Raw genomic sequence first — 72,089 nt, 5'->3', positions numbered from 1 at the left:
TATTTACAAAAAAATTAACCTAAAAAAATAAAAACTTTTTTTTGTTTCAAAATTTGCAGTCTTTTTTTAGTTGTTGCGCAAAAAAAAAAACGCAGAGGTGATCAAATAACAACAAAAGAAAGCTCTATTTGTGGGGAAAAAGGGACGCCAATTTTGTTTGGGTACAGTGTTGTATGACCGCGCAATTGCCATTCAAAGTGCGACAGTGTTGAAAGCTGAAAATTGGCTTGGCGGGAAGGTGCGTAAGTGCCTGGTATGGAAGTGGTTAAGGGAATCCAGTGCCCCCCCAGAACTAGTGTGTGGGTCCCCTGAAAATTACTGGGCGGGGTTAGACAAAAACAGGGTGTGACCTTGACAGGAAGGGGTGGGTCATTTTTCTATTAGGAGGTGCAGATATGTAGTCAGGCCTAGGGCAGAACCAAACCTAAATATACTACTGCATATTAGGGCTTATTTAGACCGGAACCGATTTACAGCGTGTTTTTATATTGTGGGAGGAAACCCACGCAGGCACAGGGAGAACATGCAAACTCCATGCAGATGCTGTCACGGGCGGGATTCGAACCAACGACTCTTTTGCTGCTAGGTCAAAGTGCTATACACTACACCACTGTGGTGAACGAACATGATTGCAGCTGAAAGCATGAGAACTTTTATTTTTTTTGTCAATACCATGCTTTCCAGCCTTATTGACCCCGCCTCTCTCCATAAAGAGGACCTGTCACACACTAGTCCTATTACAAGGGATGTTTACATTCCTTGTAATAGGAAGAAAACTGATCATTTTTTCTTTATTTTTTTATTTCAGTGTAAAACATTATAAAACTAAATAAAAATAAATAAGAAACCCCCCAAAAAATTTTTTAAAGCGCCCCGTCCCGACGAGCTCGCGCACAGAAGCAAACGCATACGCGAGTAGCGCCCGCATATGAAAACGGTATTCAAACCACACAAGTGAGGTATCGCCGCGATCGTTAGAGTGAGAGCAATAATTCTAGCCCTAGACCTACTCTGCAACTCAAAAAATGCAACCTGTAGAATTTTTTAAACGTCGCCTATCGAGATTTTTAAAGGGTAAAAGTTTGATGCCATGCCACGAGCGGGCGCAATTTTTAAGCGTGACATGTTGGGTATCATTTTACTCGGCGTAACATTATCTTTCACAATATATAAAAAAATTGGGCAAAATGTATTGTTGTCTTATTTTTTAATTCAAAAAAGTGATTTTTATCCAAAAAAAGTGCGCTTGTAAGACCGCTGCGCAAATACGGTGTGACAAAAAGTATTGCAATGACTGCCATTTTATTCCCTAGGATGTCTGCTAAAAAAAATATATATAATGTTTGGGGGTTCTGATTAATTTTCTAGCCAAAAAATTGTGATTTTCACATGAAGGAGAGAAGTGCCAGAATTAACCCGGTGGGCAAGTGGTTAAAGTACTCATGGCTATAAAGAATAGAGTCATTGCTCATTAAAAAAAAAAAAAAAAAGGGGGTCCCTCCAAATTAAATTACCAGGCCCTTCAGGTCTGGAATGGATATTAAGGGGAACCCCGCCGTAAAAACCCCCCCAAAAAATGGCGTGGGGTCCCCCCAAATATCCATACCAGACCCTTCAGGTCTGGTGTGGATTTTAAGGGGAACTCCACCCCAAATTGAAAAAAAATGGCGTGGAGTCCCCCTAAAAATCCACACCAGACCCTTATCCGAGCACGTTGACCTGGCCGGCCGCAGAAAAGAGGGGGGGACAGAGTGCGCCCCCCCCCCTCTCCTGAACCGCACCAGGCCACATGCCCTCAACATGGGGAGGATGTCCCCATGTTGATGGGGACAAGGGTCTCATCCCCACAACCCTTGCCCGGTGGTTGTGGGGGTATGCGGGCGGGGGGCTTATCAGAATCTGGAAGACCCCTTTAACAAAGGGGACCCCCAGATCCTGGCCCCCCCCCTATGTGAAATGGTAATGGGGTACATTGTACCTCTACCATTTCACCCCAAAAAATATGTCAAAGTGTTAAAAATGACAGTAGCCGGTTTTTGACAAATCTTTTAATAAAATCTTCTTTTCTTCTTTCCTTCGGGTTTCTTCCGCTGCTTCTTTCTTCTCGTCCACATCTTGCCCGACGTGTTCTTCTATCTTCTCCGTCCGTCCTTCAGCCTTCTGGTCCCGCATCTTGCCCGTTGTCTTGTCCTGTCTTCTTCTCCGTCCGCCTCCTCGTCCGCATCTTGGGTCTTCTGCGGTGTTCTTCTCGTCCCCGGACCCAGCGTTTGAATTTGATTTGGCCGCCGTTTTCCCGCTCCTGGGACCCGCCCCCCTCTGACGCCACAAGTAAACTCCTTAGAAGGTCATGTGCGTCAGAGGGGGGCGGGGTCACATGAGTGTGACACGGCGGGAACTTCTTCTCCGGGCGGCGCGATTGAAATTGAATTCCCCCGCTGTGTGACGCTCTGCGACCCCGCCCCCCTCTGACGCACATGACCTTCTAAGGAGTTTACTTGTGGCGTCAGAGGGGGGCGGGGTCACATGAGTGTGACACGGCGGGAACTTCTTCTCCGGGCGGCGCGATAGAAATTGAATTCCCCCGCTGTGTGACGCTCTGCGACCCCGCCCCCCTCTGACGCACATGACCTTCTAAGGAGTTTACTTGTGGCGTCAGAGGGGGGCGGGTCCCAGGAGCGGGAAAACGGCGGCCAAATCAAATTCAAACGCTGGGTCCGGGACGAGAAGAACACCGCAGAAGACCCAAGATGCGGACGAGGAGGAGACAGGACAAGACAACGGGCAAGATGCGGGACCAGAAGGCTGAAGGACGGACGGAGAAGATAGAAAAACACGTCGGGCAAGATGTGAACGAGAAGAAAGAAGCAGCGGAAGAAACCCGAAGGAAAGAAGAAAAGAAGATTTTATTAAAAGATTTGTCAAAAACCGGCTACTGTCATTTTTAACACTTTGACATTTTTTTTGGGGTGAAATGGTAGAGGTACAATGTACCCCATTACCATTTCACACAGGGGGGGGGTCAGGATCTGGGGGTCCCCTTTGTTAAAGGGGTCTTCCAGATTCTGATAAACCTCCCGCCCGCATACCCCCACAACCACCGGGCAAGGGTTGTGGGGATGAGACCCTTGTCCCCATCAACATGGGGACATCCTCCCCATGTTGAGGGCATGTGGCCTGGTGCGGTTCAGGAGAGGGGGGGGGCCGCACTCTGTCCCCCCCTCTTTTCTGCGGCCGGCCAGGTCAACGTGCTCGGATAAGGGTCTGGTGTGGATTTTTAGGGGGACTCCACGCCATTTTTTTTCAATTTGGGGTGGAGTTCCCCTTAAAATCCACACCAGACCTGAAGGGTCTGGAATGGATATTTGCCGGGAACCGCACGTCTTTTTTTTTTTTGGTTTTTACGGCGGGGTTCCCCTTAATATCCATTCCAGACCTGAAGGGCCTGGTAATTTAATTTGGGGGAACCCCTACACATTTTCTTGTTTGTTTTATGAATGAATCCCTTTAGAATTGTCAGAGCCGACAATTCATTATAGCCGCGTGTGAATTTTTAAATGACTTTTTTCCTTCTGAATGTCACTTTGTGCAGGGGGAGTTCTAAGTGCGGGAAAAATGCGCTATTTCACATGCTGACATTACACCCCCCCTAGGTACGAAATTTAAAGGAATATTTCACTTTTATTGTTTCACTTTAAGAATTATTAATTTCACTGCTCCCGAAAAAACGGCCGTTTTAAAAAATAAAAAAAGCATTGATACATGTTCCCTGGGGCAGGACTGAGGTCCCCAAACACTTTTTAGGACAAAACTTGCAGATTAGCCTTTAAAATGAACACTTTTGATTTCTCCCATAGACTTCTATAGGGAGTTCGGCGCGGCTTTACATATTAGTTTCAATGCGCCGGCTGCTACGCTGGTTCATGCGCCCAATTAAGCCTCCACCCGGAGTACTAATTAATGCATGAACCAGCGCAGCGCACATAGCTTAGTAAATCAGGCCCTATGTATAGCTGCTATGCAAGCAGCCTTATATGGTGTGGGGTGTGGACTTAGCCCTCTGAGCCATGATTGGCCAAAGGCACCCTGCCTTTGGCCAGTTATGGCTCTCTCAGCAGAGTGCACTGTGATTGACCAAAGCATGCAGGTCAGGTGCATGCTTTGGCCAATCATAGGATGCCAATGCACTGCGATCTCGCACTCAAATATGCGGCCCATAATGTTCGGTATTTGCCGAACACCCGATGTGCGAGTCGAGCGTAAGCGGGCTCATCCCTACTTCTAGATATGTTTAGTTGTAGCTTTTTACATTAATTTCAGGCCTATTACAACAAAAAACAGGTGTCACAGTCAAAACTACCTAAAAAAGCCAGGTTGGGTACTTTTGCTGTATTCAAGCCAACCAATAATGTAAATGGTAAAAAATGAATTACACTTCCACAATATATAATGCTAGTATACTGTGTCAGTGATAGTAGTACTATTTCTTGACACCACATACAGTTAAAAGGCATTTCCCAAACGTGTAATTGAGAGGTTGTCGCCTATTAAGTCACATTAAAAGAAGGACATCTCCCTGTTCTATGTTCTTGAAATTATTTTTCTTTGTTGATATATGTCCCAGCTCCCTTTTTATTGACTTTTTTGACAATTTGTTGCCTAATATCCAAAGTCATAAAGATTCCTATCCCACAGACTTCAATGGAGTTCATTTTTAAGTTAAACATTTTCAGATTTAATGCAGGATTCAGCAAACTCCAGTGAACTGCACATTTGTTCACTATGGCTGCTTAGGTACAACTAAAGTATTTGCTTTAAAGATTAATATCATAGTAAATACACTGTGGGATAATTGGATTTATAATTTTCTTTGCTCTGGTAATTATTTAAACTGTAATTAATAAAAACAGCAGGGAAAATTGACCTTAGCAATCTCTTCTAATCTCATGGCCCAATAATGTTTCTGTTCTGGGAATCATTCACTTGCAGCATAGCTCAGTTGCACTGTAGGAGAGAAGGAACAGCCAATAAAAGTATTTAACTTCTTTTTTTTTTTTGCAAAGTGGTCAGCAAGAGAGGAAGTATTTGTTGTTAACAATAATAATACATTTGCCCATTTGCACAATTATAGTTACCGAAAACTAATTTGCCCACCACAATTATAGTTAACTGAAAACTTTGGGCCAGATCCTCAGCCAGCGGTGCAAATTTAGTTTGTCCTAACTTATGTCATTTAAGTTACGTTGCCCTAAGTTGGTGTCGTAAGTGCCGTATCCACAGCGCATTTGCGTCTAAATTTGCACCAGCGTAACTTAAATTCAGAGGCGTAAGGCAGGGTTTTTGCAAGTGGGAAGGAAGTGGGCGTGCTTCATTGTAATGAGCCGTGACCCCATGCAAATGAGGCGCCGGCCGTACTGCGCATGCGCGCACGAATCGGGACCTCACTGGGCATGTGCAGAACTGGTCTCCGCGCAATCAGTGAGATAGGTAAAAGGCCGAATGTACTTAGTTTGAGGATCGCCCTGTGTCTAAAAAGGCCCACACACACACACTTCCCTTGCAAAAGTATATCCCATTGTTCCCCTTCCATGAGCAATTTGCTTCTGCTCTGTTTGTTTGTGTGTTGGTAAGTTGTGTTTGTGAGAAAAGTGTTTGAGGAGTTGGAGAGTCTAGTTGTTGTTTGTTTTTGCGAAGTGTCTTTATTTAATTTGTTTGTTAGTGTTTTTGCTGATTGTTTTTTGGTGTTTGTTTTATGTTTTTTTGTTTGTGCGTGTTTGTTTTTGAATTTATATTAGCTGTGTCCTTGTGTGTTTAGATTTGTTTTAGTTTTTTTTTGTGGTGTATATTTTTGTCTGGTTTTTGGGTGTGTATTCTAGATTGTTTGTCGGGTGTGTTTGTTGTTGCTGGGTGGTGTATGTGATGCCCCCCAAACGCAGGAAGCTTAATTTCACCCTGGGAGAGAAGCAAATTCTTGCTCGGGGCATTGTGAAATATGGGCAATTTCGGGGGCGTGGCTTGGACTCCACCGAGATGGCGGTGTGACTCCTGAGCTCCGGCTAACGGCGGATAACTAGAGCGGCTCACAGCGCACAGAGGCTTTCTTTCTAGCCCCAAAGTCACCTACTTGCGGCGGAACACTTACCTGACAGCTGGGCAGCATGACGAGGAAGCGGCAGGCAGAACATCGGCCGAAAAAGCTCACAGACTTTTTCTCATCCTCACCACTACCTCGTGGGCAAGATGGCGCCGGCGCGTCCTCCATGCATAGATCCAGCGGCGGACGCTTCCAGGCTATAGCGGGTCCAGACCATCGAGACTCCCCTGGAGCTGAGGGGACCTCACGGGCACCCTCCCCGCTCAGCAGAAGCCCTGCAAAGTCCCGATTCAGAGCGGATGAATCTGACAACCAGCAATGTGAGGTAAGATCTAATGCTGACTCACAAGAAGACACGAGGGAGCTCCCTGACTCCATAATCTCATTCCCCACACAAAACCAACCAGTCCTGGACACTACTCTCAAGGACATGTTAATTTCCTTGAGAAGCACTATCCATGGGGACATGATGTCGTGCATGAGGAAATTCAGCACAGAATTGTCAGAAGTGGGAGATAGAGTAAACCACATAGAAACAAAAATGGGGGAATATGCAACCACAATCAATGAGCTGGTGGATGCACATGATACAGCCGAGGAAGAACAAACATGGATAAAGGCTAAGTTGGCAGATTTAGAGGACAGGTCACGTAGAAATAAAGTGAAGGTCCGTGGTATACCAGAAAATGTGGCCCCCTCTAGTCTGCGCCCATACGCCATGAATATGCTGGCTGCCCTCATGCCTGACATTTCTGCCATTGAACTATCTATTGACAGGATTCACCGTCTGCCCAAGCCTTCCTTTATACCTGAAAATGTCCCAAGAGACGTTCTCTTTAGAATGCATTTCTATCAATCTAAGGAAAAGTTGATGTCTATTACCCGCAAGGGAGAGCACGGAGGCACTGAATATGCACACCTACAATTTTATGCCGATTTATCACAGTTCACATTGCAGCTTCGGAGGAATCTGAACACAGTTACCAAGGCCCTGAGGAACCATGATATTGTATATAAATGGGGGTTCCCAACAAAGCTTATGGTGACCAAAGATGGAGTCTCACACGTGATCACCTCTCCTTCCAAGGGCTTCAAGCTACTCCAGAAATGGAAAATTCTCCCGGAGGAAAACCCCAACTCGGCTAGCCTCACTACACCCGGAAGAGTGTCCCCTGATTGGAAACAAGTTTCTAATAACAGATGAAATGATTGACCACCTTGTACGTCGCCTATGCCTTATGTGACTATCTCTTAGGCCCCTTGGGGGCCCCCGCCTTTGGAGCTTTCCACACTTCAGCTCCCCTGTATCTGAGCAGTATTTTCTGCACTTGGGTCGTTTCGGCCCTCCTTTTACAGTTCGAATTTAATTTCTTTTATATTATTTTATGTTTGTACCCCTTTCTTCACCATTTTTGCTTACAGGAACCGCACCAACCCTACTCTAAGAACTGCATCTCTGCTAACCACCTACTCACGAGAGACTTATGTTATATCCACCTGATCTGGACCAACGATGTTCGATGGACATTCTACCTTTTTAACATACCCACGCTGGGACGGGGCCGTGAGTACATATGGCCCCTGCTGTTAGCATATTACTATATTATCTGCAATGCCAGTTAGAATCTTGTCAGTTAATGCTAATGGACTAAACCACCCGGTAAAGAGGGCATCGCTCTGGCGGGAAGCTGAATCCGCGCGGTGCGATGTCCTCTGTGTCCAGGAGACCCACTTCCACAACGGTGCCCCACCCAAGTGTACGTACAAGTCATTTCAGCACTACTTTTTCTCCAACATGGAGGCTAAAAAGAGGGGTGTAATGATTGCTGTCAAAGACACAGTCTCCTTCTCTCTCATAGAGGTGCTTTCTGACCTATCCGGTCGATATATAATATTGGTGTGTGATATCAATGGTGTCAGGTATACTCTGGTCAATGTATATGTTCCAAACAAGAGACAGATTTATTTTTTGAACGGTTTAATGCGCAAGGTTAAGAAACTCCTCCAGGGATCCCTTATAATTTGTGGTGACCTTAATGTAATACCTGACCCCCTGCTAGATTCCTCTGCAAACGCTCCTGGGAAAGCCCCTACTCTGGCAAACTTCCTCCGGTCCCACGACCTGTATGATGCTTGGCGCTGCACACACTCCACTGAAAGAGATTATTCCTTTTTTTCGCACAGGCACTGCTCATATTCAAGGATTGATCTCTTTCTACTGGACAAGTGGCTGCTCACAAGAGTAAAAGACTCCAAAATTAACACTATCACGTGGTCAGACCACGCTTCCGTTTTGCTGACCCTAGGTGACAAATACCCTGACACAGCTGCGTATGTGTGGAGGGCCAGTTCCTCTATTATTCAGGACACGACCACCAAAGAAACGATTAGGGAACGACTGGTAGAGTATTTCCAGATTAATTCCCAATCCACAGAGGACCCATTCATTCTATGGAATGCGCACAAGGCCTTTATCAGAGGCGTGTTTATTCAGTTGGGTTCCAGAGCCAAAAAACAGAAACTCCTAAAACTGTCCACTCTCCTTAAGGAAATAGAATCCTTGGATTCTTTGAATAAGAAAAATCCCAAAATATCCACTAGCACTAAACTTTCAGCCTTAAGACATGAACTTAGAATCCTACTACTTCAAAATTTTGAAAATAAAGACAAGTGGGCTAAAATGTCCTTCTACGCGACGAATAACAAGGCAGGCAGGGCGCTGGCCCGCTACTTAAGAGGCCAGCGCTTTAAAACCAAGATAGCCCGAATGACGCACCCTGTCAGTAAGACGCCAGTATATGACCCTCAAAGCATCGCAGACGCATTTAGCGACTATTACAGCTCCTTGTACAATTTAGCCCAAGATCCCTCGACCTACCAACCATCCTTGACCGATATAGCAGATTTTCTATCTAAGATTCGATTACCTAGCCTGTCCCCCGAACAACTGAGTAAGTTAAATTCCCCCTTCTCACTGAACGAATTACTTCAGGCCATCAAAACCCTCCCTCCCAACAAATCGCCCGGCCCAGATGGACTCATAGGAGACTACTATAGGACCTTTCAAATGACTTTAGCCCCTCATTTATTGAAGGTGTTCGAAGTAGCTGCCGATTCGGCGAGGTTTCCCCCTGAAATGCTTGAAGCCTTGATAGTAACACTGCCCAAACCTGGGAATTCACCGGAGGTTCCCCAAAATTTTCGTCCTATATCATTGCTAAACAATGACCTTAAGATTTACGCCAAAATGATAGCCTTACGATTAGTAGATATTCTCCCCACCTTAATAGACCCAGACCAATCTGGTTTCACGAAGGGCAGACAGGCATCGGACGCCACGCGGCGCTTGCTTAATATTTCTCACATGGCAAGATCAAATCGAACGCCTTCTCTGCTCCTGGCCTTGGATGCGGAGAAGGCGTTCGATAGGGTGCATTGGATGTACCTGAAATGCGCTTTGGAGAAATATGGTTTTACGAAACATTCATTGTCTGCAATTTTGGCCCTGTACTCGGTCCCGTCGGCAAGGGTATACACGTCGGGAATGCTGTCCAAACCTTTTAAAATTACGAATGGCACACGGCAGGGGTGCCCGCTGTCACCCCTCATCTTCAACCTGCTAATGGAGCCGCTTGCGGCTTCTATTAGACAGTCACCCGAAATACATGGTTTTACAATAGCGGGGAAAAAACACGTCATTAGTCTATTTGCGGACGACGTTATACTCATGCTCACTAACCCGGTGGCTTCCTTGGACAAGGTCTCCTGTGTGCTTCGAAGTTATGGTAAAATATCATATTATAAGGTAAATGACACCAAATCCTTTATATTGGATCTGGGTCTGAAGCAAGAAGACAAGCTTCTTCTGCAAGGTACTTACCCTTATATATGGAATGACGAAGCGATTGACTACTTGGGGATCCATCTCACTGCTTCTCCGGAGCAACTATTTAATGCCAATTATTTGCCACTAATAGATAAGGTCAAAGAAGGAACAAAAGCACTGAGTAAACACATACTATCATGGTCGGGCAGACTAGCTGCCTTCAAAATGCAAATATTGCCGCAAGTGTTATATGTGTTCAGAACAGTACCAATTCCAGTTCCCAAGAAATTTTTTGGGGAAATACAGGGTGCTCTAGCAAGGTATATTTGGGTAGGTAAGAGGGCACGTAGCGCCTTCCATAAACTCCGCAAAACCAAATCAGCAGGGGGCATGGGAGTTCCTTCCTTCATTGACTACCATCTAGCGGCGGTTTTGACACAGGCTAAAGGCTGGTTCTCAGAGCAGCCCGCTTCAATATGGGGACCCCTAGAACAACATCAAACCTCTGGGGGCGACCTGGAAGCACTTTTACTGGCAGGTCCCTTCCTTAAAGACACACGCACGAATTATGCATCGCCAATGGTAGCCACTCTAAAAGCTTGGAGGGATTTCACCTCGGTGGAGTCGCTCTCAAAGCCTACAGTTAACTTAGATATTCCTATCTCATCTTTAACGTTAATAATGCCCAACCTGAATCTGCAGAAATGGAAAGAGGGAGGCGTGAAATGGGTCTCGGACATTCAGGAAGAGGGGCATATGAGGTCTTTTCAGCAGCTGCAATCCACATTTGATCTCCCTGACTCGGAAGTATTTAATTTCCTTAGGGTGCAATCACTCCTCAGAAGCAAACAATATAAACCCTACAAAATATTTTGGAAAGCCAAAGTTTTTTTCACATCTCAAAGTAACAAGGGGAAAGGTATATCATTGTTCTACAACCTGCTTAATAACAAGTCCCTTTTTGAAAAAAACAACGCTCTACTGGCCTGGGAAAAAGATCTAGATGACTCCTACACAGAAGAACAGTGGGTGAAAGCACTACAATACACACACTCGGCCACGAAAAATGCCAACCTATGGGAGCTATATCACAAAGTTACTCAGAGGTGGTATCTCACTCCATCTAGACTTGCAAAGTTTGGTCAAGGAGTATCCCCTCTTTGTTGGAGGCAATGCTCGCAAGTGGGATCACTGTTCCATATCTTATGGGCTTGTGGGAGATTGGCTGGGTATTGGAGCAGCATCTTTGCAATTATAGGACAGGTCACAGGTCTCCCGATAACCCCATCACCTTCCCTAGCTATACTACACTTGGGTTTAGAAATTATTCCTGCCCCGTTTAGGAAATTTATCATTCACTTATTACTAGCAGCAAAGTTGGTCATTCTGAGGCTCTGGAGATCAGGGGAAAGTCCCAAAGTAGCTGAGGCGGTCAGAACCATCTCTTTACACTTTACTTATGAGCGTATGTTGGCCCAATCAGAGGGCAAGTATGCCACATTTATTACTCATTGGCAGACATGGGTGGAGTGGTATGACAAAAATAAGAACCTATACTGATGGGTTAGATAACTACTGAAATAGAACACTCAACGATTAGGTGCTGGTTCCTTCTTTTTCCTTTTCCTTTTTCTTTGGTTTCATCATTTGTTTTTTTTTGGCTTTCTGTTTATGATGCGCAATATGAAGCATGCAACTCATGCTCAATATCAAAGTTTATTCCCCTCCCCCACATGGAACACAATTATATATGCAAAGTACTACCGCATAATATCGTATTGCATTATTTCTGAGAATACATGCAGCAGGGGTAACAATGGTCTGGCTCTGGGGGTCACAGTTAGTACCCATAGGGGTGACCCTTGGAAAATAAGACCTTAACGTTATGATTGCTTGCTAACTTATCTGAAGAAATGAAAAACTGTACCTCTTGTGATGCATTTATTGATGTATTGTCGTGTAGTGGGAATGTCTACTATTGTTGTTCTTTTGACACCCACCTACATCGAGTAACGGATGTATAACTGCAATATGTTTTCCATGTATGTTTACACCTTTGAAAATAAAAAAAACATTTAAAAAAAAAAAAAAAAATATGGGCAATTTCTGCATGGCCCTGAGAGCCAGAACACCACCCCGGCCAGAAGGAGGCAGCTTATTAAAAAAATCACGGACCAGATCAATGCGGCGGGGGGGGGGGGGAGACCAGGACCCCCGCTGGCATACAGAAAAAAATAAATGATCTGAGGAGCGTCGTCCGGAATAAGATGGCAAGGATCGACGCCCATACCAGGGGCACTGGAGGAGGGGGACCCTGCCCAGTCAGACTGACGGAGGAGGAATGGGCAGTGGCCCAGTGTTTCCACCCACAGCAGGTGGTGGGCCTGCCTGGCTATACGTCAGATGTTCCGAGGAGGACAGGTACGTTTTTTTTTGGAATCTCTGTTGATTAGCATGTGTGGGTGGGGGAAGGGAAGATGTGCCAAGTGTGTGGTTCCTCAAACATGTGATTGTTTTGTGTCCTCCACAGATGGCCAGGAGGTTGCAGGCCAGGAGGTTGCAGGCCAGGAGGTTGCAGGCCCATCGGGCCAGGCTGCTGCACCACCCCCAAGACAGGCTGATGATGAGTCTCAAGAAGGGCAGGATTCCCCAGGGGAGGGGATTGGCCAAACCTCCCCTCATGAGGAGGTTGAGGGGGTTGAAGGTTGAGGGGGAGGAGGATGAGTGGGAGGAGGATGATGAGGGGGAGGAGGACGAAAATATGCAGATTGGCCGGGAAGTCCTCCTGGCCACTGATATGATGACCTTTGAGTCTTCCCCTGAGGCTACCCCTGAGGCTGGCACCAGTCAGGCCACCATCAGGGGTAGCCCCTCCCACTTCTCCCCCAACAGGCCTCCAGTCACAAGGGTCACTCTCTCCCCTCCTCCAGGCCCGCAAGACTCAGCGGCAGCCAGGGGGCCAACCCAGGAGACCGTGGCTGTGGGCGAGCGTCTGTCGGCCAGTGTGGTGAAGGACAATGCCCGGCAGACCCGCACTCTTGGGAAAATACTTGAAAAAATTACACAGATGGAGCACAGCCAGGGTGAAATGATGGAGGCACTCGGTGATGTGGCCACCAACTCAACGGCGGTCATTACATGTTTGAACGACATACAGACCGCCACAACATGCGTGGCCCATGAGCTGAGTGCCCTGACCCAGGCTGTGCAGGACAATACTAGGTCTGGCCAGGCCAATGCGGCTGCCCTCACTGCCTGTCTCACTCGAATTGCAGGGGCCTCCTCCTTCCCCAGCTCACCCCCCCCCAGGAGGCTCCTCCTTCCCCAGCTCACCCCCCCAGGAGGCTCCTCCTTCCCCAGCTCACCCCCCCAATGGACATCCTCCGCGACGGCGTGGCCGTGCCCGTGGCCGTGCCCCTGCCTGTGCCCCTGCCCGTGCCCCTGCCCGTGCCCCTGCCCGTGCCCCTGCCCGTGCCCCTGCCCAGCCAAGGCGTAGCAATCGCCGCCGCTAATTAATTAGCAGGGATACTTTTGTTTTTTTGTTTATGCATTTTTTTTTTTTATTATTTAATTTGCTCTTCTGTACTTATGATTTGATTTATGTGTGTGAATGATGTGTGAATGTGGGGGGGGGGGGGGGCATTCCTGATAAATTAAGGGTGTCCCCCTCAGTTTTGGTGGAGTAGGGATCCCCAGGACCAGGGAGAAGTGCAATCCCAGGTTCCTGAATGGTGTATGAATGCACAGTGACATAATTGGAGCCGTGGCGTGGCGTTACTGCTCCCAAGTCCCAAAGGGGGGGGGGACTTGGATCTAATCCAATTCGATGTGCATGTGATGTGTCTGTGCTAGGGACCACAGTGGTGTGCATTCATGCATTATCATTGTGACTTTATTGATGTGCATTTACAGGGAAAAGACACATTCTTATTGTGACATTATTCATGTACGTTTACTAGGAAAAAATGCCTTCTGCAAGGCGTCTCCTGGCTGCTGTGCCCTCAGCAGACCGGGTAGAGTTGGTTGGGGGGGTATTGCCTGGGTCGGGGGTCAGGTCATCACATAAGTCAATATGCAGTCCCCTTCTCAGGGCAAAGTTGTGGAGTATACAACATGCCCCAATTATTTGGCACACAAAGTCTGGGGAATACAGCAGTGTACCCCCAGACTTATCCAGGCATCTGAAGCGGGACTTCATAAGCCCAAATGTACGTTCAACCACTCCCCGGGTACGTATGTGCGCCTGGTTGTAGCGTTGCTCTCCTGGGGTTTGGGGGTTCCTGAATGGGGTCATCATGTGAGGTCCCAGGGCATATCCAGAGTCACCTGTAAGGGAAAAGACAGGAGGATATTAGTCATGCATGTGCCCCTTGTGATGTCAGCATCATGGGGGGGACATACCTGACACACATGTCACTCACCAATCAGCCAGCTGTCTCCATACATGTTCTGGTCCAAATCTCTGGAGATCTGGGTCTGCCGGAAAATATAGCTGTCATGGCAGGATCCCGGAAATTTAGCACAGACGTGCCAGATGAGGCCATGGGCATCTACGATCACCTGCACATTTATGGAATGCCAGCCTTTACGATTCCGGAACATGTGCTCAGTATCATGGGGGGGTTGTAGTGCCACATGGGTACAATCAATGGCCCCGATGGTGCGTGGAAATCTGGCAATGTGATAGAAGTCTGTCATGGTCTTCAAACGCTGGTCCTCCTGGGTGGGTTTTTGAAATTGATTTCCCATGTGCCGCAGGATTGCAGGGACCACTTGGTGCACACACCTGCTGATGGAGGATTGTGCCATCCCAGCCACGCCTCCACTTGTGCGTTGGAAAGAGCCAGTGGCAAGAAAATGCAGAGTTGCCAGTACTTTGAGGAGTGGCTGCAGTGCATGGGAGCGTTGTGTTGGGCTGGTGAGATCCTCCTGAAGGATTGTGGTTAATTCCAGGATGGCCTCACAGTTAAATCTGAAGTTGCGGAATACCTCAGAATCAGGCATGCCAAACACATCTTGGCGTGGGCAGTATACCCTCTCCTGTGCCCTCCTCCTCCTCCTCTGTGCCCTCCTCCTTCTTTGCGCCTCTAAAGACACTAATGCAGCTAGGATCATTGATGGTCCTGGCATTTTGGCAGACAGATTGTAGTCCTGAAAGTGTGTGTGTGCTGAGCTCTTCCTCAATGGTGTTGCTTCAGCAGACATTCAGACGGCATGTGTAAAATTAGGGCTGCTTTTATAAAGTGTAAATTCCCACCGGGAAACTAACAGGTGCGCACAGGGCGTAATCTACGGCGCACACACTTAATTCTGTGGATCGCCCTATCTCCCTCATTTGCATCTTTGCCTATCAAAAAAAGCGGCGTGCCTAGCGTAATTTGCGCCCGAGAATGCGCAGGTGTAATTATTTTAGGTAGGACGGAAAAGTCGGAATTTCAGGCGCTTCTCGTTTTGAGGATCGGGCGCAAAGATACACGCCGTGTAAATTTAGAAAACTCGAGTTAAGTCGGCGTATGTCTTTTGTGGATCCGGCCCTATAATCACAAATATTTAAAAAAGGTAACTATAATGGTTTCAGGCATTTTAGTATTTTTTTGTTTCATTTTTTTAGCATTTTTTATAACCAGGGATGGAGACAAAAAAAGGTCAAGGTAAGCTGGGTCGGTAATAGGGAATCCAATAGCAGCATAAACAGGAGCATAGAAACACATAGGGGGGCAGACGATCATCCAGCAACTTGTGGATCAGACTGCTGACTTTAAATAGGCCACTGGATGCCAGGATTTGCTTGATTGTGCATCAATGTTCGTAGCCGGTCGCGGGTGTGCGCAAATGCGCATTCACACTGGTGCTCATACGTCTCACACGTCTGTGGCCCTGTTGAGTGTTGGCAGATGTGGCAGTTCTTCCATGAACTATACTCTGACATACTTCTGGTGAACTGGCAAGCACCAGCAGTCTAGTACACCCTGGTCGTACATCCAGCACTACAGTAACACTTGGTGACGTGGCGAGTACCATAAGTGCAGTTTAAGCTGGCAAGGTGGCAAGCACAAGTAGTGTCCCGCTTCCACCAATAAGACAAAGACAGGCCCATTGTGTCCCATAGTGTCCCATAGTGTCCTTCCTGCAGAATTTGCCAATCCTAATTGGGAGCCCACCACTTCTACAGCACCCGTACTTCCCCAATTCACTGTTCAACCTGAAATTCAGGTGGAAACAGTTAATTTTACGTCACTTGATTTTTGTTCGCTGTTTTTCACGGAAAATCTCTAAAGATCTATGGTGGACCAAAGTAATTTGTATGCTGGTCAATTCATCCCTGCTAATCCCCAGTCCTCCCTTGCCAGAGAATAGAAACCAATTACGGTTTCCGAATTTAAGACCTTTCTGGGCCTATCCCTCGAGATGGGCATAGTTAAAATGAGTAAGTTGCGGGCATATTGGTCCATTGACCTAGTTTACCATTTGCCCATGTTCTCTGCCTCCATGACCAGGGCATGATACGATCTGATCTTGCGGTTCATGCCTTTCAACAACAATGAACTCTGTCGTCCTTTGTGGAGACCCTGGATACGATCGGCTCTACAAAATTCAGCCCCTCGTAAACCACTTCAACTAGCGTTTTTCAGCCTAGTTTACTCCCTATCAAGTTGTCTGCGTTGACTAGTATCTGATTAAATTTTCTGACCGCTTGTCTTTCAAACAGTATCTTCCCAACAAGTGTGCCAGATATGGGGTCAAGATGTATAAGCTCTGTGACAGGGCCACAGGCTATACATGTAGTTTTATAGTTTTCGTGGGAAGAGATAGTCACGTAGAGCCGGAGAACTGCTCAGATTACATAGGGAATGCTGGCAAGATAGTGTAGAACTTGGTGTCACCCTTATTCGGAAAGGGGTATCATTTGTATGTGGACAATTATTACACGAGCGTGCCATTTTTTAGTCACTTGTTTGATAATCAAATTGGCGCATGTGGCACCATGTGACCTAATCGCCGGGGCTTACCCCAGAGGCTTGTAGATTCCCGTCTTAGGCTGGGGGAGAGAGCCTGCTTCAAGTGTAATAATTTGCTCGCTATGAAGTGGAGGGATAATAAGAATGTTTTCGTTCTATCCTCCCTTCACGCAAACACGACATTCCAAATTCCTACGGCAACTGGTGTTGTGGAGAAACCCCTCTGTGTCCACAAACACAACCAAAATATGGGAGGGGTGGACCTCAACAACCAGTTGTTGGCGCCATACCTAGTTGCCCGTAAGGCCAGACGCTGGTGCAAAAAAGTGTCTTTATACTTATTTAAGTTTGCCTTTCTGAACGCTCATGTGCTATACAGAGCTTCAGGACAGACTGGATCCTTCCTTAAATTCCAGGAAGAGATTGTCAGAGCCCTTCTGTATCCAGGCGGTGCTTCACCTCAACATTCCCAACCAAATGCAGTAAGCCAGCTGCATGAGAGGCATTTTCCGTATGTCCTCCCTTGTACCCCTACCCACTGAGAAAGAAAATTTTGTGTCCCTAGAAAGCGCGGATATAGGCCTGACATCGTTATTATTGTCCATGCTGTCCTGACAATCCTGGTCTCTGCATTGGTGAATGTTTTAAATGCTACCACACACTAGTGCAGTTTTAGCATAGGGTACAGCATTTCACAGACTAGGACACACTTTCACAGGGTCTCCCAAGATGCCATTGCATTTTGAGAGACCCGAACCTGGAACCGAACCGTTACAGTTACAAAAAAAACACAAAACAATTATTTATCTTGACAGCAACAGCGTTTGCTCCCACGATACATAAAGCCGTGACTCCAGTGCTGTAGGAGGTGATTTCACCACCACAGTTAAAAAAAAGAGCATAAATGCCGAAGCCTGGAGGCAGCAGGGGCGGAGGAGTGATTTGCTCCTAACTTTTGCAGGCGGATGCCCCCATGCTTCGGCATATATATTTTAGTCACAGGTTGCGTTAAAATTTTTAGTTTTACTATGTTTTTTTTTTGTATTTGCTCTTCAGGTATGGGATGGTAAGGTCTTGCTGTTATACTGTAATGTTAGTTTGTTTTATTGTTAACCATCATTTGCTTAGCAGGTACGCCATTCAGTTGCAGCGTGGATTTATTTATCTTGACAGCAACAGAGTTTGCCCCCACGAAACATAAAGCCGTGACTTCAACGCTGTAAGAGGTGATTTCACCACCACTAGGGATGAGCCGAACAGACCCCCGTTCGGTTCGCACCAGAACCTGCGAACAGACCAAAAGTTTGTGTGAACTTTACAACCCTGTTAAAGTCTATGGGACTCGAACGTTTGAAATCTAAAGTGCTAATTTTAAAGGCTAAAATGCAAGTTATAGTCCTAAAAAGTATTTGGGGACCTGGGTCCTGACCCAGGGGACATGTATCAATGCAATTTTTTTTTTTAAAAACTGACGTTTTTCGGGAGCAGTGAACTTAATAATGCTTAAGGTGAAACAATAAAAAATAAATATTCCTTTAAATTTCGTACCTAGGGGGGGTATAAAGTATATGTAAAGTTGGTAATTAAAAAGGCCGTCAGATAACTACCACCACTGCGCTCCACTGGAAAGAATAATGAACTGAACTAGCTGCTGCTATTAAAAGAGAAATTGTGGCAAAATATATATATATATGAGTGCACTAACACCTGCTTATAGGAGATAAGTGACTGAATATATTAAGCAGCGCTTAAATAACTAAAACGTAACAAAAGTATATAAAGAATAAATTAAATATTCATATAAAAGTGTAGTAGTGAACACAACACTCTTGAGTGTAAAACAAAAACACACAAATGATTGGACGGATAAATGAGTATCAAAAACCCGTGAATAAAACAAGTGTTTAAAGGTGACAAAAAATAAAGTTCATAAGTGTTGATTTCTTCCTCAGACTCTTCCACCACACCACAGTGTTCAGTGAATCCTCCACCCTTCAGAAAAACGCACTCACCAGAACGATAGGCCTCAGGCCTAGTACACACGAGAGGATTTATCCGAGGATACGGTCCACCGGACCGTTTCCAAGGATAAATCATCTAGAGGATTTGCGAGGATTTGGATCCGATGGAGTGTACTCACCATCGGATCAAAATCCGCGCCGAAATCCCCTCGCGATGACGCGTCGTGCTGTCGCCGCGATGGTGACGCGGCGACGTGCGCGACGCTGTCATATAAGGAATTCCACGCATGCGTCGAATCATTACGACGCATGTGGGGGATCCCTTCGGACGGATTGATCCGGTGAGTCTGTACAGACCAGCGGATCAATCCGTTGGGATGGATTCAAGCAGATAGATTTGAAAGCATGTCTTCAAATTTCTATCCGCTTGAAATCCATCCCAGGGGATACACACCAGGGGATCTATCCGCTGGAGCCGGTCCGCGGATCAATTCCAGCGGATGGATCCTCTCGTGTGTACGGGGCCTCACACTCACGTGTTTGGCATAAAAGCTTAACCAGGACCACTCAGATGTATTGATAAGAGATCCGTTCCAAATAGTGCAATCCAAAAATGTATCCACATAAATAATGAAAAAAAGTGCACAATAGTGTAATACTGTAAACCAGTTTTAATAACACACCATGCAAAAAATCTTCAAATTATACACTCACAAACAAACTCTTTAACCAAGCAATAATCACTCCAAATCAAAAAGATGTAATCCAATATTCCTTGCAGGTGAGCCAGTGGTCACGGCGGACCCTCAATCGGCATAGAAGTACTCACAGCCCTTGGAACGCTTATGGTATTCAAAAGCTCCTTCCTGGTTCCACAGCAAGCTCAAAAACGCCACACACTTCCGGTTCCGGCGCCGTATGTAGGAGACGCTAGCTCCGGAGGCTCCGCACTCACCGCCAGAGAATTCTGCTTACAAAGCCCCGGCATAGCCCCGGACCACAGAACAATACATCCCCACATCCCGCGGGAACCCCGGCGGATGGAGAGATACCTCACGCAAGCCCGAGCGGCCAGAGGACCGGGCGCCACGGAACCGATAGTGGAGGCCTCGAATCCGGGCAACATGGCCGCTGCAGAGATCACACGTGGCAATACCTCGACGCACGGAGGCCCTCAGCCTGGCTCCTTCAGCCCGCAGCTAGGCAGCGGACCACAACCAGAAGGTATGGACACCTCACTCCCCGCTATGCCTGACCACGCAAGCACCCATGAACGGATTGCAAAGGCAGTGGCAGCGCTGCTCTCACCCACCATCACAGCGGCGGTGGACAGGGCGGTAGCGGAGGGCATACAACAGCTCAGGAAAGAGCTGGGAGAGCATTCCACGAGGCTGGACACAATAGAGCACCGGGTGTCCTCGGTAGAGGAAGATCACCACAGCATGGAGACGGCCCTGGAGCGATTCACCCAGGACCAACAAATCCTACACGAACGCATGGAAGACCTCGAGAATCGCTCCAGGAGAAATAATCTACGTATAATAGGCCTCCCTGAGTCACACAAGCAGGGCTCCCTGATGGACATTTGTTCAGAGGCCTTGCCGCAGATTTTAGGCCTCAACCACAGGTGCGTGGTGGAAAGAGCGCATCGCATTGGCGCGCAATCGGAAGACCAGGCCCGCCACAGACCCGTTATTGCCAAGTACCTAAACTATGCTGACCGAACGGAGATGCTACAGGCCTTTCGCAAATCCAGGTTGCTGGAGTTTGAGGGTCACAAAATTCTACTATTTGCTGATTACTCGGCAGAGGTATCGCGCAAAAGGAAGGACTTTCAGCCTATCTGTGCAGATTTGTATAAAAGAGGTCTCCGCTTCACGTTGGCCTACCCAGCGGTGCTACGCTTACAAGCTCCGGATGGAAAACAGCTCACAATTCAATCGATTGAGAAGGCCAGAGCATTCCTGCAATCGTTGTCCATTGTACAAGAGCCATCAAGCACATACGCAGATCGAGTGAAACAAGGCCCAAGAGATCAGAGAAGCCCGCGTAAGGAACCACCAAAACGCCTTAAGCAAACGCAGACATCTGAACATCAAGGCTCCGGATGATTTTCCCCCACTCCTTCTGGGATACCAACAGATCGCCTGTATTGATCCTTTATTGGCTCTCTTTATGTCCCCACTTCCTTAAGGGGTTATTTTAATGCCAGTACTTCAGGCCCATTGCGGCGCGTACTACCACCCAGATGCTCATCCTGGGGTAATCACCCTAAGCGTCATGCTCCAAAACCGTCAGATTACCTGCAGTCTGTTCTGGCATTGCGACCATTAGATCATTTAATTTGTTACAGTTTTACGTTATTTTATTTTCCTCTGTTTTTATGCAATATTGTCTATTTAGCCGAGGGCACTTGTTCAGACGAACCTGCCCACCTCATAGTTTAAAGGCAGGGCTAGTATTATAATTACGGCTGATGCCGAAGTGTCAGGTTTGTATAGCATTCAGTAGGGATGTACTCTCATCACAAGATAACCCGCAGTCACAATTAATGGAAAACCAGTCCGAGACTAGTACACAGGCGTCTGCGAGGTTTTCCACATGAATACGGCTATGCCAGTACATTTAACCCCCCCTACTGGCGGTGTAGCGGTACGTCCGGTGGGGAGAGTACATACGGAAAAAAGCGAAGTCAGTTGTTTATTGTATGGTTGTGATGATGTTAATTTCTCTCTTTTCTTTTTTCCTTTCCGTCTCTCTTGACACCTTTCTATTCCCCATGAGAAGACGGTTTTACCAATGCAAATGCGAGCTCGAAAGCTTCCTATTACCATCCACACCTGAAAACACCTCCAGGACTCAGGGTAAGAACACTATAAATATCTACATCTTTATCCCCACACCACACTCACCATGACCCAACTACAAGTAATTTCCTGGAATGTCAAAGGGTTAAGAGCACCGACAAAGCGAATGAAAATACTCAGGCACCTCAAACGTCTAAAGGCAGATGTAGCTTTACTACAGGAAACACACCTAGAGGATAAGGATTTTTTTCGAATGAAAAAACTGTGGGTAGGGAAAGTGGTGGGATCGACTTCGATCAACCGTAAGGCAGGCACACTCATTTTGATCCATAAAAACCTGGTCTATGATCTAATCTCCACCACCAGTGACACAGAAGGGAGGCATATAACTATACATCTTAGACTCCCCTCAGGAGACATTAAGATCTCCAACATCTACGCCCCCAACTCTCCTGATCAGGAATACTTCTCACGACTGACGCCACTACTACAACTACATGACCCCACCCCCCATCTTGTGGGGGGTGATTTCAATTCAACGCTCAATGACCAGGAGGACAGGTCCGGACCTAGACTACAATCTCGACCAACCCATTCCTCCCGACCCACCCCACTTTGGCACATGACACAGGCTACGAACCTTATTGATACGTGGAGGTTGCAACATCCCATAGACACGGGCTTCACTTTTTACTCACCGGTCCACAAGACGTTCGCAAGAATTGATTACTTTTTGTGCACACACGCTCTCTTACCGCGCATACACGACACGATCATACATGATTTGGTGATCTCTGACCACTCCCCTATCGCGATTTCACTCAACTATCATAGGCCAACTACTTCTCCCCCTCAATGGAGATTCCCAGCTTTTCTAGCCCATGATGATGGTCTTAAAGCTATGCTGACCGCGGCTTGGGGGGAATACTCACGAGACAATGCCCAACACACAGACAACCCTAACCTATTCTGGGAAGCGGGTAAAGCTTACCTGAGAGGTAGGATTATCTCATACGCAGCGGGATACAAAAAGAACGCACAAAGGCAATTCGTGGCAGCAAATAACCAACTGCGCATGGCACAGCAAAACCTAAATGACAACCGCACAGACAGCAATTTTAAGGAATGGGTATCAGCCAAAGGAAAATTTGATAGTTGGGCGGAAAGAGTGGAAAAGATAAAACAATCAGCAACACAATTACTCTTCCACAAATTTGGGAACAAAGCAGGCAAACTTCTAGCCAGACTCACGAGGGGCCCCTATACGCCGACACACATTGACAAGCTTAGGAACCCCGACGGCTCTTTATCCACAACACCCAAAGACGTCAATAAGACATTGGAAAGCTTTTATAGCACATTATATAGCGCAGAACCGGTGAATAGGGATCTGGCCGAAACCCTGTTAAAAACCACCAAACTTCCCGTGATAGACCCCGAACAGCTAGAACAACTAAATGCGCCCATATCCCTAGCAGAAATTAAACGGGCACTGGGCGGTCTCTCCAATGGAAAAGCGCCTGGACCAGATGGGTACACACCCGAATTTTACAAACTCCTAAACCCAGACCTTTTACCCACTCTCCACACGGTTTTCAATCACATTTGGGCAGGGGGTCCATATCTTCCTACGGGCCATCTGGCCAATATCAAACTTATTGCAAAGAAGGGGAAAGACCCACTGGACCCAGGATCCTTTCGCCCCATATCACTACTAAATATAGATTCCAAGATACTATCTAAGATTATAGCCACCAGACTGGGAGATATTATGCCATCACTTATACACAACGCCCAATCAGGATTTACAAAAGGCAGATCCGCCGCGGCCAACATCCGCAAAGTACTGATGGCCCTCGAATACGCACAGACACACCCCTCTGAAGATACGGCAATAGTTACCCTTGACGCGGAGAAAGCATTCGATAACGTTAGTTTCGAGTGGCTTTCTCTGGTTATGCAACGTTTGGGTCTGAAGGGATCGTTCTACTCCTTCATCCAAAACATATATTCAGCCCCCTCCGCCACGGTCACTGCAGCAGGCTTACAGTCCCCACCCTTCCGTCTACACAGAGGAACGAGACAGGGGTGCCCTCTTTCCCCTCTGCTCTTCAATCTCGCTATAGAACCCCTATCTCGCCTCCTTTCGCTATCCCCCCGGTTGCATGGTCTTCACATAGGGCAGGAGGAACTAAGAGTTGCTCTCTTTGCAGATGACATACTAATATTTACATCTTCTCCCCACACGGACATACCAGCCATACAAGATATTTTTGAGAACTTCCGTAAGTGCTCGGGACTTAAAATTAACTTTTCAAAGAGCGAGATTCTCCCCTTAGGTATTACCCCCCAACGCCACGTCCACCCCCCCTCTTCTTTAAGAATAGCGAAGACATATATAACATACCTAGGCTTGCGAATTGGCAAAACACCGTCTTCTCTATATACTCTGAATTATCCTCCTTTGATTGATAGGTTAGTGGGTGAACTTGAAACTTGGACGGATCTTCCTCTCTCTCTCTTCGGGAGATGCGCATTATTTAAAATGGTCAGTTTTGCCCGTCTATTATATCCCCTACAGACATTGCCCCTACTACTGAAACATAAAGATATCCAAATACTAAACAAAGCCATAACCAAATTTATCTGGAAGAGGACCAAGCCGAGAATAGCTCTGACCAAAATGTTTCTCCCGAAGGGTGAGGGTGGAGTGGGCCTCCCCAATATACGGCTATATAATTTGGCCTGCCTCATGAGGGTCGGGCTGGACTGGATACTGGGTTCCTCTAAATATTCTAACTTTAATCTTGAGTCATCACTGGTCAGGCCTTCTAGTCTAGCGGCTATACTTCATAGCCCATTTCAGAAATTACCAGTGTCAATCAAACACAACCTGCTCTTCAGAGACACCCTAGTGGCCTGGCGAGAAGTCAGAAAAAAACTGGGGCTACCCCCACTATTCTCTAAGCACCTCCCGATTTATGGGAATCCTATGTTTACACCCAGTCTCCAGTACGAGCCCTTCTCTAAATGGAGGGACAAAGGTTTAGAGAAGATTCACTCCCTTTTCCAGGATCCCTCAGGCACTATCAAACCATTTTCCCAGCTGTCACTGGAATTCCGCCTTCCCCAAAGCCATTACTTCCCTTACATGCAATATGTAGCCTTCATAAACAAAATATGCCCGAATAAAGCTGTTCGCCTCCGAACATCATTCATCGATACCCTTATTAAAAATGACACCTACTCAATTTCGGACATATACACTCCACTGCTTGGGAAACTTTCGGTACCCCTACAAAAAACCTCTGTGTCGTCATGGGCCAAAGACCTGCCAGGTATCGTGGAAGTGGAGGACATTATAAAAGGATACAATCTTACCAGGTCTATCATTCAAAATGAGTCTTGGAGAGAGACCCAATTTAAGATCATCCATAGGGCGTACTACCCTTTTTCTGCAGCAAAAGCACCTGACATAGGCCCGGCCTGTCCCTGGTGCCTAACTATCAAACCAACGCTTCTACATAGACTCTGGAACTGTCCAACAATAGCGTTATTCTGGACGTCGGTTATCCGCCTAGTATCCAGAGTGACTCAGTATTGCCCCATGATGGACCCGACACTCCTACTTTTTGGTTGCCCCCCCCACACGGAACCACACTCTTCCGTATACCACCGCCTGCCCAGACACACGCGGCAATGGATACTTCTAGCCCTGCTCACGGCTCGCAGGACGATTCTCCAACACTGGATCACTCCAACCCCTCCCTCTATACTAGCCACGATAAAAGAGCTAAAAATCTTACTACTCAGAGAAAATATGGATACTCTCTCCTCCCCCAACCGTTCCAAACTTCAGTTTGAACTAAAGTGGTCAGCTTTCATCATGCATTGCCTATCTATACCAGAAAAGAATGCCTTATCCTCAGGTTCCTTTGCTTTTACGACCCCTCAACCTACGTGAACGCCCCTCAGCCGAGGTACTGTGATATCATAATGACATTTTTCTCCCCTCCCCCCATCGCCCTCTATTTCTCTCTTACTAATGAGCCAATTTCATATATGGTGCTTCAAGGTGTTAAAGCTATGATTCTCACTACGGTGTATCTAGAATGTATAAAGATCTCTGCTTGTTCTCCTCCCTCTCTCTACTTCTTTCTTTAGCCTTTACTTACCTTTATCTTTATCTTTGCCTCTCCCTGGAGGTCTGTCTTATAGTCCTAAATTATTCCAACAATCAAACAAGTCCGTGAAATATCTTTACCTGTATGTTAACGCTGTACACCACCGGACTATGTACAATTTTTTGTGGACTAGGCATTGTACCCTAGTTCTTTTGTCTTTGTTATAAGATTCTCCTGTAAAACCAATAAAATATTTTGGAAAAAAAAAAAACGCCACACGTCTAAATAGTTCACGTTAGTTCAGATTGTGACAGAATGACCACGCCCCCGACATGTTTCGTCATGTGACTTATTCATGGGGTTGGTCATCAAGATCTAAATCCGCCTTTTTAGCTAAAAAAAAAACAATTAACAAACGATGGCTTTAGAGGGTGCGCGCGCACATCATAAGGTTATAAAGTATGCCTGTGAAATAGCGCATGTTTCCCATGCTTAGAACTGTCCCTGCACAAAGTGTAATTTCTGAAGTAAAAAAAGTCATTTAAAAAAATCACTGGCGGCTATAATTAATTTTTGGCTCCCGGTAATTCAGAGAAAATTAATTCATAAGAAAAAAAGCGTGGGGGTCCCCCCAAATTTAATTACTAAGCCCTTCAGGTCTGGTATGGATATTAAGGGGGAACCCCGCCGTCAAAAAAAAAAAAAAATGAAGTGGGGTTCCCCCCAAATATCCATTCCAGACCCTTCGGGTCTGGTGTGGATTTTAAGGGGAACTCCACCCCAAATGTAAAAAAAAAATGGCGTGGAGTTCCCCCAAAAATCCACACCAGACCCCTTATTCAAGCACATAACCTGGCCAGCCACAGAAAAGACGGGGGGGGGGGGGACGAGAGAGCATTGTACCTCTACCAATTCACTAAAAAAGTGTAAATAATAGTAAAAAAAACACACACACCGTGGAAAAAGTCTGTTTATTAAAAAATATAAATAAATCCAGAGGTGGTAATCCACTCTCGATCCCCGCCCCAACGTTGTTGGTATCCAGCGACGGGTGATCTCCTCTCCGCCGGGGTCCAGTGATGAGAAGATCCATCCAGGTCTGGGATCCAGAGCACACGCATCGCTGGCCGCCTGTCCCCACCGGAGACAACCCGGCAAATGACGTGGCTTGAGCCAGTGACGCAATGGAAACCCTGGGTTTCCCCAGTGACGTAGTCAGAGCCGCGTCATTAATAATAATGCTAATAAAAATAATAATAATAATAATGTAATTCTGATTCTCCTCCTGGCCTATCAGGAAGTGGGTCATGAGACTCGTCACCCGATTGGCCAAAACAAGATTTCCCATTGGATTGGCCGCCAGCAGGAGGAGGGAGGAGACACTTGGGAACCAAGACTGCAGAAAAGTCGCTGCAATCCAGTCATATACAAAATCACTATTAATGTATGTAGGCAGGTAAAAAGGCTCATCACTACCTTGTAAATATGCTTACATGAATGGGAAGCTCAGGAATAACACGTGGGTGTGTGTTGTTGATACTTGATCTAATTAGTCCTTAAATACTCTGGAGGCTTTGGACTTGACTGTTCTGTTTGGCAAGGTTGCCTGAATCACAAGTTTAACCGAACAGAACTACAAATATTTTTAGCAATGAGTATGTTTTTAAACATTGTATTAGCTGTTTCCCTGGAGTTTTGTTTTAATGCACATCATACTGATCTTACCATCACACAAACCATATTTTTTATACTGGTCTAAAGCCATCATGTTATGTGGTGCTCACAGCACTTCTAGAAAAATTGATATTGTTAAGCCTCATACACACGATCGAATTTTCCACGGACAGATCATAGGACTTTTGTCTGAAGGGTGTTTTTTCAGCTCTTTAGCACCACCCGTTGGGCAACTTCTGTCCGACGGACTTGTGTACAAACGCTCGGAAAATCCGACAACACGCAATTGTTGGCGGGAAAATTTTAAAGCAGCATGCTTTAAAATTTTCCGCCAACAATTGTGTGTTGTCAGATAGCATATCCAACGTTTGTCGGATAGCATATCCAACGTTTGTCTGCGGAAAATTCGACAACAATTGTCTGATGGAGCATACAAAGGTCGAATCGACAACAGCCTGTCATCACACAATTCCTGTCGAAAAATCCAATCGTGTGTATGAGGCTTAAAGCGGGAGTTCACCCGAAAAACAATTTTTAACATTAGATCGAGGCTCATTTTGTCAAGGGGAATCGGGTGTTTTTTTTTTAAATCGAAGCAGTACTTACCGTTTTAGAGAGCGATCTTCTCTGCCGCTTCCGGGTATGGTCTTCGGGACTGGGCGTTCCTATTTGATTGACAGGCTTCCGACAGTCGCACACATCGCGCCACGAGTAGCCGAAAGAAGCCGAACGTCGGTGCGGCTCTATACGGCGCCTGCGCACCGAAGTTCGGCTACTTTCGGAAAATCGTGACGCGATGTATGCGACCGTCGGAAGCCTGTCGGAAGCCTGTCAATCAAATAGGAACGCCCAGTCCCGCAGCCCATACCCGGAAGCGGCGGAGAAGATCTCTCTCTAAAACGGTAAGTACTGCTTCGATTTAAAAAAAAACACCTGATTCCCCTAGACAAAATGAGCATCAATCTAAGGTTAAAAATGAAGGGCCTGATCCACAAAAGGGATACGCCGGCGGATCTACTGATACGCCGTCGTATCCCTGTTTCTATCTATGGAACTGATCCACAGAATCAGTTTCTCATAGATAGGCAGAAGATCCGACATGTGTAAGGGACTTACACTGTCGGATCTTAGGATGCAGTACCGCGGCCGTCGCTGGGGGCATTTCTCGTCGAAATCCAGCGTCGGGTATGCAAATTAGCACTTACGGAGATCCACAAAGCTTTTTCGCTTCATTTTTTTCTCCGTAAGTATTAGTTTGCCGTCGCAAAATTAGGGCTGCTTTTACAAAGTGTAAAGTTAGTACACCATGTAAAAGTAGACCCTTCTTTCCCGCGACGCTGTCAAATTTTTTTAAACATTTTTTTTTTTCCGCCGCATCTCTTTTTTTTTCCGACGCAACTTTTTTTACCTGGCGCGATTCACAAAACTCCGCGTAACGGAATTTCGCGCAATGCACGTCGGGAAAATCGCGTCGGGAGCATGCGCAGTACGTCCGGCGTGGGAGCGCGCCTAATTTAAATGGGACTCGCCCCATTAGATTGGGCCCGCCTTGCGCCGGACGAATTTAAGTTACACCGCTGAAAATTTCTAGGTAAGTGCTTTGTGGATCGTGCACTTAGGTAGAGATTTTGCGGCGGTGTAACTTAAATAGGAAGATTTAAGTTAAGCCCGCTTGTTGTGGATCTGGCCCTAAGATTTTGGGTGAACCTCCACTTTAAGATACCCTTTTATATGCTTTATATGAAGATAAGCAACAAGCTGTATGCAGAACTGCAGCCACTATGCACATAGGTAAGACAACTATAGCTTTCCTCTGTGTTTTCTAGTCAAGCAGCATTCCAAGATTGCAATTTTAATTAAAGATGTTATTTTTTACTTCAGCCATTGCTAAATGTCAAATGTACTGTAAAAAACTCAGATAATGGCAGCTCAGTTTACATGTCTCAGTTTCTGGCAGTCTCTGGCAAACTGGTTAATAATACATAAATATACAATAATAGGCCTCAGTCACAAGCTTTTATATGAAAATGAAAACATTCAAATAATGCAGTTGTTCATTTTAAGTTTTTTAATTACAGACTTTTAGTGATATGAATATAAGGTACTTATTTTTAGCATTCAGTGACATATATGAACTTTTACTATCATTCAGTCAATGTCATTCTGAATAAATAACAGCAGAGTTAAACCAGTCTCAAGGGACAGGTGTGGCTCTGAATTACTTTTCACACAAACCTGAACAGGTAAGCAACAAAATAGGGTTTTATTATGTAAAGTCATTTATTTATAAAAAATCTGTCGTGTGAATATGTCAGCATTCACATAGCTGTCACAAATAACCCCAGGATATGTCTATTTCCTATATGATTGCCAGCTCCATCTAGTGGTCTAAATGCAGTAGTTCACTGATTGAGGTATTTCAAGAAAATACTGCATTATTGCCACTAGATGTAGCTGACAATCAATGGAATAAACATATTAGATATTTTACAGGGATTGTTTATAATTGCTGTGTGAATGCTGACACATTTAAACAGCATTTATATATATATATATATATATATATATATATATATATATATATATATATATATATATATATATATATATATATATATATATATAAATAGACTACAAAGAGTCTAGAACAAAGCAATGTTAAGCCTCATACACATGATCTGATTTTCCGTGGACAAAGCATAGGACTTTTGTCCGAAGGCCAGGAACTTGTATTGCATACAAATGGCAAAGAATTGTCGGCCAACAAACACAAAACGACTTGGTTTTTCAGCTCTTTAGCGCCACCCTTTGGGCAACTTCTGCTAATGTTGTGTTATGGTTAGCATGCGTGTTTATACTTTGGAGTTTTGTCCAACTGACTTGTGTACACACAATCGGACAATCCGACAACACTCATTTGTTGACAGACAATTTTAAAGCATACTATTCCACATTTGTTGGCGTACAACAATTGTCCGATGGAGCATACAAACGGTCGGATTTCCCGTTGAATAATCTGATCGTGTGTACAAGGCTTAACTACTTTTACTTCATATCAAAAAAGAAAAAAATAGAGGGTTCATCAACACTACATCCCCTAACGGATATTAAAACTATAATTACATCAAAACATATTCTTTACTAAAGGCAAGTATACTGTGCACTGCAAGTGCAGTTTCTCCAGAGCTTAGTAAATGAATCAAAGCTTCACTTTGCACAGAATACTCAATCACATTATTGGAAAATAAAAAAACAGCAGTTTGCTTGCACAGGATTGGATGATAGAAATCAGCAGAGCTTCCCCTCATTTCAGAGCTTCCTTCAGAACTAGAACAACTGAACTTGCAGTGCATAGTATATTTGCCTTTTAGTAAATCAATCTCCCTTTCAAAATTAAATAACTGTCATGATTAGTAAACCCTCCTTCTAAAAAAAAAAAAAAAAAAAAATTGCTTAAATATAGGGATGAGCCTGATGTTTGAGTCGAAGATCGGGTGTTCGTCTGTTCGTCGAACAGTTTGGTAGTGATGCATTGGTGGACCAATCATTTGGTGCTGTGAAGTAAGCCCCTAAGTCACTGTAATGCTTCAATAAAATAAAAAAAATATATATATATTTTCAGTAATACATTTTTTTGATAATTTGTTTCTTTGAATTCATTAATCCTGGTGCATGTTCATGGAATATGACCTTGATGAGCCACTAGATGGTGCTAGAAGAACATAAGTCAGGCTTATAAACGTAGGAAACTCATTTACCGGGCAGTTGATTTTGGTGATGCAGGAAGGATAACGTACTTTAATTTACTGAAAAAGACCATAATGCATATGCAGGTGCATGCTCAATTTGGAAATAAGTGCACACCAGTTTGAGTTGAGCCATAACACCATAACCCCACAGTCAAAAAACGCCTCATCCTCACTGCTCCCTTCCAAGGAAAATGCAAATGCTAAAAATAGCATTGAATAAAATGTTTTAAATTATTTTAATGACCATTAGTGTGGAATTTTTTTTCTTAATTATTATAAATGTTTAAGACTTTGTGGGGTGTCATTGTGAAACATAACATATTGGCATGCCATATTTATTTTGAATTAAACTGTTATTATTATACTTTTAAAAACAATTATATAATTGTAATAATGGATACCTTATTTATTGATGACGATTATACATATCTGAAAATTTGCAGTGCCCTTAAAGTGTATTTATAACTTACATTTTTTTTTTTTTTTAGTTTTGGATGGAGTAGGAAAGGGTTGAAATCCCTGTCAGGTTTTATTGCTAAATGTGCTTCCCCTGGGAAAACCCCTATTTGGGGAAAAATAAGAAAAAGGAACATTGAAAAAAGAAAAATATATAGGAAAAAAAGTAGAAGACAAAGAGGAAAAAGAAAAAAAGGAAAAGAGGAAGAAAAAAATAAGAAATAAAATGATAATGAATAAAAATTTCACATTTAAAAGAGGACAATTAAGAATGGAAAAAAAATTAGAAATTAAAAAATGAAAACAGAAAAGAAAAAAATATGACAAAAAATACAAAGAAAAAACATTAAATTAATCAAAATAATAATTATAAAAATAATGTAAATACATAAAAAAAACATAAATTAAGAATATAGTGGGAAAAATATGAAAGCTAAATAAACTAAATACAAGGGTAACTTTGGAAGGCCTAGGAGCCCAGCCTATGAAATGGTCCTACACCTAATTATTGTACTAGAGTCCTTAACGCATAGGGGGAGGGGAGAGAGCTAAAACGATCCATAATCGCTAACCCATAAGAAATAGTAAATTAAACAAGTAACAAATAGTGTTACAGCAATAAATCCTCAACTCCTGGCCGATACCACAGAATGAAAATCAAATAAAAAGAAGGTATACGGGGATTAGATGGTCCTGATATGTTTTCTTGAATCGTTGTATCAAGAATGAGGTGGTCACGATCTCCACATGTAATGGGCTGCCTGACACGTTCAATGACCATGCCCCTCAGTCTTTGGAAATGCCCTTTAAATGGGCCGGTAGTTTTGCCCACATATGAAAGTGCACAAGGGCATTTCAGAACATAGACACAGGGCACCGGGCACATGAATAACAGCGGCAGGTTTAGGGCAGAGGCTCTAATAGGCTTCAAAATAGGGTGGGCTTCGGACGCAGATAGTGTGTTAGAATAGTGAATAAATATGTGCTAGTCTAACACTGAATCACCTCTCCGCCAATCAGGAAGCGCGGGTGTGAGACGCACTTTCCGATTGGTCAAAAGGAGAAGCGTTCTGATTGGCCGCTGAGGAGAAGGAAGGAGATGGAAGCAACAGAGCAGGGTAAGGGGATTCCCGCACAGGAGAGCCGGAGAAGCTGCCTGTGGTTGAGGTAAGTACACTGACCGACTGACCAAGCCCCGACCCCAGGGGTGGCGGGTGCACTGTTTGCTGTCCCCCCCCCAAAATTACCACCAGTCGCCATTGGTCAACCCTACAGGGAGTCACTCTATTTGGCAAGCATTGATAATTGGTACACTGCAATGCTGATATATGCTAACAGTGCCGCAGTCACACAGATAGCAGCAATTTTCCCACTAAGCTTTAGAATTGTGGCTGCTGCTGAGGAGCAACAAAGGCACTGTAGCTATTGATGCTTATCAGTTGATTTTTTTTTAGCAATGCTAAAAGCTTCTGTGCGTCTTTTGGTCTGTTTCAGGTCCGAATTCAGGCCAAAATTCGGTCTGAAATCAGACCTGAAATGGTGAACCATGACGCACCGGACCCCTGCTGCGAGACGGATGTGGGGATGGTGTGTACCCAGCCTGAATGGTAGATTACTTTTAATAGTTTAATTCCATGTAACTATTCTTTCTGGTGATATATGTGTTGGATAACAAAGAAGAAGAGTGAACGTGTGTTTATTCAGATTTAGGGTCAATTTACAGTCCTGCAGTGTGTTAGTGCAGGTGTGTTACCGCATGTTATGCCACAAGTTAATTGTGTGTTGCGTTGGGGCAGTGCATTAAAATCAAGGGCCCAGATTCAGGTAGCTTTGCACTTTTTTTACGCAGGCAAAGCGCACCGTTTTGCCGCTGCGCCTCCGTAAATTACCTGCGCTACGCTCAATTCACGGAGCAGTAGCTCCGTAAATTGCGTGTGCGCACCGGAAAACTGCCCGGCGTAAGCGCGCGCAATTTAAATGATCCCATAGGGGGCGTGGATCATTTAAATTAGGCGCGTTCCCGCGCCGAGCGTAGTGCGCATGCTCCGTCGGGAAACTTTCCCGACGTGCATTGCGGTAAATGACGTCGCAAGGACGTCATTTGCTTCAAAGTGAACGTGAATGGCGCAAACGACGTAATTTTTCAAAAACGCGACACAGGAATGACGGGTATACGTACCATTGGCTGCCCCTGCTAATAGCATGGGCAGCCTTTCGCAAAAATCGACGTACCCAACGACGTAAACTGCTTACGCAGGGCACGCGTACGGTTGTGAATCGGCGTTAGTATGCAATTTGCATACTCTACGCTGACCACTACCGGAACGCCACCTAGCGGCCTGCGTAAGAATGCAGCCTAAGATATGACGGCATAAGGAGGCTTATGCCAGTCATATCTTAGGCTGCAGTCGGCGTATCGAGGTTCCTGAATCAGGAGCATTCGATACGCCGGCGCAAGTAAGCAATTGCGCTGCGTAACTATGGTTACGCAGACGCAATTGCTCTTTGAATCTACCCCAATGGGTTTTCGATGCCCAAAAACATCCAAATTATTAGAAATATCACAAAATGTTTGTCACAAGGCACTGCAACTCACTATACATTAGGTTGCTATTCAAAATGAATGGTACCATAATGTGTCAACGCATGTAATGTGCATTGCCATGCATAACGGTAACACTGCATATACTGTATTCATTCCATAACAAACTGATTTACATTTACCACTGCACATTTCTAAAAACATGCAGTGATTTAATGATAAGAAAACAGCCTATGTTCAGAGTATTTTCATTGGCTGAATGCAACCCTAACAACATAATTAATGATAGAGTTACTCGTTGAATTAATTTATGTAGAGCTACTGCCAAATGCACTTAATTATATGTAATCAGTTCATTTTAGATGCGTTAATTGTGGTGTTTCTTGCATTAAAGGTCTGAATTAGAAAAGGACTGGCAGCAGACCCAGTTGATTGTTGACAAAGAGATTAGGTAAAAAAAAAAAGACAGCAATTGCGATTTCAATACATTCCATTATGCTTAAATCTAAATCTGTGAATCTGCTTTCAGATTAACACACCCCAAAAAACATGTTGATGCATAGGCAAAATATGAGATACCAAAATGTTAAATGATTACTTCTAATTAAATTGCTGTTACTATGTATTTTGTAAGGGATAGAAACAATGTAGTATTGCTTAACCTCGAAGATATACAGTATGCATTTACATTTTAGAAATAGTTGGAAACATGCCTATTTTTCACCTGGCAAATGAATGTACACAATAAAGCACTTAGTACAATTATGCCACACACCCCAAATAAGTAAAAGTTTTTTTACTTTTAAAAGCAATATCTTAATTGTGTACATTTTCTTTACTTTACTTAGTTATTATTATCTCAAAAGTATATTTATTTATTTTTAATCAGGGAAATGTGAAATGTTGATTATGAGTATTTCAAATTTACCACTTTCAACCTGCAGATGATGAATTGTAAGAAGGAGGTGCATCTTTATGTAAGGGATAACAATTTATTTTGTATAAAGAAAATAAACTAAAGCGCTACTAAATAATTAAATATAGGACACCACAAAAATGACTAAATAATGATTGCTGCATAAAACAAAGGTGAACCAAACCAAAAACGTGAATACTAAAGTCACGTGTCTAGTGACGTAACGTGTGGGGGAGGAGCCACATGACGGGATCGACGGAGTTTACATCCGTATGAGGAGACCATCTACCTGAGCGGCAGCAGGAGTGTTATTGGCGTCTCTTTTCTCTGGGGATCCGTGAGTGCGCACTTGTACAAGCTGCAGTGTCTGTATTTTCCCTGGTTACAGCGGTATTGCACCATGAGTTTCTGTTCTTTTTCCTGTCTTTCATGAGCTGTGTTACTTTGAAGATCTGACACCTGGGTGTGTGGCAGCATTAAGAAACGCAGAGGGTTCATCTCACCCAGCATTTTTCAAGTCATTACCATCAATTGGTTCTCCTCTCCATAGAGGGTGTGCTGCACGTGTGGATTCACAGCACTCACATTGGAACTGTTGTATTATGTAATGCTAGTTTGATACATATTGTGTCCCACATTGCATGTGTATTTACCTTAACTGGACTAGGTTCTACACTCTTACTGTATATGGTTTCACCACTGGAGTTAATGTTAGCGCATATACATTTTTGTATTCAATTTATTTTGTATGATAACCGTTTGGCGAACCGTATCACTTACATGTACGGTGGCAAGGCAGCTCTGTTGCGCATGATCACGTACTATGTGCGTGATCCGGCACTTCCTTGTAGGAGGCGTGCACATGCGCCACTGTCGACCCTGCTGTGCTGTGATTAGACACAGCAGATGCCAATAGGTGGGTGTCGGCCAATGGCACCTGTCGATTGTCGGGAAGACAAACAGTACAGAGCTCTGCCTTTGTAAACAAGGCAGAGCTCTGTCCTCTCAGGGGGGAATTAATGGATTTTCCTTTCCAGCACAGCAGGGCATAAAATCCATCACTAGTAAAAGCAGCACACAGTATACACCAAAACACTGGCTAGGCACACATTTAACCCTTTGATCGCCCTAAATGTTTAACTTCTTCTCAACCAATGTCATTAGTACAGTGACAGTGCATATTTTTAGCACTGACCACTGTATTAGTGTCACTGGTTCTCAAAAAGTGTTGGTCAGAATGTCCACTGTAAAATCACAGTCCTACTATATGTCACAAATTGCCGCCATTACGAGTAAAAAATACATGCATACCCCACTTTTAAGTACACAATGGGGATTTATTTACTAAAGCTGGAAGGTGCAAAATCAGGCTCACTTCTTCATAGTAAAAAATGAGCTTCCAGGTTTTATTACCAGGCTTAATTGAACAAGCTGGGGTTAGAAGCTCATTGGTTTATATGCAGAAGTGAGCCTGATTTTGAAATTTCCAGCTTTAGTAAATAAACCCCATTGTGTACTTAAAAGTGGGGTATACCTTTACATACCATTTCCAGTATATACAGTATACAATCAATATACACTTATTGGGATTTTTTTTTACCAACAAAATTTAACATAACACATATTGGCCTAAATTAATAAAGACATTTGATTTTTTATTGGATATGTTTTATAGCAGAAAGTAAAAAATATAATTTTTTTTTTTAAATTGTCAGTCTTAAATTGTCAGTGTAAAAAAAAAATGTAGTGGTGATCAAATACCACTAAAAGAACGCTCAATATGTGTGTGAATAAAAGGACAAAAGGACATTTCATTTATGGACAGCATTGCATGACCGCGCAATTGTCAGTTAAAGTAACAATGGCGTATTGCAAAAAATAGCCTGGTCATGAAGGGGGGTAAATCTTCCGGAGGTCAAGTGGATAAGGTGTTACCATGAAGGCAGGCAGTATTGGAATATTTTTATTCGAAAGCCATTCATGCTTTTGCAAAATGAATATCATGGATGCACCCTGGATTAAACATTTATTTAAAAAAAAACGATATACAAATAAATAACTATGTACATATTAGCCTTTAGATAAATAAATGATTTATTAACAGATAGAGAGAGTGTTATTAAATAAATTGTTATACTTTTTTTTTTTTAAAACCATGCATTTTTATTTAGTGATTAAGACTTTCCCATTGAAATCATAAATTCATTTTTAATGTTTTTTTTTCTTTATACATTTTTATTCTGTTAAGTAGTAGTACAAGGACAGACTATAGCTATTTATATCAATTGTAGTATGATATACAAGATAAGCAGATCATGGAACATTACAGTGGGTCAGAATATCTGAAAGTATTTTGATTCTATGAATGAGTAAACTTTTGAACAATCCAATTTTTCTTTTTACAATTTACTACAAAAAAAAAACTGCCTGAAACATTCTAAACTACTCCCCACGTTATATATTGTTAATATCAAAGTAGGGTGAGGTATCACAATATCCTAGGGATCTATCCTTACTATGAAGAGCTCACTAAGATTTCAATATTCCCAACAGACCAACACGTCTTTGGGGATTAGAGTACATCTAATTTATCTAGGGTGACCTTTATTTGGTCATATTGTACCAGGAAGCATATTTAAATATAATAATTACAACCTTAAGTTGCGCTAATGTAAGTTCAGTTTTAAGAAAATTAGACCACGTCCGAATAATTTTTTGGTGGGGTCTAAATTGTATTTTGAGTCCAACTTGTCTATCAACAGAACAAGAACATGATGTGTTTTAAAGCATACCTAGACTCCAAATAATATATTGCAGCTTGCAATCCTTAGATATGGTGGCTACTTTAGTTCTCTGTTTTTAGGCTTTTTTCTATTTATTTTTTTACTAGGTCATCTAGCCAGTTACACACTTCCTGTATTAGGGTCTCGAGAGGGTAGTGTAAAATGGACTAGTAAATGAAAGGGGTTGTAAAGGTACATGTTTTTTCACCTTAATGCATTCTATGCATTAAGGTGAAAAAACATCAGATGATTAGCAGCCCCCCCAGCCCCCCGTTTACTTACCTGAGCCCTCGAAAGTCCCACATTGTGAATGCGCTGGCTTCTTGACTGGGCTTCTCGGCTCTTCTCAGCTCATTCATTGGATGATTGATAGCAGCGCAGTCATTGGCTCCCACTGCTGTTAATCAAATCAATGGGGGCGGGCTCGAGCGATACAGTTGGCGGCTATGGCCCACAATCTAACCCCCTTGGGAGAGTGCTTCCCAGAAGGGGGTTAGCTCTTGCGGGGAGGAGACGAGGATCGGGGCCACTCTGTGCAAAACGAGCTGAACAGTGGAGGTAAGTATGATAAGTTTGTTATTTAAAAAAAAAAGGAACCTTTACAACCTCTTTAATTAAAGCCTAACTCCAGCTAATACTGTTTAAGTAGTTACAAAAAAAAATTTTTTTTTTTCTTTTGAAATTAATAAAAGTCAAACATTGTAAGCGCCACTGTCAGTGATAAGTGGTTTGTCTCAATCCTCGAATTGCTAGACAGCTTATGCTGGCCATACACAGAGCAAATATCTTTCCTGTAATCATGGGTTGCATGAAAGAAAATCACTTTATTTCCTCATCAACACAGACAGTGTTGACAGGTGAATCCCTCCCCCATTGTATTCTTCCGGCAGGAGGCGGGTAGGGGAAGCCATCCCCGCCAGGAGAAGACGATGACTATTGCTAGTGTCTATGCCAGCCGCTAACTAAAATTGCATGTAAAATCTGGCAGGCTGGTTGTACCCAAGTTGATTGCTCAATCAACTTCGTACATTCAGCCTTCCCATACATGGTTCAATCTTGCTTATTTGTATTGAACCGGCTGAGATTCAAATAATTTATGGCCAGCCTTAGTCTGTTAAGAAATTTGAAAAATAGCATTACTGGATAGATCACCAGGTAAAAAAAAAGAAAACCAAACTCTAAAAAAGAGAACTAATCTAGTGTCCAGTTGTAACAGCACTGGGGAACGGGAGTGAACCAGAACTTCGAATGCAAGCATTTCAATGCAATTCTCTATGTGACAACTCAGAGATGATGTATAGATCCCCCAAACTCCTGTTGCGAGGAGTGATGCCTGGGGCCTAGTACTGAATGAACCCAGCGAAGCTTGCAAACCAAATTGTCACCCTTACTCAGATGGTAGACGCTCTCGCTCAAACTGTACATACGTTGCAGTTGGAGAATAAATGTGAGGGGAGGGGCATACAATGTCCCCAATCATCACACATGGAATGCTGTCATAGAAATAGCTAGCTAATTTGCATAAAGGTTTGAAAATAACTTACTATTATTGGTCAGTTATTGGGATCCAAATGGTCCAATCAGCAGAGATCCAGACCTATAAAAGAAAAGAAAATGCGTCAGTTAGTGCAGTTCGTTTGGAATTTCTAGAGAAGCAGCGTTCACGTTTTGCTATTATGGAGTCTTTGCTGCGCCAGGTTTTGGAGCGGGCCGGTACCGAAGAAGGGGAACAGTGGCTGCAATGGTGTCTGTCATTACCGCCTTCTACATCATCTAGCGGTTTACCTCCGGTTTTGTCCTCTCTTTCCGGTTCAGTTCCGTCCACTTCTACCGCTCCGGTCTCTTCCCCTGGTTCCCTCCGTGATGGTGTATGCCTTCAGTCAGCGTTTCCGGCTTCCGGTTGTGACGACGCTTCCGCCTATCAACACCCTTTGGCTGTCCCCGTGACTCATCCCGCGTCATTTGGTGGGGAGCGAGATGTCGGCTGCTATTCGCCGGTTTCCGATGACGTCGCGTGCGCAGTCCGCGCGGAAGTGACGTCGAAGAGGCAGCGTAAGAGGCCCGGGAGATTCAATTCTCCGCCGCCTCCTCGTATTGAACCGAGAGGGGGAAAAAAGACTAAGAAGACAGACAAGAGACCGGGCGCTCGCCCGCTTATAACAGGGGTGAACCCTATGCTTTCAACGGTGTCTGCGGATGCGGTTAGTAGAGCGGGGCATGGGGTTACCGGTTTTTCTGGCAGTGTTAGTGTTAACCCTGTAGTTGCTGAAATTTCGTTACAGGACATGTCAGCTGCTCAGGTGGTTCCCATGACAACCGAAAATACACAGTCTGGATCAGCTGCAGCTCTGCCAGTAGTGTCCGTTCCTGTTGCCAGCATTCCTGCATCGCAGCCTGGTGTTTCTGGAGGTGAGCACAATACTGCCTCTTTGTTAAATGACTTCGCTTCTGCTATGCACAATTTATTTTCCAAGCTGTTGCCTACACCTTTGTTACCTGTTACTAATGTTGATCAATCTGGGCTTGCATCTGTTTGGAAAGATAATTTAAATACTTCAGTACATTCGCCTGTTGTGCATGATGTAGCATTGTCGTCGCCTAGGTTACAGTCTATGCCTGTTATTACACCCTCTTCTGGTATACCTGAATCGCATTTGAAAGAGGTGCTTTCGTGCGAGCTATCGCCATTGGGTTTTCATTTAAATTTATCAATAAAAGAGAAGATATGGAAAGGAGATTATATAGATTTACTCTCTTTGCTTCCTTCAATGAAGGATAACAGGTTAAAAAAGGATGGGGATGATAAATTTGATGATGATAGACGTAAAGTGGTTGCAAGAAACTTTAATAATTGGCTTCAAGCCTTTAGTATATTTGCTGGTGTTTTAGGAGAACGTCGCCCAGAGTTGTGCAGTGGCCTTTTTCAGCACGTGGAAATAATTCTGGAAGCTTATAAGAACTTTCCTGGTCTATCGTGGTACTTCTATGACGAATCATTTAGGCAGAAGCTTGCGGTTCATAACAGTTTGAAATGGGGTATGAAAGATGTGGGGTTATGGTTGAACTTGCTGTTACCACAGAGACAAGTTGTTAAGCCTGCCGTGCCTTCCACGGGACAGTTTCGCAAGGGTCTTTGTTTTAATTTTAATGAGTCTCAATGTAAATGGCTTGCTAATTGTAAGTACAAGCACGAATGTGCTCATTGTGCTGGATCACACCCTGCTTTTCGTTGCTTCAAGAAGACAAGTTATCCGGGGACTCATTCCAAAGAGCCTTTTCTTAAAAGCGGTTTCGCCGGTGAGTCTGTTAAACATGTTGCCGTGGCTACTACAGTACCCGGATCGCAAGAGTGCAGACACACTAATTGAAGGTTTTTGTTATGGTTTTCTTTTGCCTTCTTTTACTGGATCTGGCTGTGTCATATTTGATAATTTGGCTTCTGTTGATATGCATAAGGAGGTGGTGAGAAGGAAGATCGTGCAGGAAATTGAAGAAGGTAGAGTTGCCGGTCCTTTCGATAGACCTCCTTTTGCCGATTTTAGAGTTTCCCCTCTAGGTGTTATTCCAAAAAAAGAGCCTGGTTCTTTTAGAATGATTCAGCATTTGTCTTTCCCGTTTGGTTTGTCTTTGAACGATGAGATTGATTCTGATATGTGTTCGGTTACCTATTCTTCTTTTGAGGATGCCTTGGTTCTGATTCGCTCGGCGGGTGATGGTGCGTTGTTAGCTAAAGCTGACATCAAGTCCGCGTTTCGGTTGTTGCCTATACGGCCGTCGGCTTTCAATTCTTTGGGTTTCTTTTTTGATGGACAGTTCTATTTTGATAAGTGTTTGCCGATGGGATGCGCCTTGTCTTGTTGTTATTTTGAGATGTTTTCAACTTTTCTAAATTGGGTTGTTGGTCATCGTGCGGGTTCTAACAGTTGCGTGCATTATCTTGATGACTTCTTATTCATTGGCAAGGCGGGTTCTCTGGATTGTTTATATATTTTTTCTGAGTTTAAAATGATTTGTTCATCTTTTGGTGTCCCGTTGGCCCCTGAGAAGTCGGTCTCCCCGACCACGTGTTTGGAATTTTTGGGCATACAAATTGATACTGTTGCGAAGGAATTCAGGCTTCCTGGAGAAAAGATTGTGAAGATCAGGTTGTTGTTGGATATTATTCTGTCTAAAAGGAAGGTTCAGCTACGGACCATTCAGTCTTTATTAGGATTGTTGGCATTTGCGGCCAGGATTATGCCTATGGGTAGGGTTTTTTCTAGGCGCCTTTATAGGGCTATATCTGGTGTCAAGTCTCCGAGACATTTTGTACGGATTACAGCTGAAGTTCGCGATGATTTGCTCATGTGGCGGTCTTTTTTAGTTACTTTTAATGGTTGTGCTATTTGGCAATCCCCTTTTTGCTCTGCCCCAGCATTGAATTTGTATACTGATTCGGCTGGTTCATTTGGTTATGGTGCTTTTTGGCATGGTCATTGGTCGGCTGGTTTGTGGCCTTCCTCCTGGGTTGATCGGGGGTTGGTTTCCAACATTGTCCTTTTAGAGTTGTTTCCTGTGGTGGTCGCCCTTGAGCTATGGGGGGATCAGTTTAAGAATCAGAGAATTTTATTGCATTCGGATAACAAAGGTGTGGTGTTTGCGATCAATTGTTTGGTGTCTAAATCAATTCCTGTTATTGCCGTTCTTCGCTTTTTAGTCCTTCAGTGTCTTCGATTGAATGTTTGGTTGAAGGCGAAGTATATACCGGGTTTCAGTAATTCCATCGCTGATTCATTATCTCGCCAACAGGTACAGAAGTTTCGGGAATTGGTTCCAGATGCAGACGAATTTGGCCTTTCTTGTCCTCCACATCTTTGGTCCATAGTCTGAGCCCTGTCTTAGCTGCATTATATAATTCTTTAGCCCCGTCCACGCGAGCGAGTTATATAGCTGCGTGGGACTTATGGACGAGTTATTTAGGCTCCTTGGATGTCTCTGCTTCGCGTGACCAGGAGGATTTGATTTTCTCTTTTCTGGATGCTTTGATGAGTAAGGGTTGTTCTTATTCTAAGATTGTGAAAGTTTTAGCTGGCATTTCCTTTTTTCAAAAATTGTCGGGCAATGCCCCTTGCAATAGTTTCTTTGCTGTTAAGATGGCTCTGAGGGGTTACCGTAGGAAACATGTGTCGACTGATAAGAGGTTGCCGATTAATTTTGGATTGTTGAGACAGTTGTGTGCTGCGACTAGCAATGTTTGTTTTTCGTCTTTTGAGGCACTGCTGTTTAGGCTTGCCTTTTGCCTGTGTTTTTATGGTGCTTTTAGGATTTCTGAGCTGGTGCCCAATAATAAATACTCGGGCTCTGGTATGCCGGCTTCTGCCGTGCTTATTCAGCCTGGAGTCTTGCGTTTATTTTTACAACGGAGTAAAACGGATCAATTTGGTAAGGGTCGATGGATCACGATTTACAGACATTTTGATGACTCTGTTTGTGCAGTTACTTTGGTGGAACAATATATGCTTTTGCGGCCTGCCGGTGGTTCTCAGTTCCTTCTCCATATTGATTCCACACCGTTGACTAGTTTTCAGTTTGGTGCGGTCTTAAAGAAATGCTTGCTTCATTTGCGTTTAGGTCACCTTCCAATTTCTTCACATTCCTTCCGTATTGGGGCTGCTACTGCTGCTGCTAGTATAGGTCTTGACGTCTCTGCTATTAAAAATATTGGTAGGTGGTCATCTAATTGTTATAGTAATTACATTCGTGCTGATGCTTCTGTTTGATTTCAGGTTCTGCATTGGTGGCGTGGATCGTCGGCCATTCATTTATCTATTGGGCCCATAAGAGAGCTGACTACAGGTGTTATGGTACCAATCTTACTTTATCACCTACTACTGTTAAATTATATTGGTATGGGCAGAAGGGTTTATCCTGGTTTAATCTGCGCAAGATATTATCCTCTCTTTACTTGCGTTGGCCAGTGCCAGATATTATTGTTTTACATTTGGCGGGGAATGATCTTGGTCGACACAGGACACTGGATATTATTGCTCATATAAAAGGTGATTTTTTGAGCATCCATTCTGTGTTGCCTAACTGTGTTTTAGTGTATTCTGAGATCATCCCTCGTTTGTTGTGGTTTTCTACGCAGTTTAATAAGTTTGAGAAAGTTAGGAAAAATGTTAATAGGGCTGTCTCGAAATTTATGCCTTCAATTAATGGGTTATCATTTCGGCATGTGGATTTGGAGGGCGGTGTACAAGGTTTTTATCGCCCTGACGGAATCCATCTTTCGGATGTTGCCCTAGATATTTTTAATTTAAATTTACAATCCTGTGTGGAAATGGCTGTGGGCCGGTTGGGGTGCCGTTCTTATGGTCCATAAGATCGGCTGGTGGGACTTTTGTGTTATTGATTATTATGGTTTGAGCTTTAATAGCTAGACCATATGTATATTTGTCTTGTAAGTTATTGAAGACAATTAATTTAATACATTTTATGATATGTTGACGGTTAAAATTTATATTTTGAATAACCTATAATAAAGGCCGCGGCCATTAAAATCCACACAACAGTATATTATTTATTTAATTAATTATTTATTTAATTATAAGTTAAAAGATGTAAGTAATTTGTTATGAATAGCATTCCATAAATGTGAGGGGAGGGGCATACAATGTCCCCAATCATCACACATGGAATGCTGTCATAGAAATAGCTAGCTAATTTGCATAAAGGTTTGAAAATAACTTACTATTATTGGTCAGTTATTGGGATCCAAATGGTCCAATCAGCAGAGATCCAGACCTATAAAAGAAAAGAAAATGCGTCAGTTAGTGCAGTTCGTTTGGAATTTCTAGAGAAGCAGCGTCCCTCCCTCCCTCCCTGTCGCGGCTCAGTTATGAGGTTTGTCCTTTTCTCTGAAAAGGGACTTTTGTGTTATTGATTATTATGGTTTGAGCTTTAATAGCTAGACCATATGTATATTTGTCTTGTAAGTTATTGAAGACAATTAATTTAATACATTTTATGATATGTTGACGGTTAAAATTTATATTTTGAATAACCTATAATAAAGGCCGCGGCCATTAAAATCCACACAACAGTATATTATTTATTTAATTAATTATTTATTTAATTATAAGTTAAAAGATGTAAGTAATTTGTTATGAATAGCATTCCATCAAGCATTGCAAGATTTAGTTGCACAAAATCCCATTGTGCCACGCTTTCCCCCTGAACCCAAGGTCAATCCACCTGCACCTTTTACCGGTGATCGAAAGACCTATAGAGAGTTCATTAATGCGTGTAAATTAATGTTTGAACTCTGTCCTCGCACTTTCCCCAATGATAGGATTAAGGTGCTCATTCTCATATGCTATTTAAAGGGTGAAGCCCGTGCTTGGGCAAATACCTACCTAGAAAAAGAGGATCCAATCCTGAATTCCTGTCAACAGTTTTTCGCAACTACAGTATGTCCTTATACCTCAAGAATTGAATCTACCCCCTTTTAAGGAAGGAATGGACATTGGGACTGTGCAATGCTCCAGAAGTTGTTCAAAGCCTTCTGAATAATTTCTCAAAAGATTTTGAGGTGTCTTGAAGACATATTTTATTACTCAGCTCAATCTTTTGCAACATCAGAAATACGTCGGATGACTACTTGCAAGATTTAGAGCTTATTTTTTCACGCCATGCTCCAGAAGTGCTGTCTTTGAACAGACTATTATGCTTTTCTTGCCCCTTGTTGGTTTTCCTAAAGGGGGATACATTTTTTTTGGGGGGGGAAAACCCCTTGCCCTGTTGGACCTCGACTTGAGATCCCCAGAGGGTATCTCTTAAGAGGGGGGTACTGTAACAGCCGCTACCTTCGCTGTCTGTTCTTCCTTTAACAGGTGCCGCTGGGCTGCCTGTTTTCTCTATGGCGGGTTCTTTCAGCGCCGTAATGCGTTCCATGCTGGAACGCATACGGCGCTCACGCGAAGACATCATCGCCCGGCGCCGTGATGCGCTCCAGCATGGAACGTGGAAGTGCGCCGTATCACGACGGTTACCTAATTCAGTGCTTCTGCACTGCACCTGCATGTGACTGTTCACTGCCTATAAAGGCACTCACATTTCAAACAGTCCTCGTTCTATTATTGTCGGCTGTAGCCGCCCAAGCTACCAGCCTTTCTAGGCTTTGAAGGCATCCACTATTAACTCTACAGAGGTACTACAGCTCCCAGCAATCCCTGGACAACACCGCTCCTGGTATCAACTACTCCTTTAGTGCTGTTGCACTTACTACAACCTTGAGGCCTTGCTGAACATCCTTCACCACAGGATCCCTAGTACCTATACTGAAGTCTGCAAAACAGATAAGTTACATTTCTGTAACTTGTAGTTTTATAGCAATACCTGCTACATATATACCAGCTATACAATTGCTGTTCTCTATGATAACTTCTACTGCTCAACATCTAGGATACTGTTGTGTATAGGACTCTCTGCTAAGGAATATGATAAAGGCATATCTGTACTCAAATACCCTGAGCTATATTCACCTCTTATGTATAACTAATAGTTATTACTATAGCTCCTAATTACCATATGTATAAGTACCTGAGCTACATTTGCCTCTCATATATAACTATAGTTAAACTACAGCTCTTAGTTACTATATGCACTCTCAAACTACCTGAGCTATATTGCCTCTCATATGCAATTAACCACTTCCAGACCCCCCACTGTATATATACGTCCTCTTTTTAAACATGGATATCTCAGTAACGGCAGCAGCTGCTGCCACAACTGAGATATCCATGTTTTCAGCGGGCGGCCGTGTAAACAATAACGGCGGTCTCCGCGGCGGATTCGCCGCGAGATCGCCTTATCGGTGGCGGGAGAGGGGCCCCCCCCCTCCCGCCGCTTTTCCGCGCCCTCCGCCGCTTACCAGAGCCGTCGGTAGCGGCGGAGGAGATCCGATGCTGCCGCCTGGAGAGTGAGGACTTGAGTGAGGGGAAGATGGCCCCCACCCGTCCTCATAGCTCTGCTGGGCGGAAGTGACGTCAAAACGTCAGTCCCGCCCAGCCTCTTAAAGAGACAATTTTTTTTCTGTCATTTTTTTAAATGACAAATTTTCCTTTTTTTTTTTTTTTTTTTGCATTTAAGCCTAAATATGAGATCTGAGGTCTTTTTGACCCCAGATCTCATATTTAAGAGGACCTGTCATGCTTTTTTCTATTACAAGGGATGTTTACATTCCTTGTAATAGGAATAAAAGTGATCATTTTTTTTTTTTTTTATATTTTAGTGTAAAAAATAATAAAATCAATAAAATTAAATAAGAAAACAAAAAAAAAAAATTTTTAAAGCGCCCCGTCCTGACGAGCTCGCGCGCAGAAGCGAACGCATACTCGAGTAGCGCCCGCATATGAAAACGGTGTTCAAATCACACAAGTGAGGTATCGCCGCGATCGTTAGAGCGAGAGCAATAATTATAGCCCTAGAGCTATACTTATAGAATTTTTTAAACGTCGCCTATCTAGATTTTTAAGGGTAAAAGTTTGACACCATGCCACGAGCGGGCGCAATTTTAAAGCGTGACATGTTGGGTATCATTTTACTCGGCGTAACATTATCTTTCACAATATATAAAAAAATTGGGCCAAATTTATTGTTGTCTTATTTTTTAATTCAAAAAAGTGATTTTTTTCCAAAAAAAGTGCGCTTGTAAGACTGCTGCGCAAATACGGTGTGACAAAAAGTATTGCGATGACCGCCATTTTATTCTCTAGGGTGTTAGAAAAAAAAAATATATAATGTTTGGGGGTTTTAAGTAATTTTCTAGCAGAAAAAACTGTTTTAGTCTTGCAAACACCAAATCTGAAAAACACCTGAGGTCTTTAAGTGGTTATTATTTGTTGCTACAAATACATTTTAGTACGTGCTTGACAGAAGTATAAAATACTCATAGGCCTTGTCCTAATTGTTGAATATGTTCGCTCTAACTTTTCTATGCTAGGGGTTGATGCTAATTCATAGCATCTCCCCTAGTGACCTAAATACATCTCTGCATGTTAAGGTTGATATGATGTAGAGAACACCCAAACTCCTGTTGCTAGGAGTGAGGCCGGGGGTCCCTTACTGATAATCACCTGCATGTAGTGGTGTATTGGGATATTGTCCTTGAACTATAATTTTAAACGCTAAGCCTTGGTCGCATGTTGTATTGCACCCATGCTTAGTAGCTCAACACCTTTCTTTATGTGACACAGAGATGATGTATAGATCCCCCAAACTGCTGTTGCGAGGAGTGACGCCTGGGGCCTAGTACTGAGTTGTCGCATAGAGAATCGCATTGAAATCCTTGCTAACCTCAGTTGTGGTTCACTCCGTTCACCATTGCTGTTACACCAGTTCACTTATGTAGTTTGATTACTCCATACTCCATACCAGTTCAGCGTGCAGTGCTTTGGACCTGTTGGAAGAGGTGGCCTGGGGTACAGTTCAGTTGGACTCTGGCAAGGTGTGATCGCTAACAGTGTTCAAGCACAGAACTCTCATAAATCACAGGGCACTCATCGAGCTGATGATGTAAGGGGGCCTGAATCCAGCTTAAGTATGGGGAGGGGGTAATCATACTTGGGCACAGAGAAAGACAACTGTGCCTAGTATGATTGCATTGTTATTTCTACACCTCTGTCCTCAGCTACTGCATCTTTTCTCCTAAGGGTCAGTTGATTTATATTATACTGTATCCCTGGATGCTGGCATCTTATTAAAATATTTTAATGAGCTCACAGATGACAAAAAATAATGGAAAATTATTCAGAATGAGATGAATAATGATGAAAAGGCATTTTAAAAATAATTGCTAATAAAACCATAGTATATTTTTATATTAAAACAAATAAACTTTGCAATAGCACTCAAAGTAGGCAGTTGTAAATAGGTAGCTATTTATACTTAAACATTACACCTAACAACCAATTATAGCAAATAATCTTTGGAGCTCATCCGCACAGACATTTTCCATTATTGCAGTCTATGTCAATGCCACATCTTTTTCGAGTGATTCAGTCATCTTCCTGCATGACCACATCATTCTTCCATTGCCAGGGGTTGTCTGATCAATGCAGTTCAAAAATAAACTCCTATCAGAAAACACTTAATTTAGCTTTTTTTATCAAACAAAAAGCAACTGTCTAATCTGTAATTCACACTCAGACATTTTGCACTAAATTTCTACTGTTGTTTCTAGAGTTTCATTATCGAAAATTTAATTATGGACTCATCATTCAAAATCGATTGTGTATATAGCAAATTTGTTTTTGGTGACAATGCAACCATAATATATTTATTTAAAGTGGACTTCCAGCCCAAAGGCTGGCCTTATATTATACAATTTTGCTCCCTCTTATATCCTGCAAGCGTCGCTTACTGTCACATGAGATGAGGTAGCATTGATTATAACAAAATGTTTTTCTCTCTTAAGGTGCATTTCCACTTTTACAGTCAAATTTGACACTGAGATACAACAAAAGATGAAAACAAGTATTGTATTAAAAAAGTGTACCCCATAGAAGCGCTCAATGTATCATGTCTACAAGCAATGGATAGATATAATGCTTTTACAAGAAACCCATTTTAAAGGTCCATACCTTCTTACTTTTCGTAACAAATATTACACTCAATAGATGCATTGCCTCAACCCCCTAGCCAAAACCCGGGTTGTATCCATAGCCATTCATAAAAAATTACCATGTACCATTCTTGAAACCCAAGGTGATGACATGGGAAGACTGTTGTTGGTCAAGCTTTCCCTTTATAATTCTATCTACACTATAGCTAACTTGTATTTCCTTAATCAGGGCCACGTGTCCTTTGGATTGACTACTTTATCTCGCCTACAAAATTTTGCTGCTGGGAGCCTTATTGTGGTGAGGTGATCTGAACATTGTATTAGATTCTATCTTTGACTCCTCAACTAATAAGTCCTCTCTCTTATATAACACCACCAAACATCTCAGAAAGTCATTACACAACACCCGCCTCTGTGACATTTGGTGATTACTCAATCCTTAGGGTAGAGACTACAGTTTATTTTCAGCGCTTCATGGGACATATAGCAGACTTGACTACATTTTTATCTCACCTAACCTTCTTTACTGCTCCCAATCGGCAGACATCAGCTTCATCTTGTTATCCTCCATGCACCCGGATACATGACTATCGACCTGCCTGACCGAATGCTGCATTGTAGCTCGTGGTGCTTAAACAATAACCTTTTTAATGACCCTACTTACCTAGGAAATATCTCCAAAGCAATTGTGCTTTCTGTAGAGACTTAATATTGACTTAATATTGCTGCCCCAGATACCCCTTAAAGCAGAGATCTCCAAACTACAGCCCTCCAGCTGTTGCTAAGCTACACATCCCTTGAGGCATTGTAAAACTCTGACATTCACAGACATGACTAGGCAGGATGGGAATTGTAGTTCCTGAACAACTGGAGGGCCATAGCTTGGCTCACACGTCGGTTGAATCAATGCATTCAATAACATCAAGGGGAAATTTCGCTAATCTCCCCCAGGACCAACTTCAGGCTCATATTAAAGTGAACATTGAAGAGACGACCCTTCCCACTCTATCTGCAGAAACAATTAAGAAACTAGACTCCCCATTCTCTGAAGATGAATTGTCCTCTGTGATATCCTCCCTATTAATAAGAGCCAGGGACTGGACGGTTACTCTGACCGATTTTTATAAGGTACAGTATTTTGAGACCTATTGTCTCCTATATTACTTAAGACCTTTAACGCAATATCCCCAAGTTGCCCATTCTCCCGGCAAATTCTGTAAGCCCAGATTACTCATGCACAAACCCTGCAAAGACCAGACGAACTGTGGGAGCTTTAGGCCAATTTTGCTCATTAACATTGACACGGAAATATTTGTCAAGTTAATAGCAAACCGTCTCCAACCTCACCTCCCATCTTTAATCCATGGCTACCAGGTCAGCTTTGTGAAGTCTAGGAAGGTGAGAAATAACACTTCTAGAGTTGTAGGTATCATCAATTATGCTCACATCAAGTGCCTTCCTATGTGACTTCTTTCTGTGGATGCAGAGCAGGCTTTTGATAGGGTCATTTGGCACTTCTTAGAATCCTCCCTGTGCCAGGTTGGTCCTGGAGATACCCTTATCCATAAGATCACGGCCCTCTACCATAATCCTTCTGACAGAATAAAGACAAATAGGATACTGTCTGATTCCTTCCCTTTCTTTAATGGGACTCATTAGAGTTGTCCCCCTTCCCTCTTGCTATATGTTCTAGTAATGGAGCATTTGGCAGTGGCCCTGAGGTCTAATGACTACAATAAGGTCATCCAGGTCGGCTCTACTTCACATAAACTGGCCCTTTTTGCTAACAATCTTTTACTATTTATTATGCAACCCTCCATTAGCCTGCAGAATATTGTAGGGAAATTCACATGTTTTGGTCATCTTAGTAACTTTAAATGAAATGCATCCAAGTCGCAAATCCTAAATATTGCTCTTTCTTCATCGTTGATCTACTGACCGACTTCTGTACAACTGCCCTGTTTTGGCGCTAGATCAGCACCGACAGCTATAGCTGGCATCAATGATCAGTGTATTCTGATGGTGTGGAAGTCTCCCTGCTTTCAAAATACTATAGAACAAGGAGAGGGACTCTCTCTCAATCTTGAATGTGTGGATGGGGGATCTATGGGCTGCTTTCGAGTTTACATCTATTTTAAACCCATGCCTGCAACCGTTAAAGTAGATGTAAATACCAATTGAAAAATATATTTTTATGTATTTTCACCTGTGTGTTTAGCTGTTTATAGTATTTGTAATCCAAACCTGTCCTATGAATTTACATTATAACAAGTGTGTGTACTTGAGAAAGTCTTGAATTTATTGTCTAATAATAGGGCACCAGAAAACGACTGAAAAATACTTATTAATGCAAAGGGAGAAGAAAAATAATCCTGGAAAGATTACTGAAGGCCATATTATTTGTAAAATTTTGTTGGCCATCTTATTGGCAGAAAAAAGCATCTCTCACATTGTAAATCCTGCAATATTTCAAACCCCACAATACATACCCACATTTATTTGTGATACTGTGTGCTAAAGGTTCCAGAATCCTGTGTAATGTTCTGGGCCATGGGCCATAATCAGGGCCTTCTCATGTGGTGATTGCATAAAGATGAGTATGTTTGTTGGCGTCAGCAAAGAAAAAAGCTCCACAGCTGCTTTTTTCCATTTTGTTGTGGTGAACGTCTCTATGTGTTCTTGTTTTCTTAAGAATTAAGGGCCAAATTCTCAAAAGAGATACGCAGACTTAACTCCATTTTTCTAATTTTACACGGCGCGTATATTTGCGCGCGATCGTCAAAACGACTTAAGCAAAGATTTCCGTATTTTCAGCCGTACTTAAATTAGTTACGCCTGCGCATTCCCGGGCGCAAATTACGCTAGGCTCGCCGCTGTTTTTGATAGGCAAAGATGCAAATGAGGGAGTTAGGGCGATTCTCAGAATTAAGTGTGTGTGCCGTATTTTCCGCCCTGTGCGCACCTGTTAGTTTTTCTGACTAAATTTCCACATTATAAAACCAGCCCTAATTTTACACATGCTGTGGAAGGGTTTGCAGAAGGGAGTTACAGCTCTAGTTGTGAAGTTTGTTGCTGAAAAATGCCAGGACCAGCAATGATTTTGACGGCACTTGCTGCCTTACAGGCACAAAGGAGGAGGAGGGCACAGAGGAGGAGGATGAGGGCACAGGCGCGTGTTTATCGGCCACGTCGTGATATTTGGCAAATGCCAGTTTATGAGGTCATTGGCAACTACCGATTTGATAGGGAGGCCATCCTGGAGATTACCCAACTCCTTCATGAGGATCTAATCGCCCCAACCCTACGTTCCCATGCCCTGACACCTCTGGAAAAAGTTATGGCAACACTGCATTTTCTAGCGAGTGGCTCCTTCCAGCGAGCATCTGGAGGTGTGGCTGGGATGGTGCAGTCCACCATGAGTAAATGCCTACATCAGGTGGTCCCTGCCATACTGCGGCGCATGAGCCATCAGTTTGTCATGCCCACCCAGGAGGACCAGCGTGTGCAAGCCATGACAGACTTCTACAATATTGCTGGCTTTCCTAAGATCATTGGTGCGATTGACTGCACCCATGTGGCACTCCAGCCCCCCCATGAAACTGAACACCTGTTCAGAAACAGAAAAGGGTGGCATTCCATCAACGTCCAGATGATTGTAGATGCCCATGGCCTCATCTGGCACGTTTGTGCCAAGTTTCCAGGGTCGTGCCACGACAGTTTTATTCTACGGCAGACCAAGATCTACCAAGACTTGGAGATGAACGTTTATGGAGACAGCTGGCTGATTGGTGAGTGACATTGGTGTCAGGTATGCCCCCCCCATGATGGAGACATCACAAGGGGCACATGCATGACTAATATCCTCCTGTCTTTTCCCTTACAGGTGACTCAGGATATGCATTGGGACCCCACCTGATGACCCCCTTTAGAAACCCCCAAACACCCGGACAAAGAAAATACAATGAGGTGCACGTCCAGACCCGGGCTATAGTTGAGCGGACTTTTGGCATGCTAAAGTCACGATTCCGATGCCTGGACAAGACTGGGGGTACACTATTATATTCCCCAGACTTTGTGTGCAAAATTATTGGTGCATGTTGCATACTGCACAATTTTGCATTAAGAAAGGGCATGCATGTGGACATATCTCCTGACCTGACCCCCCACCCAGGCAACCCCCCCCCCCCAAACCCCTCTACCCGGTCTGCTGAGGCCCAGGCAATCAGGAGACAACTGTCTGAAGGCATCTTTGCCCAGTAAATGCATCCTAATACAATTTTTGTTTTTGATTTGCCAAGACCAAATCACAGAGATTATGTGACCTTTAAATCTTTATTTTGTTAAATAAATGCACATTACTTATATGCCAAACAGAATGTTTATTTTGATTTACAAAACGCACATTAATTATCTCACAATGAGAATGCATGAATGCACGTCACTGTGGTCCCTAGCACAGACACATCACATGCACATAGAATTGGATTAGATCCAAGTACCCCCCCCCCCCTTTGGTACTTGGGAGCAGTAACGCCCCGCCACGGCTCCAATTATGTCACTGTGCATTCATACACCATTCAGGAACCTAGGATGACTTCTCCCTGGTCCTGGGGATCCCTACTCCACCAAAACTGAGGGTGACACCCTTATGTTTTCAGGAATGCCATCCCCCCACATTCACACATCATTCACACACATAGACCAAATCATAAGTACAGTGTAAAAAAATAAAATAAAAGTACCCCTGCAAATTAGGGATGTTGCCGAGTGCTCCTTCTGGGCTGCCCACGGGCACGGGCACGGTCACGGGGACGGGCACGGGGACGGCCACGGGGACGGCCACGGCCAACTGGGGGATCTTCACGGGGGGGGGGTCTGTGCAGGGGAGGGAGTATTTTCAGGGGGGGGGGGATGTGCAGGGGAGGGAGTATTCTCAGGGGGGGGGGACTGTGCAGGGGAGGGAGTATTTTGAGGGCGGGGGGACTGTACAGGGGAGGAAGCAGCCTCCCCTGGTGTCTGTCCTCCTGCTGGCCTTCCCTCCAAGGCAACGGCTATCCTTGTTAGACAGGAAGTTATGGCAGCCGTATTGGCCTGCACAGCCCGGGTATTGGCCTGCACAGCCTGGGTGAGGGCAGTCACCTCCTGGGCCACACCTGTTGTGGCGTTCCTCATGTCCCACAAACAGGTGATGACCCCCACGGAGTTGGTGGCCACGTCACCCAGTGACTCCCTCATTGCACCCAGGCTGCGCTCCACCTTGGTCATTGTTTTTTGGATCGCAGACAGACTGCGGGTCTGCCGGACATTGTCCCTCAACAGACTGACCGGCAGACGCACCAACCCCCCCCTGTTTTCAGGGGTCGGCATCCTACTTGCCCCTGAGGCTTGTGGCCTTGGAGGAGGAGTTGGAGTGAGCCATGGGTGCTGCTGCATGTTGGAGGAGGGTTGGAAGGGGCGACCCATGATGGTGGCCTGACTTCTGGGCGCCTGTGGGGTTCCCTCAGGGGATGATTCAAAGGTCATATCTTGGCCCATCATTATTTCCTGCCCAATCAGAATATTGTCATCTTCCTCCCCCTCATCCTCCTCCCACTCAACATCCAAATTAGGGGAGTTGTGGGCACTCCCCTCCCATGGCGAATCCTGCCCTTCTTGTGACTCTGCATGAGCCTGTCTTGGGGGTGGTGCAGCAGCCTGCCCTGATGGGCCAGCAACCTCCTGACCTGATGGGCCAGCAAACTCCTGACCTGATGGGGCTGCCACCTCCTGGGCTGATGGGGCTGCCACCTCCTGGGCTGATGGGGCTGCCACCTCCTGGGCTGATGGGGCTGCCACCTCCTGGGCTGATGGGGCTGCCACCTCCTGGGCTGATGGGGCTGCCACCTCCTGGGCTGATGGGGCTGCCACCTCCTGGGCTGATGGGGCTGCCACCTCCTGGCCATCTGGGGAGGACACAAAACAATCACAGGTTGTTGTATCCACAAACTTGACACATCTTCCCTTCCCCCACCCACACATGCTAATCACCAGATAGAAATTCAAAAAAATTACCTGTCCTCATAAGAGGATCATTGTCAAAGCCAGGCAGGCCCACCACCTGCTGTGGGTGGAAACACTGGGCCACTGCCCATTCCTCCTCACTCATCCTGACTGGGCAGGGTCCCCCTCCTCCAGTGCCCCTGGTATGGGCATGCAGCGTTGCCAGCTTGTTCCGGGACACGCTCCTCAAGTCATTTATTTTTTTTTGAACTCCAGCGATGGTCCTGGTCTCCCCCCCCCCCGCCGCATTGATCCGATCGGTGATCTTTTGAAGGATCTCCTTCCTCCTGGCCGGGTGGTGGTGTGGCTCTCAGGGCCATGGAGAAATCGCCCAAATTTAAGGACGCCCTGAGCAAGTATATGCTTCTCTGCCGGTGAAAAATTTAGCTTCCTGCGCTTGGGAGCCATGACAGACAACACCCAGCAACAGGGAACTCAGCCAACAAACAAACAACAATACACACACACACCAAAGAAAATACAAACAAGCCAAAATAAAAAATAGACAGACAGCTACTATTAATTCAAAAACAAACAGGCAAAAAAGAAAAACAAAAAATATAAACAAAACCCAAAAAAAACTATTAGTAAAAACAAACAGGCAAACAATCAAAACAAAAAACAAATTAGCAAAAACAAACACCAACTATACCCTCCAACTCCACAAACACTTTTCTCACAAAACAATCTTACCAACAAACACTGACAAACGTTCAAAGCAGAAGCAACTTGCTTTAGGAAGGGAACACAGGGAAATACTTTTGCAATTGAAGTGTGTTTGACTGGGGCTATTTAGCCACAGGGCGATCTTCAAACTAAGTACGCTTGGCCTTTTACCTATCTCACTGATTGCGCTGACCAAAGTTCTGCACATGCGCATTGAGGTCCAGATTCGTGCGCGCATGCGCAGTACGGCCGGCACTTCATTTGCATGGGGTCACGGCTCATTACAATGAAGCACGCCCACTTCAATCCCACTTGCCATAACCACGCCTTAGGCATTGAAACTTAAGTTAAGGATGGCGCAGTTTTGAGCGCAAATGCACTGAGAATACGGTAGTTACGACACCAACTTAGGGCGCCCTAACTTAAATGACATAAGTTAGATAATCCTAAATTTACACATGGTTTTGAGAATTTGGCCCTAAAAGAATATGGGGCCAAATTCTCAAAACCATGTGTAAATTTAGGATTATCTAACTTATGTCATTTAAGTTAGGGCGCCCTAAGTTGGTGTCGTAACTACCGTATTCTCAGTGCATTTGCGCTCAAAACTGCGCCATCCTTAACTTAAGTTTCAATGCCTAAGGCGTGGTTATGGCAAGTGGGATTGAAGTGGGCGTGCTTCATTGTAATGAGCCGTGACCCCATGCAAATGAAGTGCCGGCCGTACTGCGCATGCGCGCACGAATCTGGACCTCAATGCGCATGTGCAGAACTTTGGTCAGCGCAATCAGTGAGATAGGTAAAAGGCCAAGCGTACTTAGTTTGAAGATCGCCCTGTGGCTAAATAGCCCCAGTCAAACACACTTCAATTGCAAAAGTATTTCCCTGTGTTCCCTTCCTAAAGCAAGTTGCTTCTGCTTTGAACGTTTGTCAGTGTTTGTTGGTAAGATTGTTTTGTGAGAAAAGTGTTTGTGGAGTTGGAGGGTATAGTTGGTGTTTGTTTTTGCTAATTTGTTTTTTGTTTTGATTGTTTGCCTGTTTGTTTTTACTAATAGTTTTTTTTGGGTTTTGTTTATATTTTTTGTTTTTCTTTTTTGCCTGTTTGTTTTTGAATTAATAGTAGCTGTCTGTCTATTTTTTATTTTGGCTTGTTTGTATTTTCTTTGGTGTGTGTGTGTATTGTTGTTTGTTTGTTGGCTGAGTTCCCTGTTGCTGGGTGTTGTCTGTCATGGCTCCCAAGCGCAGGAAGCTAAATTTTTCACCGGCAGAGAAGCATATACTTGCTCAGGGCGTCCTTAAATTTGGGCGATTTCTCCATGGCCCTGAGAGCCACACCACCACCCCGGCCAGGAGGAAGGAGATCCTTCAAAAGATCACCGATCGGATCAATGCGGCGGGGGGGGGGAGACCAGGACCATCGCTGGAGTTCAAAAAAAAATAAATGACTTGAGGAGCGTGTCCCGGAACAAGCTGGCAACGCTGCATGCCCATACCAGGGGCACTGGAGGAGGGGGACCCTGCCCAGTCAGGATGAGTGAGGAGGAATGGGCAGTGGCCCAGTGTTTCCACCCACAGCAGGTGGTGGGCCTGCCTGGCTTTGACAATGATCCTCTTATGAGGACAGGTAATTTTTTTGAATTTCTATCTGGTGATTAGCATGTGTGGGTGGGGGAAGGGAAGATGTGTCAAGTTTGTGGATACAACAACCTGTGATTGTTTTGTGTCCTCCCCAGATGGCCAGGAGGTGGCAGCCCCATCAGCCCAGGAGGTGGCAGCCCCATCAGCCCAGGAGGTGGCAGCCCCATCAGCCCAGGAGGTGGCAGCCCCATCAGCCCAGGAGGTGGCAGCCCCATCAGCCCAGGAGGTGGCAGCCCCATCAGCCCAGGAGGTGGCAGCCCCATCAGGTCAGGAGTTTGCTGGCCCATCAGGTCAGGAGGTTGCTGGCCCATCAGGGCAGGCTGCTGCACCACCCCCAAGACAGGCTCATGCAGAGTCACAAGAAGGGCAGGATTCGCCATGGGAGGGGAGTGCCCACAACTCCCCTAATTTGGATGTTGAGTGGGAGGAGGATGAGGGGGAGGAAGATGACAATATTCTGATTGGGCAGGAAATAATGATGGGCCAAGATATGACCTTTGAATCATCCCCTGAGGGAACCCCACAGGCGCCCAGAAGTCAGGCCACCATCATGGGTCGCCCCTTCCAACCCTCCTCCAACATGCAGCAGCACCCATGGCTCACTCCAACTCCTCCTCCAAGGCCACAAGCCTCAGGGGCAAGTAGGATGCCGACCCCTGAAAACAGGGGGGGGTTGGTGCGTCTGCCGGTCAGTCTGTTGAGGGACAATGTCCGGCAGACCCGCAGTCTGTCTGCGATCCAAAAAACAATGACCAAGGTGGAGCGCAGCCTGGGTGCAATGAGGGAGTCACTGGGTGACGTGGCCACCAACTCCGTGGGGGTCATCACCTGTTTGTGGGACATGAGGAACGCCACAACAGGTGTGGCCCAGGAGGTGACTGCCCTCACCCAGGCTGTGCAGGCCAATACCCGGGCTGTGCAGGCCAATACGGCTGCCATAACTTCCTGTCTAACAAGGATAGCCGTTGCCTTGGAGGGAAGGCCAGCAGGAGGACAGACACCAGGGGAGGCTGCTTCCTCCCCTGTACAGTCCCCCCGCCCTCAAAATACTCCCTCCCCTGCACAGTCCCCCCCCCCTGAGAATACTCCCTCCCCTGCACATTCCCCCCCCCCTGAAAATACTCCCTCCCCTGCACAGACCCCCCCCCGTGAAGATCCCCCAGTTGGCCGTGGCCGTCCCCGTGGCCGTCCCCGTGCCCGTCCCCGTGACCGTGCCCGTGCCCGTGGGCAGCCCAGAAGGAGCACTCGGCAACATCCCTAATTTGCAGGGGTACTTTTATTTTATTTTTTTACACTGTACTTATGATTTGGTCTATGTGTGTGAATGATGTGTGAATGTGGGGGGATGGCATTCCTGAAAACATAAGGGTGTCACCCTCAGTTTTGGTGGAGTAGGGATCCCCAGGACCAGGGAGAAGTCATCCTAGGTTCCTGAATGGTGTATGAATGCACAGTGACATAATTGGAGCCGTGGCGGGGCGTTACTGCTCCCAAGTACCAAAGGGGGGGGGGTACTTGGATCTAATCCAATTCTATGTGCATGTGATGTGTCTGTGCTAGGGACCACAGTGACGTGCATTCATGCATTCTCATTGTGAGATAATTAATGTGCGTTTTGTAAATCAAAATAAACATTCTGTTTGGCATATAAGTAATGTGCATTTATTTAACAAAATAAAGATTTAAAGGTCACATAATCTCTGTGATTTGGTCTTGGCAAATCAAAAACAAAAATTGTATTAGGATGCATTTACTGGGCAAAGATGCCTTCAGACAGTTGTCTCCTGATTGCCTGGGCCTCAGCAGACCGGGTAGAGGGGTTTGGGGGGGGGGGGGGTGCCTGGGTGGGGGGTCAGGTCAGGAGATATGTCCACATGCATGCCCTTTCTTAATGCAAAATTGTGCAGTATGCAACATGCACCAATAATTTTGCACACAAAGTCTGGGGAATATAATAGTGTACCCCCAGTCTTGTCCAGGCATCGGAATCGTGACTTTAGCATGCCAAAAGTCCGCTCAACTATAGCCCGGGTCTGGACGTGCACCTCATTGTATTTTCTTTGTCCGGGTGTTTGGGGGTTTCTAAAGGGGGTCATCAGGTGGGGTCCCAATGCATATCCTGAGTCACCTGTAAGGGAAAAGACAGGAGGATATTAGTCATGCATGTGCCCCTTGTGATGTCTCCATCATGGGGGGGGCATACCTGACACCAATGTCACTCACCAATCAGCCAGCTGTCTCCATAAACGTTCATCTCCAAGTCTTGGTAGATCTTGGTCTGCCGTAGAATAAAACTGTCGTGGCACGACCCTGGAAACTTGGCACAAACGTGCCAGATGAGGCCATGGGCATCTACAATCATCTGGACGTTGATGGAATGCCACCCTTTTCTGTTTCTGAACAGGTGTTCAGTTTCATGGGGGGGCTGGAGTGCCACATGGGTGCAGTCAATCGCACCAATGATCTTAGGAAAGCCAGCAATATTGTAGAAGTCTGTCATGGCTTGCACACGCTGGTCCTCCTGGGTGGGCATGACAAACTGATGGCTCATGCGCCGCAGTATGGCAGGGACCACCTGATGTAGGCATTTACTCATGGTGGACTGCACCATCCCAGCCACACCTCCAGATGCTCGCTGGAAGGAGCCACTCGCTAGAAAATGCAGTGTTGCCATAACTTTTTCCAGAGGTGTCAGGGCATGGGAACGTAGGGTTGGGGCGATTAGATCCTCATGAAGGAGTTGGGTAATCTCCAGGATGGCCTCCCTATCAAATCGGTAGTTGCCAATGACCTCATAAACTGGCATTTGCCAAATATCACGACGTGGCCGATAAACACGCGCCTGTGCCCTCATCCTCCTCCTCTGTGCCCTCCTCCTCCTTTGTGCCTGTAAGGCAGCAAGTGCCGTCAAAATCATTGCTGGTCCTGGCATTTTTCAGCAACAAACTTCACAACTAGAGCTGTAACTCCCTTCTGCAAACCCTTCCACAGCATGTGTAAAATTAGGGCTGGTTTTATAATGTGGAAATTTAGTCAGAAAAACTAACAGGTGCGCACAGGGCGGAAAATACGGCACACACACTTAATTCTGAGAATCGCCCTAACTCCCTCATTTGCATCTTTGCCTATCAAAAACAGCGGCGAGCCTAGCGTAATTTGCGCCCGGGAATGCGCAGGCGTAACTAATTTAAGTACGGCTGAAAATACGGAAATCTTTGCTTAAGTCGTTTTGACGATCGCGCGCAAATATACGCGCCGTGTAAAATTAGAAAAATGGAGTTAAGTCTGCGTATCTCTTTTGAGAATTTGGCCCATGGAGTGGAAAGCATCGTATAATAACTTCAATACACACAGACATGATATATCAGGATGCCAGACCGATTTTTCAAGCACATGATGAAAAAAGGTAGAATCAACCATAGGTCCCTAAATTAAACACAGCCAATACTGGTAGCACAAAGTGTTTCTAAGTAATCATTTTTAGTAGGCATTAAAGGATGTCAAAATCTTAAAAATACCATCAACGTTTTAAATCCCCAAATAATGAACTACTGTAATTAGCTGCAATGTATTTCTGCTGGATTTTAAGTGTCCAGCACTGAGGAGGCAGTGGTGAGGCACAGTGATGTCATATACACCTCCTGGACAGAGGCAGTTTGTTGTCATCCTTTTATGTGAATGTTTTTTTAAAGAATAAGTTCACTTTAAAAATATATATATAATAAATAGACACATTGTTACAGAAAAAAATTTTCATTTATTATTTTTTCTTACAGGAGCATGCTAGGCGATCAGGGGATTAAGGGTGCAGTATTAGGCTCCTACACATTCTCCCTCCATATTTCTGACTGTACCTCTGTATGGGCTTTCAGTTAGATAGCTGGAGGAAGAGTGAATGGACTATGAGTGCACTGATCAGCGCACTCATAGTCTATTGAGAACTGCAAGCTATCTGCTTGAGGTAGATGGGGCTTGTAGTGTATTCATTTACAGATCTCTGTGAGTGAATGATGTGGCTGTTTGGATGAAGATGATTTTAAACATGACAGTGGCTGCGTGGAAAAAGAACCCCTACCTGCTGCCATGGGGAAGGTGGATAATAAAAGGGTGATAGGAGGGTTCTGGAACATGTTATGTTACCTCCTAAATATGGTTCTATACTGCGCTTATCCAACAGAGTGAAAACCAGCAAGCAACTATAATGCCGCGTACACACAGTCGTTTTTTGTGATTAAATAAAACAAAGTTTTTTATCATGAAACAAACCGACGTTTTTCGAACTTCATTTAAAAAAACGACGTTGCCTACACACCATTGTTTTTTCAAAATGCTCTAGCAAAGGGCGGTTACGTTCAGCACGTACGGCGGCACTCTGTTCCATTCAAGCTTGCGTCATAACTTGCTTCTAAACATGCGCGGGTTTAAAAACTTCGTCTGAAAAACGACCAAAAAAAAATTCGAACATGCTTCAATTTTTTATGTCGTTTTTCAAAACGTCGTTTTTTGTGTCATTTAAAATGATTGTGTGTGGGTAAAACGACGTTTTGAAAAACGACATAAAAAATTGAAGCATGTTCGAATTTTTTTTTTTACGTTTTTCAGAAGACATAAAACGACGTTTTCCCCACACACGGTCATTTTAAATTACGTTTTTAAAAATGTCGTTTTTTTTCATCACAAAAAACGACCGTGTGTACGCGGCATAAGTGTTATATGACACAAAAACAGGAATAAATACAAAAAAACTGCGCTAAATAAAGTGATAAACAGGATCCTGTAAAGGAAACAATGATGAATACAATAAATCAAAGTGAATACATAGTCAATACATAATCACTATATATATATATATATATATATATATATATATATATATATATATATTGTACAGGACGCCATGGCTGGGTCCTGGAAGGACGTTATATTTCCCCTCTGTTTGGACTGTGGTGCCTTTAAGGGAATGGAAAGGGTTAACGCACCTGTGTAAGGAAGTAGTTTAAAGCAGACAGGAAGTGCAGGTGAGAGGGAAGGAGTGTAGGAGAGTCTATGCACGGTGAATGGTGGATAAGGAAAGCTGTGGAAGCTATGAAAAGCTGTGAAAGGACTTGGCAGTGTGTTGCCTGAAAGCCTGCTACTGAAGGACTTACCTGCAAGGACTATTTAACTGCGATAGCAGTTCTGAGCTGTACAAGTCGGTGAGACTGTTTGTTTTTGCTGCTGCTAAGCCATTTAAGTTTAATAAACCTTAGTTTTGATTTAAAAAGCCTGTGTCCTGCGATCAAGCTGGTCCCCCAAACATTACACTGGTGCTCGAATGCGGGCAGGACAGAATAACAGGCATAAGAAGAGAAAAAAAAAAAAACTTTTTTTCTTTTTGCATTGGACTTTATATTGAACTGACATTTAAAGAGACAGTACATTGAATTTATGTCCTGGGTTAAAGCTGCACAAACATTGAAAGTTGAAGCAATGGAGGAGCTAATTAAACAGCTGACCTTGGCTAACATGCAAGCGCAGACTCGCAATGAGGAAGCTAATCAGCGCTTAGCAGCCCAGCTGGAGGCACAACAAACTTACCACAAAGAGGCGCTGGCTCTGCAGCAAGAAAATACTCGCCTGTTGGCGGCCCAGCAAGCGACGCAGCAAGGGGTTATGCAGGCTCAGGTGACTGCTTTAAAGGAAGCAGTGCAGCAGCTGTCTCAGGTTCGGGAACAAGCGGCTGTTGCCCCTGGCAACCAGGTGACTGTGAGGGCAAGCCATTTTCTACAGAAGTTGTCCCTGAGCGATGATGTAGAGGCATTTCTTGCTACGTTTGAGAGGACAGCGGAGAGAGAAGGATGGTCTCAGGACCAATGGGCCGGCCTCATTGCTCCTTTTCTCACTGGAGATCCTCAAAAAGCCTACTTTGACCTGCCACCAGATGATGCTAAAGATTATCAAAAGCTAAAGGCAGAAATTCTGGCTCGTCTGGGGGTGACTACGGCCGTTCGGGCCCAACGTGTACACCAATGGAAATATCGTCCAGATCGGCCACCCCGGTCTCAAATGCATGACCTGGTGCAACTAGTAAAAAAATGGCTGCAGCCTGAGGTGTTGTCTGGCCCCCAAATTGTGGAGCGGGTCGTGCTGGACCGATACCTGAGGTCCCTGCCAGATGACCTCCAACGGTGGGTCAGCCATGGAGACCCCAAAACAGCAAACCTCCTTGTTGAGATGGTGGAACGATATACAGTGGTGGAGGACCTGCTCGGACCTACCAAGCGCATAGGGCCTAGTCTGCCACGGCCTGTTCGACCAACTGCTGCCCTTCGAAAGGATGTTCCAAGGAGCCCTGGGACAAACACCCCGGAAGGCCAAGAGACACTCCCGGTACCTTCGCAGCGTTCTGTTCCTGTTCGGAGAGGAGGGGATGTACAATGTTGGCGATGTCATTCCTGGGGTCATACCCGGGCACACTGCCCACTGCAAGAGGAGCCCATGGAATGCGGGGTTCTTCGGAGGGGGTCTTTTTGTGCCCACAAAGTGTGCACCACACACCTCGACCTGGATGAGGAAAAGTTTGAGTGTGAAGTCCAAGTGAACCACCTCCCTGCCCGGGCTTTGTTGGACTCTGGAAGCATGGTAACCCTGGTTCATCCTAGAGTGATTGGGAAGATCGGTCCGGTAAGAAAAACTTTACGGGTGGTATGCATTCACGGGGACACTAGAGAGTACCCGCTCATCACGTTGTCTATCTCCTCAGCATGTGGCACTGTTACTCAAGAGGTGGGGGTGATAAAGAACTTGGTGCATGATGTTATAATAGGACGAGACTGTCCATTGTTTACAAAACTGTGGGAACAAGGAGAACAGTTCAGAGACTGGGGAGAAACTAGCCCCCCTGTTCCTGCTGCTGAGAGGGATAACCCTGAACTGCCAAACGTTAATGTGGACCCAGATGGGGAAAATGCTAATGATTGGGTTAATGGTGATGAAAGTAGTGTTGATACTATTGAGGATGTCAAGATATGTGGTCCACAGACCTACCAAAACACTAAGGGGGAGGAGCCTTTCCCACTTCAGGTAATGCTGGGGGAAGAGGATGAGGAAGTGGCCTCTACCCCTGCGCTGCCGGATTTGGGTGTTCCCCATGGGGCATTTGGGACTGCTCAGATGCAGGACCCCACTTTGGCCCATGCACGGGAACAAGTGGTAGTAGTAAATGGGGTTCCCCAAGAGCCAGGTGCGAATGAGAGGTGGCCACACTTTGCAATATATAATGAGTTGCTGTATCGGGTTACCAAGGAGAGAGAAAATGTGGTAGAGCAATTGTTGGTACCCCAACAATATAGACGAAAGGTTCTGGACCTGGCCCATAACGATGTGTTAGGGGGACACCTGGGAGTTGAAAAAACGGAGGCACGGATCACCGACCGGTTTTACTGGCCAGGTCTGAAAGCAGAGGTAAAGAGATACTGTACCTCTTGTCCGACCTGTCAGTTGACCGCTCCGGTGACTCATTTTCGGAGCCCTTTGGTCCCTCTGCCCATAATTGAGGTCCCATTCGAGAGGATAGCCATGGATATAGTGGGTCCCTTGGTAAAGTCAGCTCGAGGTCACTCCTACATATTGGTGATTCTTGACTATGCCACCCGATATCCTGAGGCGCTACCCCTGCGGAATACCTCCTCAAAGGCCATTGCCCGGGAATTATTCCAGATGTTTACACGGACTGGTTTCCCCAAGGAAATACTCACAGACCAGGGTACCCCGTTTATGTCAAGGGTTATGGCCGATGTGTGTAAGCTGTTCCGGATTAAACAGCTACGCACATCGGTCTACCATCCCCAAACGGACGGGTTGGTGGAACGCTTTAATAAGACCCTTAAATCTATGCTCAAGAAAGTGGTACAAAGGGATGGGAAAGATTGGGACTGCCTGTTACCAGCTCTCCTGTTTGCTATCCGGGAAGTGCCCCAGGCCTCCACGGGTTTTTCGCCCTTTGAGTTGGTATATGGGCGGAGACCTCGCGGACTTCTTGACGTGGTTAAAGAGGAGTGGGAAAGTGAACCTGTTCAGCATAAGAGTGTCCTGGAATATGTCTCCCAAATGCAGGAAAGGATCCAAACCGTGATGCCGCTAGTCAAAGAGCATTTGCAAAAAGCCCAGGAGGCTCAACGACGGGTCTATAACAGGGCTGCTAAAATAAGGCACTTCCAAGTGGGGGATCGAGTAGCGGTGCTAATTCCCACTGTGGAAAGTAAGTTCTTAGCCAGGTGGCAAGGACCCTTTGAAGTTGTGGAAAAAGTGGGAGAGGTCAATTATAGAGTCCACCAGCCAGGCAAGAGGAAACCGTATCAAATATATCATGTCAACTTGTTAAAGCCCTGGACAGACAGGGAACCGGTGACCTCCCTGGCTAGTGCAAGGCTTGAGCCTCAGGTTGGGGTGGAGAGTGTCCAAGTAGCAAATACCCTATCTAAATACCAAAGTCAGCAGGCAAAGGAGTTCTTGCAGAGAAATAAAGAGAAGTTTTCAGACTTGCCGGGGCTAACTAGTATCATAGAGCATGATATTATCACGGAACCTGGAGTCAAAGTTTTTGTCAGGCCCTACCGCATCCCAGAGGCTCAAAGGAAGGCCGTTTCAGAGGAAGTAAAGAAGATGCTGGACCTGGAGATCATTGAGGAATCGCAGAGTGAGTGGTCGAGCCCGATTGTGTTGGTACCAAAGCCCAACGGGACTCTGCGATTCTGCAATGATTTCCGGAAGCTTAATGAAGTTTCACGGTTTGATGCCTACCCCATGCCCCGGGTAGATGAACTTATTGAGAGACTAGGTCCAGCTAGGTATATCACAACATTAGACCTTACCAAGGGGTATTGGCAAATCCCATTAACTAAGGCTGCTAAAAAGAAAACTGCTTTTTCTACTCCAGAGGGGAGTTTTCAGTACAAAAGAATGCCTTTTGGACTGCAAACTGCTCCAGCCACGTTCCAGCGAGCAATGGATAGGATTTTACGACCTCATCGGGAGTATGCCTCAGTGTACTTGGACGACATAGTCATTTTTAGCAGAGACTGGGAGTCACACTTGCCCAAAGTCCAGGCAGTACTGGACTCTCTCTGGAAAGAGGGGTTTACAATAAACCCGGAAAAATGTGCTTTGGGAATGGAGGAGGTGAAATACCTGGGCTATATTGTGGGTAGAGGGGTGGTGAAACCTCAGGTCAGCAAGGTAGAGGCTATAAAGAGTTGGCCCCGCCCCCTCACAAAAAAGCAGGTACGTGCATTCCTGGGCATGGTGGGATACTACAGGAGGTTCGTACCCAACTTTGCCACATTGGCGGCTCCATTGACCGATCTGACTAAGGGTCGGAAATCGGTCATGGTGGAGTGGAATGCAGACGCTGAGAAGGCTTTTTTGGTGCTCAAGTCAGCACTGTGCCAACACCCTGTCTTGATAGCGCCCAATTTTTCAGAAGAGTTTGTTGTCCAAACTGATGCTTCCGATGTAGGATTGGGAGCTGTGTTGTCACAGGTTGTTTGTGGTGAGGAACACCCAGTAGTCTTCCTCAGTAGAAAGTTGACACCAGCGGAGAAAAACTACGCTATTATTGAAAGAGAGTGTCTGGCCATTAAGTGGGCTCTGGATTCCCTCAGGTATTACCTCTTGGGGAGGAAGTTTAGGCTCATTTCTGATCATGCCCCTTTAACATGGATGAGGCAGGGTAAAGGGACTAATGCCAGGATTACACGTTGGTTCCTGGCGCTCCAAGAATTTAAGTTTGTAGTGGAGCATAGGCCCGGGAGACTGCATCAAAATGCAGATGCCCTCTCCCGAGTCCATTGTTTGAGCTCCACTGTTGCCTCCACCTCCTTGGCGTTGGGGCACAGGGGGGGGATATGTACAGGACGCCATGGCTGGGTCCTGGAAGGACGTTATATTTCCCCTCTGTTTGGACTGTGGTGCCTTTAAGGGAATGGAAAGGGTTAACGCACCTGTGTAAGGAAGTAGTTTAAAGCAGACAGGAAGTGCAGGTGAGAGGGAAGGAGTGTAGGAGAGTCTATGCACGGTGAATGGTGGATAAGGAAAGCTGTGGAAGCTATGAAAAGCTGTGAAAGGACTTGGCAGTGTGTTGCCTGAAAGCCTGCTACTGAAGGACTTACCTGCAAGGACTATTTAACTGCGATAGCAGTTCTGAGCTGTACAAGTCGGTGAGACTGTTTGTTTTTGCTGCTGCTAAGCCATTTAAGTTTAATAAACCTTAGTTTTGATTTAAAAAGCCTGTGTCCTGCGATCAAGCTGGTCCCCCAAACATTACAATATATATATATATATATATATATATATATATAGTTGGACCCCAAAAATTATGAAGGGTCTCAAAAACAAACCACATGCAAATAAACTGAAAATATAAGTGAAAGATAGGGTGAACTTGACAACCCAGTGACATGTGAAAAAAAAGTACAAATGTATAAAGAAGCGTAGCTATGAATCCACAAATTAACCGGCAAATTCTAGGACTACTGCAGTGAAGATCCCAAAATCCAGAAACCGTGCGGATAGGAAAGCCACCACCTATGATATTACTGTCTCTTACCAGGTGGATAGATCTCTGTTTAAGGAGATCAAAAAGGCTTAAGACAGAATCCTCTCAGCGATATTCCAACAGGAAGGTCCACTTGCATGTAACCACAATCAGGATGACCCATGAAAGAAAAGGCTCACATAGTGTAAAATCCCAGATGATTTATTGAAAAAGTATAAAAATGCGCACTTACAATTAGTCAATCGTTCAATGGCATATAGATAAAGTCGAGCCGGCTGGCTCCTCGATGTGCCTGCCCGTGTCTTCCGGGTGCAGCTGGTGTCGCGGTGACGTCAGAACTTCGCCTGCTCAACATTTCGTCGCAATAGGACGTCAGTGGTCACGTGGTCCTATGTATTCACTTTGATTTATTATATTCATCATTGTTTCCTTTATGGGATCCTGTTTATCACTTTATTTAGCGCAGCTTTTTTTGTATTGGTTCTAACACATAACATGTTCTAAAGGTGAACTTTTATTTTAATTTTTTTTACAGCTAAATGTGTTTGCACAGCCGGGGGCTGGCAGAAATGAAGGCCTTCTATTTTTCATTTTGTAACAAATGTTATCTGTAGATTTTGTACAAAATTATGACACCATCTTAGCATTATATACTGGGAAAATCAAGCAATGGGAGAAATCTATTTCAAGGAAAGCATGGAGTATTAGAAGAATAGGGGGAAATTGGTGTAGAAAATGAGTATACATATGTTAAGGTGACCATCGGTATTTACTAGAGGTGAGCAGTCTGTCACAGATAAAATGATAGTCTATAACTATAGGACATATTTTGGATTCAATTCAACTTTAGCTTCAGCAATTCAACTCCAGTACCACATCCTCCAGCCTCCAGCAATTAAAGTGGAACTAAAGTCTGCAATACTTACCTTTCAATCATTGGTCTGCCGGCCTACACCAACGCTGGCATCTTCTACAGAGGAATCTTCATGGGAATTTTTTTTATCTAGAAGGGGGAGGAGGGGCTTTCTCAGCTAAGAAAAACCCTTCTGACTGCATGCCTGAGCTATTGTAAAGAACACCTGTGCATGTCACAGCTGTGCACGACAGCTCATGTCACCCAAAAAATACATCACCTATACCCAATTGCATAAGAATAAACCAAGTGCAAAAGAAACAAAGGTCCATGAAAAAATTACAATGCGGAGGCGCATGCGCGGAGCCTAGCGGGTCGGTCATGCCTGACTAGAGCTCCGCTCCGTGACTGGAAAAGACCCGCAAATAACAGAGGAACGGAGCGGGTGAGAGCCGGGAAAACCGCAGGAAAGGCTAGCTGAAGGGTGAAAGAGCATTTTGACACCAAAATGGTGTTAAACGGCACAAAAGGCAGAGGGAAAGCACATAGCAGCAGCGGCGCTCAGCATCCTAAGAGCGCTGCTCTGAAAAAGGCGCCAGTCTCCTCAGATGCCCTCACCTCAGGAAAATCTAAAACCACCTCAGCTAAAGCATCTAAACAGATGGCTTCCCTGAGGAGCACCGCCACAGACAGTGAAGAGGAGGATGTAGCGCAGGATGGTACCTCACAAATAACTCAAGGGACAGCGGTCCCTAACAGCATAATGAGACAATTTGAGAAAATGCTTCACAAGGCACTGCAGAATACCTCAGATCAGATTACAACTAAGCTCACTAAAGAAATCAGAGAGCTTGGTAATCGCACGGATGCTCTTGAGTCTAAAGTGGACGAAATAGAAATTTTTACTCAGGACTGCATATCTGAAATTGAAAATCTTAAGGAGTAGAACTTAACACTGCAGAGTAAGTTGGAGGAATTTGAGAACCGCGCCAGGAGGTCTAATTTAAGATTTAGAGGTATACCTGAATCCATCATTGATCTGAATGGCACAATGTTAGCGCTGTGCCAGGAAATATTGCCCGGGATACCAGCTGACAGGCTGGAAATGGACAGAGTCCACCGCGCTTCAACTCAGAGGAAAGCTGATGGTCCCCCGAGGGACATTATAGCTAAATTTCACTTCTATAAGACTAAAGAGCTAATCCTTCAGAACACCAGGGAGAAAAACAAGCTCTCTTTTCAGGGACACGACTACCAAATCTTTGCGGACATATCGCAACTCACAATCAATAGGAGAAGAGCAATGAGACCCCTATTACAGGAACTGCAGCAACGCCACATTAGGTACCAATGGGGCTTCCCCTTCTCCCTGCGCTTTACTTATCAAGGCACGAAAATTGTGTGCAGGACCCCAGAACAGCTTCACCAAGCACTGATTGACTTTAAAATAATAGAGACCCCACCGACAACGACAGCTGCACGAAGAAGATCGGCATCTAACTCCCCACGCGATAGCTCACCGCAACAAAACCAGGGCAACGGTATTCAACAGCTGCATAAGCGTGGCAGATTCGTGGAACAACAGCAGGATCAAGAAGACACGATGGACTGATACCTAAGAGCTTATGCATTTTACTTACCTCATGGCACACAGACTTGAATCCTTTCTGCAGATGTACCATTTGAATAGAGCAGCAGCTCTGGACTCTGTCATTTAAATGTATTTACTTTCTCTCTCTTTCTTTCTCTCTTCTCTTTCCACATATCACATATATGACATAAGGTCTAAGGCCATACATGTCGCCATCAAAAGCAATAGATGCTCCTAATCCCTTCAATGTAGGTCTATCTCACTGCTTCTCCCCTTCAGAGGGCTAGTAAGCATAGTATACAGATTGATTCCCATCTTACATATCTCTTTTCTCACTTTCCTCTTACTTTATCTAATTTTCCTCAGAGCTTCCTATATCAACTATCATCCAGTCCACTATTACCATTAGTCAACTTCCCTCTGTGTTACCTGGGATCAGACAGTCCCACGATAACCCTTAATATTAAGCAGAATGGAGGGATCCCCATAGCGTTTAATGCCCACAAGGAAGAATGTCACAGCATCCACTCCCCCTCCTTCCAAAAAGCTGGACATCTTCCCCTGACAGGTCATCTCACCTAGCTAACTACTTGTATATATTTATAGTTCTTTATACATAGTACCCTCTCGGGATACTTGCAAAAATGTTTTAGGCAGCGGGTCTCCAGGGCACGGAACCCACATGCGCCACCATTGGTTCCCCTCTGGTCTCCGCAACCACCTGCGAGGATCAGACGTGGAACCCCTTTTCCCCTGATCGGGTTCTCCCCCCCCGATCACGGGCCAGATTTGTATGCACGTTGTTTGTTGATTTGTGCATTGTTTTGTTCATTTATAACGTTTTGTCTTTTTTTTTGAAGGCTATCGTTCTCAGTTACCCCCCCTTTCCTCCCCCTCCCCAGTCTGCGGGGCTCAGTTCGGGATGTCGATGCGCAGGACACCAAGGTAAGAAGCACATGATGGTTAGGCTACCATGGCTCCCCTAAATGTATTAACCTTGAACGTGCAGGGCTTAAACATACCGCAGAAACGAGTTAAAGCTTTCAGATACTTCCAAACCAAGAAAGCGCACATTCTATGTTTACAGGAGACACATTTCACCCCTAGTACGACCCCTAAGTTCTTCCACGCCTCCTACCCACAGGTTTACACTGCATCAGCCCAATCCAAAAAAAGAGGTACCCTTATAGCATTTCACAGATCTACGCCATTCACTATTAAATCAGAAATCATAGACCCCGAGGGCCGATATCTCATCCTAACTGGTCATTTATTGGA

At 44.7% G+C, this 72,089-nt stretch overlaps 1 protein-coding gene across 1 annotated transcript; it reads left to right on the top strand.

Moving 5' to 3' along the window:
* Window positions 1-39,341: 39,341 nt before the first annotated feature.
* On the top strand, window positions 39,342-44,962 carry LOC120940724. Its single transcript, XM_040353733.1, has 2 exons — window positions 39,342-40,297; window positions 43,654-44,962. The coding sequence occupies exons 1-2, from the start codon at window positions 39,460-39,462 to the stop codon at window positions 44,247-44,249; spliced, it is 1,434 nt and encodes a 477-aa protein (XP_040209667.1). The 5' UTR covers window positions 39,342-39,459; the 3' UTR covers window positions 44,250-44,962.
* The last annotated feature ends 27,127 nt before the right edge of the window (window positions 44,963-72,089 follow it).

The sequence above is a fragment of the Rana temporaria genome, chromosome 5, assembly GCF_905171775.1.
Source record: "Rana temporaria chromosome 5, aRanTem1.1, whole genome shotgun sequence".
Classification (NCBI taxonomy): domain Eukaryota; kingdom Metazoa; phylum Chordata; class Amphibia; order Anura; family Ranidae; genus Rana; species Rana temporaria.
This window is presented reverse-complemented; position numbering and strand designations above follow the sequence as displayed.

Coding starts and splice junctions, on each gene's coding strand:
- LOC120940724 (XM_040353733.1), top strand. CDS start 39,460: ATGGTCCAATCAGCAGAGATCCAGACCTATAAAAGAAAAGAAAATGCG. Junction 40,298..43,653: donor GCAGCCTGGTGTTTCTGGAG/GTGAGCACAATA, acceptor GTTTGATTTCAG/GTTCTGCATTGGTGGCGTGG.